The 72,089-nt window shown below is 41.5% G+C and overlaps 2 protein-coding genes across 4 annotated transcripts in view; one reads left to right on the top strand and one right to left on the bottom strand.

Moving 5' to 3' along the window:
* The first annotated feature begins 16,267 nt into the window (after positions 1 to 16,267).
* Positions 16,268 to 47,430, top strand: LOC147448673 (uncharacterized). Of its 2 annotated transcripts, none has more exons than XM_086521219.1 (11): positions 16,268 to 17,050; positions 17,639 to 17,672; positions 18,352 to 18,434; positions 44,132 to 44,191; positions 45,163 to 45,270; positions 45,350 to 45,430; positions 45,543 to 45,620; positions 45,684 to 46,326; positions 46,633 to 46,715; positions 46,801 to 46,831; positions 46,909 to 47,430. In XM_086521219.1, exons 1-11 carry the CDS (start codon positions 16,736 to 16,738, stop codon positions 47,088 to 47,090), a joined length of 1,698 nt encoding a protein of 565 aa, XP_086377345.1. In that variant the 5' UTR covers positions 16,268 to 16,735; the 3' UTR covers positions 47,091 to 47,430. The 2 variants fall into 2 exon arrangements, with proteins under 2 accessions (XP_086377345.1, XP_086377344.1); XM_086521218.1 differs by having other exon boundaries at positions 16,270 to 17,050; positions 46,630 to 46,715.
* A 21,816-nt stretch (positions 47,431 to 69,246) lies between these two features.
* Positions 69,247 to 72,089, bottom strand: part of LOC147448672 (protein NRT1/ PTR FAMILY 8.2-like) — a 25,087-nt gene continuing 22,244 nt past the window's right edge. For both annotated transcript variants that reach the window (XM_086521217.1, XM_086521216.1), the window contains one exon: positions 69,247 to 70,336. In XM_086521217.1, the coding sequence (XP_086377343.1) occupies positions 69,508 to 70,336 (829 nt within the window). In that variant the 3' untranslated portion in view covers positions 69,247 to 69,507. The remainder of the gene's footprint in view (positions 70,337 to 72,089) is intronic.

Here is a 72,089-nt window from a genome sequence, read left to right as displayed (position 1 = left end):
CCCTGGCACTTCCCCATATTAAATGATCAGTTTAACATGAGGAAAATCATTTAGGAGAATTAGATATTAGTTTTTATGACACAAAACTGATGCTCAAATTTTACCATGGGGATCTCTTATTTGTATGGACTCTATCAATATAAGTTTTCTTGATCATGAATGAATCGCCATGGAATAGCGTCACAAAGAAAATCTATGAGGAAACAAACATATGAAGTATAGAAAAATATTATAAAATAGGATAATGAAATAATATAATGATATCATGAAACGATCATCTTGTGAGACATGGGAGCACAACAAATTGAATAATAGAATTGCAAGTAGACAGAGGAAATCAAAGATCTGTATCGATGTAAATTCACAGGTACAAGAAGAGCGTAGCTCGTGTCAAACCTCCCGACCATCCCCCAGCTATCTCACTCTCAATCTTGTGCATAGTTCTCAATCTCAATGGCACTCTCACTCTCACTCTCAATCACACTCTCACTCTCATTCAAAATCACAATTTCAAGACGCCATCACAGTCGAATAGCTTCCTTTTGAGTATGGGGACTGTCTTCTTCATGAAAAGTGCTATTTTTTGCCTCAGCTCTAGTCTTCGACAAAGCGGCCCAAAATAGGCTTGAAAAGAGACATCTTGCACACAAACGCATAAGAATCGCTTAAATACATCCCACACACGGGAGTTAGCCAATTAAGAATCTTTTTTGTTTTAAAATTCACAATTCTTGACCATTTGAACGAGCCATAGCTCCCAAAGAGTTCAATTTTTTTTGGGGGGACCATTACATATTGTTGGAATTAGGGTTGTAGAGAAACCATACAGCTTGGAGAAGACGAAGGAAGCTCAAGGCACACAATAGAGAGTGTATTACTTAGTGTGCAACGGAAAGATAGATAGCCCTAGAGTGATGGGCGTATATACAATGCACGAGGGAAAAACCTCCAAAAGAGAGAAAAATTGCCCCGGCGGTCCTAGTGTGTTCACACACATCACTACCACATGTATATGGTAACAAATCCCCCATGGAGTGATGCGGTGAACGAGAGCTAGCACATGAGTAAAGGGAAGTGCCATGCCCTGAGGACACGATCAGTCCACAAAGGGGAGTAAGCCCAAAGCTTTGTGGAAAGCTTCAAGCTTCTCACGAGACAATGCCTTTGTGAAAAGATTTGCAAGGTTGTCCTGTGTTGGCACATAAGCCAAGCTGATCTCTCCTGCTGAGAGCCTCTCCCTGACATATTGGTAATGCACCTCAATGTGCTTTGTGTGAGCATGAAACATTGGGTCGTAACTGCCAATGCGCTCTGACTGTCAGTGTAGATAGTCTTGGCAATGTCCTGTCCAAGACCCAAATCATCCATAAGGCATATGAGCCATACACACTCAATTGTAGCTATGAAGACTGCCCTGTACTCAGCCTCACAACTAGAAGTGGCCACAGTAGGTTGCTTCTTGCTCAACCACGATATACATGAACCGCCAAGCATGAAACAAAAACCACTTGTGGACACTCGCGTGTCAAAACAACCAGCCCAATCTGAGTCCGAAAAAGCATGTAAGTCTAGCAGCAATGATCCCCCCTTTGGATAAAACAAGCCAAGATGTAAAGTGCCACTAAGTTAGCGAAAAATCCTCTCGAAAGCCTGCCAATGCTTAGACCCTGGGCTATGCATAAATCTGTTGACCTGTGAGACTGCAAACTGAATATCTGGCCTTGTGTTGCATACATAAATGAGGCATCCAACAACAATTTGGTAAAGAGTGACATCAGCAGGATCACCGGCGTCATGAAGACTCAATTTCAAACCTGTTTCCATGGGAGTGGCAATAGGTTTGCAATCCTCAAGTCCAAACTTACATAGCAATGTCTCTATGTAACTTTTCTGACACAAGGCAATACCACCATCACATTGCTTAAGTTGTATACCCAAGTAATAATGCAATAGCCCCAAATCTTTCACCTTGAAAGTAGCATTCAAATCAGCCTTAAACTCAGCAATATGTCTCTCATTTGGTCCAGTGATCAGCAAATCATCTACATAAAGAACCACAATGAGAAGTACATCACCCTCACGCTTTACATAGCATGCGCTTTCTGTTGGATTGTTACGAAAGCCTTGTTTGACCAAATGAGTGTCAACTTTCTCATACCAAACACAAGGAGATTGCTTCAACCCATACAAAGCCTTCTTACATTTGCACACTTTGTCCTCTTGTCCTTTCTTCACAAAACCGCGAGGCTACGTTACATAAACTTCCTCAAATATGTCACCATTCAAGAAAGCAGTAACAATGTCTGATTGATGTACATCCCAACCAAAATGAGCTGCCAATGCACATAGAAAATGCACAGTAGTCATACGACAAGTGGGAGCAAAAGTCTCTTCATAATCTATGCCTTTTTGCTGTGCATAACCCTTTGCAACAAGTCGAGCCTTATGGCGATCGATCTCACCATCCGGCTTGCATTTCAAATTGTAAACCCACTTTGTACCAATGGCGCAAATCATATAAAGTCCATGTGTCATTTTCTATAAGTACATCATATTCTGATTGCATGGCAGCCATCCAATTTTTTGAATTTTGTGCTTCATTAAAAGACAGAGGTTTCTCAACATCATAGACACAGCCAAAGCATAACAATCTGATGCATAAGATGCATGGCGAGAGCCTGAACGAGTATGGCTAGACAAAGGTACATCCAATTTATTTTCACGCAAAGTGTGTACCAGCCATTTTGGTATACCTCTAGTCTGCTCATTTTCAGCCCTTTCCTCATCAAGTACATCATGTACATATGCATCAGTAATAGGTTGATCTATAACATTTTTGAAAACCCCCATAGGCTGTACATTTGCCTCATTGGAATGTACATTCGAACTTCCACCACCGAAAAGAGGCAACAAAGTGTCATAAATGTCCTGTGAGCTTACATTACTATCTCTAGTACATGACAGCAAGGTCTGAAGAGAATCTTTCACAAACATTGCATCCCGTGAAACCAGAATACGCTTTGTTTGTGGATGATACAACTTGTAACCTTTGCTTTCAGCACTATAACCAACAAAAATACATTTGACAGCCTTATCATCCAATTTTCTGTGATGTGTTTGTAGCACTAAAGCATATGCCAAACAACCAAAAACACGCATGTGCTCAATAGAAGGCTTTCTATCATGCCATGCTTCATATGGAGTAATAGACTACAAAGATTTCGTAGGACATATGTTAAGTACATAAGTGGCACACATGATGGCCTCAAGCCAAAAAGAATGCGACAAAGCTTGACTTTTGACCATACATCGTGCCATTTTCGTAAGTGACCTGTTTTTCCTCTCAACAACACCATTTTGCTGAGGCTATAAGGCACTGTACATTGGTGTTTTATCCCACGACTAGCCAGAAATGCATTAAATTCATGAGACATATACTCCCCCCCTCGATTGGAACGGAGGGTGCCCATATTACATTTCAAGACATAGCCAGAAATTGTTTGAAGCATGTACAAACTTCGGACTTCACTTTAAGCGGAAATATCCATGCATGCCTGGAGTAGTCATCAATGAAAGTCGTGAAGTACATGTAATTGCCCAAGGATGGAGTTTGCATAGGCCCACAAACATCACTATGCACAAGCTGCAACCTGCATGTGGCCCTAAGTGAACCATCCTTTGGAAACTTAGAACGCTGCATTTTACCCCAAATACAGCCTTCACAAACATGTTTGACAGGTGCTTCAAGAGGCGGCAAAGAAGCAACCATATCAGATTTTTGCAAACGCAGCAAACTGGCAAAATTCAGATGCCCAAAACGTGCATGCCAAAGTTTTGTATCTGAAATAGCCCTTGAATCTGCAATTGCATTTGCAAAATTTTGTCTATACTTGTCATACAAAGTGAGCTTATGCAGCCCACGGCACAAAAGGCCAAATGCAACAATTTCATCATCAAAACTGAGATCATGCATTGTGCATCTGTCATCCACAAATTTGACTACAAGTCTAAGTCTAGCAAGTGCAGATACATACAAAATATTCTTCTTGATCCCAAGTACATAAAGTGCATCAACAAGTGTGAAAGAACTGCCATTTGCAGCAGGAAGCACAATCTTTTCAACTCCTTGAACTGGATAAGAGGCATTGTTGGCACAAGTGACTGAATTCCCATGAGGGACAGACTCGAGAGAGGTGAACAATTCACGATGTGAAGTAATGTGCTTTGTAGCACCACTGTCGAAACACCACACATGTGAATCTACGGCAACTGACATGCATGCGTCATGGACAACAGGATTGTAAGTGCACTCTGCACTAAAAGCCCATTCTGCATCAACATCAGCATCACGGTCTCCTTTCACAGAAGACTCAACAATGGCTGCATTTGTAGTGGAACCACCCTCTTTCTTCTTAGCCTCTTTGGTCTTCAACTTAGGACACTGCTTGATCAAGTGATCATTAGCTTTACAATAATGGCAACGCATCTTCTTTTTGCCATTATCACCAGAATATCTAGACGAATTGCTGCCAGCAGAAGCATTAGGAACATAATTTTTGCCACTCGCAGCAGAACCATAAGAAGTGGCTGCATTGCTGTTACCACCCTTTCTTTGAGAAACAATAAAAGCCCGTTCAACTGCACGCTGCCTAGTCCTGTTTTTTCTGGAAAGTGGCTCTTGCAACGGCAATGTGCATAATGCATCAAACTTGACAACTTCAGGATTTCCTTGGGTCATAAATCTCCAAGTACTAGCAAAAGTCTGGTAAGAATCTAGTAAGGCATCAAGAGCAGTCTGAAATGACTTCACCTGAAGAAATAACTATCTGAAATGACTTCACCTGCAGAAATAAGTTGCTCATTGATATTCTTGACACTAGCAAGGAAAGTGTCCATATCATCTTCCTAATGCATAATCTTCGATTCCAGCTCTTGCGGCTTGCATAAAGACCTGCTAGAATATCCCAAGCCTGTTTTGTAAATTTTGCTGAATGAACGTGAGGAACAATGGTGCGCTTCACAGACAACACAATCAATGCATGAGCCTGCGCATCCTTTACATCCCAACGAGCTTGTTCTGCCGTAGGCAAAACAACTCTAATAGCAGCAATCCTTGCAGCAAGACCTGCAACATCCTCAACATCACCTACATCCTCGAAACCAGGTCGTACATCAATGCCCTGCACAATATTCCAAACGCCCTTTGACACAAGAACATGTTGCATCATGCAAGCCCACATAGGGTAATTGTCCCCATCCAATATGTCCTCAACAGCGAACATCTTGAACACATTTGTGTTAATGTCAACCATGGTAAATGCTGCACCTGATGTGAAAATTGCTCGAAAAGAGGAGAAACAAAGCGGGAACAACACGTGCTATATAGCAGAAACCGTAGAAGACTGCAAGGCACCTGTTATGCAAAAAACGGCACTGACAAAAATTTTGCACAAAATGACGAAATTGCCTGTGCAGACCTGCCTGTAGTGAAAATGGAGGCCAAAATGAACCCGAAGCAAAAATCTGAGCCGACTAAGCTCTACGAGCTTGCCCAAAATTTTTGTCGACCTGTAAACGCTCGCCAAAGCTCACAAAAATCGAAGAAAGTGAGCAAGCGTGTGCTGGAGCTGCTAGCAACCAAGCCCGGGAGGATGCAACCTGCTCTGATACCAATTGTTGGAATTAGGGTTGCAGAGAAACGCAGCACAGCTTGGAGAAGACGAAGGAAGCTCAAGGCACACAATAGAGAGTGTATTACTTAGTGTGCAATGGAAAGATAGATATCCCTAGAGTGATGGGCATATATAAAATGCACCAGGAAAAAAACCTCCTAAAGAGTGAAAAAATGCCCCGGCGGTCCTAGTGTGTTCTCACACATCACTACCACATGTATATGGTAAAACATATAAATTCACTCATTTCGTTGTGCTCTTCGCTAGTGTCGTGTGATGCAAAATATCCATATCCTGCTCAGTTTGACTGAAAATTTCCTTGCAAGTTAACAGTTTCTACAAAAAACTTCACAAAAACGATCAGAATAAAGTCCTAGACTATGAAAAAACATTGAAATGAACAAACGTTGCACCAAGCAAAATATATGTCAGAAACTTTGCGAAATAAGTTCTATTACATACTCCCCCTCTCAAAATTAACTCTGTCCTTAGAGTGTTGGAAGGAGGGGTACCGAGCATGCAAAACATCTAAATCAACCCACGAGGCATCTTCTACGGGATACTAATCCCACTTAACCAAAACTCAACAAGAGTTCTACTCCTAATCTACCCAAGTCTACGATCAATAATTATCTTTGCTTCTATTTTCAATGATCCATCATCTCGAAGATCATATCTCTCTTACAAAACATGACGAGGATTAGCCGCATACTTACATGGTAAACCGGATGAACTTTCACATGTGCAGGCAATTCAAGTTTATAAGCAAGTGATCCAACCCTCATCGACACCTTAAAAGACCAGCAAATCTGGGAGACAATCGCCTATCCTTACCAAGAATCAAATTAGTATGCTTGGGGACAACCTTAAAGAAAACCAGATCTCCTACATCAAAGGACAGGGGCCTCATATGCCTGTCATAATACACTTTTTGCTTTTTATGGGCTTCCTTAATGTGACGTTTAATCTTGAAAAGCTCTAGGTTCATTCTCTCAAGCATTTGCCTTGAGACTTCTACTTTGTTTTCATGGTCTGAAAATTTTAAGGGAGTTAAGCAATTACAACCATACATAGCTTCAAAAGGCGCCATTTGAATAGACGCATGCTAAGAACTGTTATAAGCAACTCAACCAAAGTCAAGTAGTCCACCCAATTTGTTTGCCTCTCATGCACATACCCGTTCAGTTTCCCTGTCTGTTTGAGGATGGAAAGAAACACTCATTCTTAGTTCTATTCCTATGGCTTGGAAAGTAGCCTACCAAAAGTTTGAGGTGAATTTAGAATCACGGTCAGACACAATTTTTTTGGGCATACCATGCAATCGAAAAATCTCCTTCACAAACAATTTAGCAACATGAAAGGCAATATCAATCTTCTTCATTGGAAAAAAAATGTGCCATTTTTGTCAATCTATCAACCACAACAAAAATAGTGTCAAAATTTCCTCTAGTTGTAGGTAATGCGGTGATGAAATCCATTGATACAGATTCCCACTTTTTACCAGGAACATCTAGAGGCTCTAACCACCAGGTAACCTCTTTTGTTCAACCTTCACCTATTGACATTCTAGACATTCATGCACATACAACAAGATATCAGCTTGTATACTCGGACAAAAGAAAGAGCTCTTCAATTTAACACATGGTTTATTAAATATAGGGTGTCCCGCAAATGGAGTGTTGTGATTTTTCCACAAAAATTGATGTTTCAAAGAAGAATTTGCAGACACACACAAGCGATCTTGATAATACAAGTTACCCTTATACAAATGAAACTTCCCCTCAAACATCTCACCCACATGAGAAAAGATAATGTTAGAGAAAAAAGGATCGTTATTCACTTCATTTTGAACTTGATCAATTAAATTACTATGCACCATAGAAACCAAATTACACATAGGCCTTCTACTCAATGCATCGGCAACCTTGTTCTCTTTCCTAGCCAAATATTTTAGATCAAATCATACGCACACAGTAGCTGAAGCCAACACTTTTTCCTATTTTTAAGTAATGGTTGAGTGAAAATATACTTTAAAATTTCACACCAAGCAACAAATGACGCCAATGCTTCAATGCATAAACAACAACTTCCAATTCCAAATCATGCACATGATAATTCACTTCATGTCTTCTCGACTTTCTAGATTCATATGCCACAACTCTCCCCTCTTGACATAAGACAGATCTCATTTATTCCCCGCTTGCATTGCATGTTACCACAAAAGGTTTCCCAAGTTGTGGAATTTTCAAAATAAATTTTCAGCCACCCTTGTTTTCAATGTTTCAAATGCAGTTTGACATGATTCAGAACAAATGAAACCCTTGTTTTTCTTTGTTAACTCCGTTAAAGGGCTTGTAATATTAGAAAAAACTTTAATATGAGCCTGTTCATATTGTGCTACCCATAGATCTCTTGACATCCCTCACGGTTTTGGACGTTGCCATTTCACAATTGCCTTGACTTTATCGGGATCAATATGAATGTCCTGTTTTGAGATTACCCTTCCCAGATATACAATTTTCTCTTTGGCAAAGAAACACTTACTCAGCTTGGCATACAATTGATGTTCACGCAATACTTCAAGAGTTTTCCTTAGATGCAATCATGACCCTTTTCATTCTTAGAATAAACAAAAATGTCATCCAAAAATACCAAAATAAAGCCATCAAGAAATGGATGAAAGATATTGTTCATCAAACACATGAATGTCGTGGGTGCATTAGTTAAACCAAAAGCCAAAACTATAAACTCAAAGTGCCCATATCATGTATAAAAAGCAGTTTGGAAAATATCTCCTTCCTTAATTCTGATATGGTGGTATCCAGATCGCAAGTCAAGCTTTGAAAATACTTGCACACCGCTAAGTTGAATTAACAACTCATCGATGTGCCAAAGGGGATAGTAATAATCATTTCAGTCATCATAACAAATTGTCACAAAAAATAACCATGGCATTACTCTTTCAATCATAGCAAATATACATCATGAAACAGTGTCAGGACATCATGCAACAAGCATCTAAATCATTGCAAGTCAATTTGAAATAATATCGACATGGCATAATGAAAAACCTCCACAGAGAAATGATTCTTTTAATTAGGAAAACAATCATCGTGGATTAACACCATGGTATCATGGCATATCACCATGGTACAAGAATCATTGAAACTATAAGAAATCATTATGAAATAACTATATGGAATAAAAATTATCTAGATCATAAGGAATAGTCATGAAAGCACCACATGGCATCATAAAATAGATCCATAGAATAATAAACATGACAAAATATCATGAAACGATATCATGAAATCATAAAACGGTCATCTTAATCATTACAAATGAACTTAAAAGAACAACATGGGATAATGAGTTGACTTCATGGAATAATAATTCTTTCAATTATAATGAATCGTCATGGGAAAATATCAACTCATTAGAATGATTCTATCTAACTAAAAACTTTCTCAATTATACTAAGTCATCCATGAAAGAATGCTATGGAACAAAAAACTATCTCAATAAGAAACGATCAAGCAAGTAAGCTCACTTAATCCAACTCGGTAAGAGAAATCACCAAGGGCATACATATCTTGAAGGCAATCAGAGCAAGTCAATTAGAGGAGAAAGTCAAAGCTTGTGAATGGCAATTAAGGCAGTGCAGAGCATGCAGAGCAAGAAGCTGCAAAATATTTGACTAACTGAAGCATGAAGATTGAGGCAGTGAGAAGAATTAAAGTTTGCAGAATCAAAGCGGTAATTGAAGCAGGTAAAGCGACAAGCAAAAATTTCCTTCATTGTCATCACTTTGAAGATTGATTAATCATCTTGTTAAGTCCCGATGTCATTAACGACTCGATTAATCCTGTAAAAGGGGAGCTTAAACTCCTAGTTATCAGATGATCCAAGTTGACAGTGCTGCTAACATCCCACCTTAGCTACCGATTAAAATGTACTCGGAGCTTGAATTGATTAATTGAAGATTACGGTGATTGCCAAACCCATATGCATCTGTTTTTATTATTCTCTCTCACACCTCTCACAGCAAGAGGCCCGATGTCTTCGCGGCTCATGTTTTGAACCCATAGCCCCCAACATCTTTGGTGAACTGGATGCAAAACGAGCCGGGGTGGGAGGTGCAGATGGAGAATTTAGAGCAGACGATGAAGGTGATTGAAGAGTTAAGTGCAAATGGCTTTGATGATGATAAGTCAACAATTCTAAATTTTTCAAAGATGCTTCAATTGGTTCAAGAATCTCTGCTTGAAATGGAGGTCATAAAGAAGAAGAATCAAGTGGATGCAGCTTTAGATGTGGTATACAACGAGAGGCGAGTCTTTGATGGTTATGATCTTGAGGGCTACCTAGAGAGCTATGAGTTGGCAACCAAGTTAAGAGGGATACGAGAGGAGTTAATGATCAGATCCTTTAAACAATTAGTGAGTTCAGATTTGAAGGAGCAAATTCAAGAGGTTACAAAAGCTTGCAATGACAACTGCGAATACTTCAAAGAAGCTATTGTACAAGTAAATTATGATCATTATGCAAGCTATCAAGAATAGAGTCCAAATCTACCAAACTACACATTGCATTTGTTTTTTCAGTAAAGCCTGATTGCACAACAAAAGGGAGAAAGAAGCACTTGTTCAAGGAGAAGATATGAAGACAAAGACCATGAAGTAGTAAAGCATGATTGCACAACAAGAGGGAGAAAGAAGCACTTGTTCAAGGAAAAGATATGAAGACAAATACCATGAAGCAGTTGAAGACAAAGGTGCTCTTGGATTAGAGAAAAGCAGACATTTTTCAGGATTTGCTCTTGGATTAGAGCGTTTTTTTTTTCTCCTTGATTGGAGTGTGGCTCTTGGATTAGAGTGTTATGTTGTTTGTCTCTTGGATTGGGGATGTATGTTGTTTATGCTCCTAGATTGGAGTGTTGTCTTTGTTCATCAAGTTTTAGCTTAAAGTTCAAGGGGAGGATTCCTCTTGTAATCGACATCCTTAGTGGACATCATGTGTCATTCTTAGTGGATAAAGAATCTTCAATGTGTTCTTCCTATTTCAAACCTCAAGGGGAGGATTGTAAGTTGTGAGATTTGTCCTAGAGTCACTAGCTCAAGGAGAGAAAAGATGGAATTATCCCGCATGTATTGGTGCAAGGTTGTACACTACTTAAATCTCGTTTCATGAATAAGAAAACTAATTCCATTTTGCATTACATCTCTCTTGTTTATGGTGAAATTGTGATGGCTTGGCAACTACTCAAGATCATGTTTATGAGTCCAAGTTAATTCATCTTGCAACCTTATTTGTTTGAGTGATAATCTAGCCAACACACACTCACTTGTGTGCATGATGTTTCTCTTTCATTGACCCTAGCTAGCATGATCCCATCCCCTTTATAGTTCCATGATGATTCATTATAATTGAAAGCGTTATTTGTTGATAAGATAGAAGAACACAGAGATTGCAACCCCAAAGTATGTAGAATACACATACATGATGGTATATATATAGAGGGAACCATGGTTATATTTAGAGTAGCTTCACATATAATCTCAACAACCCTGCTCAAACAAGGGTCCTTAACTGTGGATGAAAAATCTTGGGGACTCAAGGGAAAAACCCATAGCCCTATATATGCCCACCTTTATATTGACATATTGTTGAATTCATAAAAATGGTTTATAAGGAGCTATATCACTCCTGTTACATACAATTGTCATCTTTGGGGCTCTTATTGTTATCATGTTATTACACCCTCGTCATCATTGGTGCTATGGTTTTTATCATCTTCTTGATTGGTGATATGATTTTTATCGTCTTATAGCACCCTTGTCATCGTTGGTGCTATAATTGCTTTTTTCTTCATAAAAATACGGTGTTTTTGGCCTCTCGTGGCTTCACGTAGCACGTGTGCAACAAAATCTGCATTTTAGTAAAACATAAAATTGTCATAAGTTTCTGCTCAAAACTCCGATTGTAGAGTTTGAAGAGCTGTTCTTGGTATTTGGAGGCGTTTTGGAGCTGCTCGTCATGACATATTTGTCAATTTTACACCAAAATTAGTTTACAATAAATTGCTAACTTTCAATAAGTTTTCAATTGAAAACATCAAAAGGTAAGAGCTTCTATATTTCCAAATATTATTGTCATGAATCTTTGAATTTATTTTATTGTATCGTATATAATTTGGTTTGCAAAAAAGTGATTAGATTAAGAGACAATTATATTGAAGCTGCATTGTATTAAATTAGGTTTAGATCTTGACACATGTTGAGTTTCTTATTGTACAATTCTCAAATTGCCTTTCATGCGTCATATAAGAGAAATAAGATCAAAGGTTATTCATATTGAATTTGTATTGTTTTTTGTTCAATATACATATTGAAAGAAGTAGATAATTTGATTAATATTTATATTTATGTGTATCATACATTTTTTGATCCATGTACATCAAGTTATATCAAGTTCATACCATATATGAGCTCAAAATTATTGCTTCATGGAGTCGATTGATTATACCATGTTGTTTTTTCTCATTTGTAGTGATTGAGATGATTGTTTTATGATATCATGATATTTATTCTTGTATGGATTTATTATATGATGTCATGATACTGTTTCATGATATTTATTATTCCATGGATTTATTCTATGATCTCGAATTTCTTCCACGATGATTCATTATGATCGAGATGGTTTTTATTCTATATAGGCTTTTATAACAATTTCTTTAAATTTAAAAGATTATTGTTCCATGGTGCTATGCCATGATGATTCACTATGATTAAGATGATTATTGCTCCATGGTGTTGTTCATGATGATTCGTTATGATTGAGATGATTATTATTTTATGAAATTATTCCATATTACCATGGTGTTTTTCCATGATGACTTGTTGGCACCCTACAAGCGTCGACAAATACCTTCGAAGGTTAACCACTTGATTTTTTGGGCGTTTTGCACCCCGTTTTCACTCTTTTTTTTTAATGTCTTTTTACGATCGGTTTTTGGATTAGAGCGTGTAATAGCTCGAAACGAGCGTATCGCTCAGGGGGTCGTGGTGTGCTTTACAACACAGCGTTCGGTTATTCGAAGCTCCGATGGTTCTTAAAAGGGTCGATTTTTACTTAGGCGTGAGGCTAAAATAAGTAAGTCCAAAGGGTGACTAGACCTAAGCTTGGGCTTGGGGAATGTTCCCAATCCCGGTCCTTCCTTTTAAATTAAAAAATAATTATATATATATATATATATATATATATATATATATATATATATATTTGGAATAAGGTTGCCGCGACTGCGCTGTACGCACGTGCACACGCACACACACACACCTAACCTACCTACTTGCAACTAATAGAGCTACTGTTACACACTATTTAACATAGTACTACAACAACTAATCAACTAACATATCTACTTAATGCACCTTATAGAGCTAACATTATAGATCTAATACCTTAAATCTAACACCTTATCAAACAGAAAACAATACAATGCAACACCTTATTAACATAAAACAGTACATTGCAGCAAAAACAAAGTTCACAAATCCTTCTCAACAGCCACACACCATCTTTCTCTACCTTTTCTACATCTCAAATTGCACCACAAACTTGGGCGCCCATGCTTAGCCAACTAACCCTTGAATGTTCCAGTTAGAGTGCGCCTCTCATCGGCGATCACTCTTACCCTTTTTCTATTGGACCGACAAACCCGGCCCATGACTACTAGACATGGACGTCGGTGGTTAACAAATCATAAGCACTTATGCATATAATTTTGTATATGCTCTCACTATTTCTGACTAAGGTACATGCATGAGTAAGAGTAGCGAAAGTAGGTTTATGAAGTTATAGTGTATTTAGTACGGTTCACACTTGGTTACTATTTCCCTTTATTGCTAGTTTGTTGTTATGGCCTTTCACTCGATCCATAATATGTGGAAGAGTTTTAAGGTAAATTGTTCTACGGGCTTATGGATGTACAACTAACATTTATAGGCCGATTTTGTATATGTACATGCATGCATACTATATTTTTATATTAATCCATGCATTTCTTCTTTATTGAAATTATATTACAACAAGCAGGGCCACTAATCGTCACTTAAAACATTGGTTTATACTTAAACCTGATAAACACATCTTAACTAATTATTTTTTAAGCTACATATTTTTAGGTAAAGCTAAGTAGAATAGTAAGTCTTCTTCTATCGTTAATTTTCTTTCTGCAAACCCGATTAGAAACTTGAGACGATAGCATATGAGAACACTGTAAAGGTTTCTCATCCATTTTATATCATGATTGATATACCCGGGATCCTTGACCTTCAAGTTTTTAAGTTGATTATTGACTAAGACTTGTAATTATGGTTTTAGCATTTTTTAAAGTCGTGGAGGTTTACCTCCAACTCAATAGGATATATGATTCAAATTGCCAAAGAGAGAGATACATATCTCCAATCTCATACTTACTAATAAGTCCTCGTGACTTAGTCTTGGTGATTTTATTGCATAGTGTTCATTTTATATACTTCATTCTCAAAGGATAGTGTTTATTTTAAATACTTCATTCTCAAAGGATAGTGTTTGTGAGTACAATCAAACCATGGAGATAAGCAAGGTTGATTGGCCTAAGGGATTTTAGGATTGTTAATATTTCTTTACTACGACTTACTCAAATTCTCAAAACAAAATAGTAAAAAGTGTTTAGTAATTGATGTCCTTATTATGACTTACTTAAATTCTCAATTCAAACTAGTAAAAAGTGTTCAGTAACTGATGTCCTTTATAGTCCTTTGGTCACATGTACACAGATTCACCGATTTAGACAGTGTATAAATCTTCTCATGGTGTAGGTTCGTCGATTTAAGCAACATCAACTTATTTAGTGCATATCCGTCGATTTAGTCAACACCAATGTAGATTCGCGATTGAAGCAACACGATTATAAATACAAAGCCACTGGTTTAGGACACATTAGTGTTAATTTGTTGGTTCACGTATCACGACCATAAAAACAAATTCATCGTAAATTTAAGCAGCATGCCTGATTGGTGTTGATTTTTCGGTGGTTGGCAATCACTGCTATTAGTGTGATTTTTTCAAATCTGGTATATGATGGAAATGAGTTGGTATTAAATTGATATGGAAATTGAATTTGGTTTATGATGTTGATGATGATAATGTTATGGGTTGATATTAATATAATTTGGATATTGAACGATGATTGCGACGAATGACATCTTGATACATCTAGATATGACATATACTACTTATTCTAGTGATATGGGACACTAAAAATATGGAGTATGTGGATGATGGAAGACGTAAGGCAAATCAAATTCTTTAAGTTTGCAATATTTTATTTTGATGTTTCTATTACATAATGTTAACCATTATTTTTGACAAGTTATGTCTTACAAAGTACAAACATAGCAACTGAGGACATTTGCTTCCTTGACAGAGAGTTATGTAGCGGTATTTAATTGTGATGCATATTTGTTGTATAATAGGTGGCAAGAAGGCTGACAAGTGACAAAATGGCTTATGCCGTTGAAAGATAGCCTTTGGACATTTATTGTATTAATTGAGAGCTCTTTTCAAGCAATAGTTAATTTGTATGTCCAAGTAGACGATTGTAATTAGTAGTGAGCATTGACATATATTTATTAATAAGTATGTGCAAGGGGAAAATGCTTACTCTTGCACGGGAGAATTGCACTTAGTGCTTTGTTTCTCTCTTCTTTGCTTCCCTCTCCCCTTCCCTCTTTGTGCACGTGTAGTAGTCTGATTTAGGAGGTGCGCATGCACGTGCTCTCTTCCTCTCTTTGTCTGTGTGCTATGACAGTAACCGTGTGTACATGGATTCGAGAGAGTCGCGTAGATGATTATTGTTGCAGGTATGCATGTACTATTTTTCTCTTGTATGCTTGCTATTTTATGCATGTTGCAGGGCCATCACATCTCTATCTGTTGTAGGTTCTTATATGCTCAATTTTAGGCTTTTATCGATGTTTAAGTTGGCCATTCACGAGGGCTTGTGCACGCGTGCACCCCCCCCCCCCCCCCCCCCCCCCCCCAAGTGGCATTATGGGAAGCCTTGCATAGTTGGCCCTTGCTAATATGGGTTGTGTTAACTTCATCGATGAAAAGCCTTGCAACGTTGCACAATTTGGCCTTGCTCCATGGATAACCTGTGTTGCCTTATTTTCTGCACCATTCTCACTTGCTCGCGCCATCCTCATAAAAATTCCACCTCCTCGCCAGTATGAATTCTACACTTAACTTGAAATTCGCCCCTTCGACCACTAGTAGCTTCGAGGCACTTGGAGGGCAATTCAAATCTCCATGCGCTCCACCTCAACACAAAATTTTGCGAGCATGGCCCTCCTCGTAAGCCTGACAACTCTTTGTCCATCGTATTAAGTCCAAGTTTACTTTTTTTGTCCATGTGGACGGTAGAGATCCTCCCTTTTGGGTTTTGCTTCATTTTTTTGGTCACGTTTGGCTTGGGACGGCCATTTTGACAATATGTGAACAGTGAAATGCCGAGTCTCGAGTCAAGGAGAATGGAGAAAGACTTTGGAGTCCGCTTTAATGGGCTAGGTTTTAATCTGTAGCAATGTTTCCCTGACTGCGAGGCTCATCCAACAATGCAATCAAGCCCAAATTTCCCTCCTTCCAGCACTGCCCACTGCCCGACGACCACTTCAAGCTCGTTTCCCCCCTTTTCATGCAACGGATTTCGCCCCTCTGCTTGAGCAGCTCAAAGAAACAGGGCATGTCCCCTTCTGCCCTCCACACACGCCTTTACACATCGTACACTTGTGCATCAGCTACGAGTCACTACCCATTTTGTTAAAGTTTTAGCTTGAATCCTTCACCTGTCTCCCCCACCTCCCTCTCTTGATCGCAACTTCAGCTCAGCTCATTTTAACCCTAATTGCTTTTATGTACCTTTTTTCCATGTTAGTCATGCGCATTTGATGCAATTGCGGAGCCTCTGAGCTTCGAAAGCTTCAAGAAACTGCTTCTTTTGGTCCTCTTCAGGCATGGAGGAAAACGGTGAGGGGACCCATGCAATACATACTGAAGATACCTTGGAGGAGAAGGAGAGCCACGATCCACAGGAAGATGCGGAGCTCGAGGGTTTGCAGAATGGCAAGGATAGTAAAGGAAAGCCAGAAAAGAGAGGAAAGAGGAAAGCTGCTGCTGCTGGGGGCCGAGTAACCCCCAAGAAGCCCGAAAATATGGAAGCAACCACTCCTTTGATTGATAGACCAGCTCGGGAAAGGAAATCTATAGAGCGCTTTGCAGATTCCGTCGAGAAGGAGAAGGAAAAACCTAAAGAGTTTAAAATTGAGCAGGTTTACTCTGCGCCATTCTTGAATTTTGATTCAACTGTAGCAATATTGTAGATACATTTCCACCCAATGTGTCACCTTTTTGGTTTTTTGGATTTTTCCTGCCCTTACAGCATGATGATCTAGAGCGATATCTCTGTACTGCTTCTATGTGTCAGGTCTTTGAAGTCCAGGCCCCATTCATGCTCATTCCGTTTAATATTGGTTTGAATCAACAGTTTTACTTATGTATAGTCAAGTTGTCATTTTCTCTCCTTATACGGACTTTATTATACATTATGTGTATTGATGATAGGCATGATCTTGTGACATGCTGTCTTGTAGGTTGATATGAGGTTCTTGCTCATTATGTCAACCAAGTTCTGGAAGCCATTGCTACGTTTTAGTTTATTTCTAGCTCTTGTAGGCCACAAGGATAGGTAGGATCATTCAAAGTATGTCTCTGAGCTAGAGGAAAATCAGTCTTCTATGTGTTTCACATAAAAAGTTCAAACTACTTGAGTTGTCAACACTTAAGTTGGAATCTTTAGCTGTCATTATGAAAGAAACGTGCAAAGCTTATTTACAATTTGCTTGTGGATTGTGATGCAGGGTTCGGGCACATGCTTAAGAGATATTCCAAATGGTGAGCTTGTTTGTTTTCAGTTCTCAGTTCATAATTGTAATTGGTATTGAAGGGAGAGGTCTTTTTTTGGTTTTGTTTTGTCTTTTTTTTTTTTTTGCTTTAGCTGCTTTATTTGCGTGGTTGTACAGTTACTCTTCTTTTGTTTTGCTGCATGAGCTTTTTTTGATAGTCTTTCTGTCTATTGCAAAGATGATGAGGTCTCCAAGCTTACCAACCAGGTTAACCATGAAATGGATCCCTGATCAGCCATGCTCCAAGAAAACTTTCACATTAAACTTCAGCTATGTAAAACTTTTTATTAAGGTTGGAAATGTGGCTTCACATTGCAGGCATTTGTTATTTACTATGGGGCAAAGGTTGTATGGGTCTCTTTTGTTATGGAAAGCTACAAATTATGGAGTACTGATAGACGTGTAGTGAAATCCTTTTTTGCTGTACCAAATTTTAGCAAATCAGAAATGGCGACTTGGGAGGAGTAATGATGAGCACATTTTGATCTGTTGTGTAACAACCATTTCCCTTAGTTCGTTTTTTCTAAAAAAATTTGGTCTTGGTTCTCAATCTGGGGTCCTTTTTTGTGTAAATGTGATGATTTTTGTGACATGCAAGCACGTGGGCTTTTCTGATTTTCTTTGCTCCTGTAGAATAATTGAAGCATTCTAATCATGAGTGTATGCAGTGGTCTTCAAGCTTTCCAAGCGCAAAACAAGTGATGAGACGGTGCAACTACTTCACAAACTTCTTTACAACAAACGGGTAAAGGTAAGTTCTACCTAGTTTGTATATTCTATTCCTCTCCAAGAAGAATTATGCGAAGAGATATAAGATGATTTGTTACCTTAGCCTCATTCTGGTCATGTCCAACCTGACTATTTGCATATATTGTTTCTGGTATGTGTGGAGTAACAAGAGTCTTTTGGAAATGTATTTCAGTCTTTTTTGCCAATAGCAAGAGACTAATCTGCTGCATTCAATAAAGGAATAAGCTTTTATGGTGAGAGGCTATAACAAGTGAAAGGAGAAGATCTATCTTTACTCTCAGAAGAGTTAGGACAAGAAATAAGTTTTGTATACCCGTCTCTTGTGATTTTCATGGAGGTCGGGATTGTCTTTGCATTTAAATTGCTTGAGTATCAAGGCTAAGATGTTGAGCAAATTTTTTATGCCATAGCTTTTTGCAAACTTTGTGGAATCATTCTTGTTTACTTTCATTCTTTGCCACCCCATCTATAACCGGCCTGTACAACGTAGAGGGTGGTACTCTTTCAATTACCTGTTAACTTTACACAGAGCACTGAGAAGGGAAGAGAACACAGTTGCGTCCAGCGACTAGAATGTCACTGCGCACACGAGACCGACACCCCGTAGGCCCCTGCAGATCAAAAACACCTGTCTAGGACGGATTCCCTCGATATCTGGAAGCTTTCTGGTGAGCTGTCACATAAATTCAGCGGGCTGTAATTCTTTGTTTTTCACTGTCGGGAGCCCAAAAGCTTGTACAATATCCCAAGGCTCTCACGAGGCTCCCCCGATGTTCCGTGCAGTTTAGGTGCGAAACCCTAAACCTGCAGAAAAACACAGCAAGCTGTAATTCCCTGTTTTGGATCGTTTTTAGCGGAGCGAACACGCCTACGCGTGTCCCAAGGGCTCCCGCACGCAATGGGACAGTTCCCTTGTGAATTGGACGAGTTTTCACGGGAGAAAACTCTCCAAACTCGCAATCTTTCGTGATGGAACTGTGCGTACCTGTGGGGGATTAGCAATTAGCTAATCCGGTTCCTGTTCAGAAGGCTCTTGCCTTGGCAAACGCACATAAACCCCCAGAATTGTACATAGGTCAAATGAGAAGCCCACTAGTGGGGCATAACATATTGTACGTAGGGGAGAAAGAGAGCAGTATGTAGCGTGCGGGGCATCACTCCCGTCACCATACTGTGCATAGAGGGCAAGGTAAGCATTCCATAGCTTCTGTACCTGCTATAATCCACCTGAGGCTGAAAATGGCCCCCCGCTTTGTTGATATGCAGCTCGTTTTTGCCTCCTAGAGTGGCAGAATCGGTCACAGGCTGACACGTCGCCCAGTTTTCGAGTTTGGGCTTTCCCTGCTAAAAATATCTCAACTGGTGCGTCAGTTGACTTGGCAGCAGAGCAATAAAATGTTCCCCTTGTCATTCCAGAGCTAATGACGCGAACACATTTTTCGGTCAAAAATAGCAGCTCCCTAAATTTTAGGAGATGCTTCAATGGCGTCCCTATCGGTCTCTTGACCATCATTGAAGACTACCATTTGACCAACATCTACAATGTGGGTTAATTTATTGGCCCCTTTCAACTTATAAAGTTGCAGTGACTTGACAAGTGGCCCAAATTCCAGTTTGGCGCACACGAGCTTCTATACTCATCAGAATTCAGTGCTAACTGGCCCGGGCAGTCTCTGTCTGACCGACCTAGATCCTCGATGTGAGAAACCCATTTGGCTGCAGCCGTTTCACACTGGCCATGCAATGTCCACTTGCACCTTTTCAAGGGTTTTGGGACAAACAAGTAAAAGTAAAATAAATATATCTAATACTTATTTACGGAAGGCAACTGGAAAAATACACCTTCTGGTGACACACCTCACTCTTGAAATACTGTAAGCGACCTCGCTTGCATGCCAATAATACATGCAGATATCTCCTGATATCACATATATTCTATGATGGGAATCCAAGATATACATACTTCCGGAAATGTAGCGTTGGACGATTAAACAATCCCACCAACCTGGCTACGATACATATATCAAGCATAGAAGTCTTCTAGTGTACTCTTGAGCACAAACTTCTCTAGCTAAATTCTGTATGGAAAGAGTAGATACAATTGCTTAACTACTCTCTTGAGCATCATGAACCATGCTCTTGCCTTGCTCCAAAAAGGTTGCATCAAGTCATTGTGGGTTCCATTTGAAAGGCTTCAAGATACAATTGCAATAGCTGAGGTGAATCAAGCAATTCAGACTCTTCCATCCAGTTGGCATCTAATGATCGATAGTTCTTGAACTTCACCAAATAGCGTCTTTCTTTCTTTATGTGCCAATATCTGTTCAGGAACAAGGATTTCATCCAATTCTTCCACTTCGGGTTGTTCGTCATCAAGCATATTCTTTGGCACATCACCAACAAAGGGCCTTAGAAGGTTGACATGAAAAGCATTATGTATTTTCCAGCCTTCTGGTAGCTTTAACCTGTAAGCTACATCGCTGATCTTTTCTGAAATCTGAAAAGGACCATAATATCGCATACTGAGCTTAGGAAACAAGCGTTCCTTGCCTTTCCTTTTCCTTAACCCGGCCTTTTCAAAGCGCAAAAGTATCCAATCAGCAAGTGAAAATACAAGCTCACGACGGTGACGATCAGCAGCTTTCTTTTGCTTAGCCCGAGTTTTCTCAAGAGCAATCTTTATCTTCCTGTATGTTTCATCTATATCTTGCACATACTTGTCTGCCTCAAATATCTTGTCCTTGGTCTGCAAAATGGGTGGGACTTTCTTTCCTCCTTCCACTATCTCAAATGGTGCCTTACCTGCTGATGTATGCACAATGTTATTGTAAGCATATTCAACCAATGGGAGATGGTGTTCCCAAGTTGCCTTGTGCTATGAGACATAACATTTGAGTAGGTCCAAGACAGTATAATTTGCCTCTTCTGACTGTCCATCAGTTTGCGGATGAAACGAAGAAAAGAACTTGAGCGTAGTGCCCATGTTCTCAAACAATGCCTTCCAGAAAAGACTCGTCATACGTGGATCCCTGTCATTGACAATTGACTGAGGCATCCCATGATATTTAAAGATATTGCTCATGAATATCTTGACCATGTGTTCTGGCTTTATCTTCTTCCTAACAGGAATGAAATGGACCTGCTTACTGAACCTACAAATGATAGTCCAAATCCCATCATTTCCTGTTTGCGTCCTTGGAAGATCAAAGATAAAGTCCATTGCTATACTTTCCCATTGCTATACTTTCCCATGGCCTATCAGGGATCGGCAATGGCTGCAACAATCCCGGTTGCTTTTGTCTGTCAAATTTGACTTTTTGGCATACTAAGCATGATCTTACAAATGTGTCAACATCTTGACGCAAAGCTGGCCAATAGAAGAATGCCTCAATCCCTTTCACTGTCGCATCAATTCCACGATGCCCAGCATAAGTGGAGCATGACTTTCCATCAAAATCTTTGGCCGTAACTGTTTAGTAACGCATAACTTTCCATGCATCATGAGAAAGTCATTCTTAAGCATATAGTGCTCATGATGTTGCCCATCAACAAGCTGGTCATAGATCCTTGCAAAATCTGAATCTTCAGCATATTGTGTCTTCATTTCGTCTAGTTCACAATGGTACGGAATTGACACTGCTGAAATTTGGGGCTTTCGTGACAACGCATCAGCCACCACGTTTTTTTTCCCTTGCACATGCACAATCTGAAAATGGAACATTGACAAGATGTTTGCCCATCACATGTGCTTCTCAGATAACTTCGTCTCTGTAAGAAAATATCGCAAGGTTTGATGATCCGTTTGGACAACAAAATCAGCCCCTAGCAAATAGTGTTTCCAACTAGTGAGAGCATGAATTACAGCCAGCAATTCTCTCATAGACTTGCAAGTTCCTTTCAGTCTTCAAAAGAATTCTGCTCTCATATGCGACTACTCGGCCATTCTGCATTAAAACTGCACCAAGACTATGGCCACACGCATCACATTGAACCACAAAAGGTTTAGAAAGATCTGGCAAAATAATTATCGGATCTGAAGTCATCTTCTCTTTCAAGTGTTTGAACGCTAAAATTTCCTTGGTTGTCCACTTGAAAGTAACTCCTTTTCCTTGCAGTGCATGGAGTGGAGAAGCAATCTCAGCAAAATTTCGGATGAACCTCCTGTAATAGAAACATAAGCCTAGAAAGCTTCGAATGTCATGTACGAACTTCAAGTCTGGCCATGACCTAATTGCTTCCACTTTAGCGGGATCCATGCGTACCCCATCCTTTGAAACAATGTGCCCAAGGAAGTGAATTTCTTGCAAAAAGAACTCACTTTTCTTCGCATTGATGAGTAGCCTATTCTTGCGTAGCTCATTGAAAATTGCGGTCAAGTGATCCCTATGCTCCTCTTCAGACTTTGAGTAGACAATCATGTCATCAAAGAAGGTACCCACGAAGTTTCTATGTGGTCTAAAAATTCTGTCCATCATTGTCACCAGGAGGTGTATTTTTCCTGTTGCCTTCCGTAAATAAGTATTAGATATATTTTATTTATTTTTATTTGTTTGTCTCGGAACCCTTGAAAAGGTGCGAGTGGACATTGCATGGCCAGTGTGAAACGGCTGCAGCCAAATGGGTTTCTCACATCGGGGATCTAGGTCGGTCAGACAGGGACTGCTCGGGCTAGTTAGCATTGAATTTTGATGAGTATGGAAGCTCGTGTGCGCCAAACTGGAATTTGTGCCACTCGTCAAGTCACTGCAACTTTATAAGTTGAAAGGGGCCAGTAAATTAACCCACATTGTAGATGTTGGTCAAACAGTAGTCTTCAATGATGGTCAGGAGATCGATAGGGACGCCATGGAAGCATCTCCTAAAATTTAGGGAACTTCTATTTTTGACCGGAAAATGTGTTCGTGTCATTAGCTCTGGAATGACAAGGGGAACATTTTATTGCTCTGCTGCCAAGTCAACTGACGCACCAGTTGAGATATTTTTAGCAGGGAAAGCCCAAACTCGGAAATTGGGCGACGTGTCAGCCTGTGAGCGATTCTGCCACTCTGGGAGGCAAAAACGAGCTGCATATCAACATAGGGGGCGCCATTTTCAGCCAGAGGTGGATTGTAGCAGGTACAGAAGCTATGGAATGCTTACCTTGCCCTCTATGCACAGTATGGTGACGGGAGTGATGCCCCGCACGCTACATACTGCTCTCTTTCTCCCCTACGTATAGTATGTTATGCCCCATTAGTGGGCTTCTCATTTGACCTATGTACAACTGTGGGGAATTATGCTCTCATGCCGAGGCAAGAGCCTCTTTGCACAGGAACCGGTGTAGCTAGCTGCTGCACCAAAGCAGGTCCACGAGAGGGTGATAACTTCTCGATTGCGCAGTAAATTCAGCACTGTTTGCTTGCTGTTTTTACTCTGTTTTGAGACTGTTTTGTGCCCGGGATGCTTCTAGAATCAAGGGGCACCAAGCCCAAGGTGCAGGGAACAGTGTAGGGACCGTCGTGTGTCCAAATCAGGTCAAAAACAGGACTGAACCAGAAATTACAGCGACCTGGAATTTACTGTTTTGTGCTCCCGTTTGAGGGACAACACCAGTGGGATAGAGTCCTGAGCTTGGAAACTGATTCGGGTTAATTTCGGTACCGTTACGTTGCCGAAATTTTGTCGAATCTGGAGCGTACTAGCTGGATGCAGGTGTTATCTTCCAAGGACTCTCTTTTTGTAATTCCCTCTCTCTAAATTAAAGAAATACCGAAAGGGACGCCAGTCTTTGGGGCCTACAGGGTGTCGGTCTCGTGTGCGTAGTGACATTCTAGTCGTTGGACGCAACTGTGCTCTCTTCCCTTCTCAGTGCTCTGTGTAAAGTTAACAGGTAATTGAAATAGTATTGCCCTCTACGTTGTATAGGCCGGTTATAATCATCCTATTAAATGTGGCAGGAGCATTTGTGAGACCAAATGGCATGACAAGAAACTCATAGAGACCAAATGTTGTCTTGAACGCAGTCTTATGGACATCTTCTGGTCTAATGCGTATCTGATGATACCTGCTCTCTAGGTCTATTCTTGTAAACAATGACGCTCCCTCTAGCCGATCAAGAATGTCATCTATCCTCGGTATGGGGAACCTGTTCTTGATAGTATTCTTATTCAAGGCGCGATAGTCAATGCACATGCGCCATGAACCATCCTTCTTCTGCACTAAGAGTACAGGCGAACAAAAAAGGGATGAACTCGGCTGAATCAGCCCCTTCTCTAAAAGCTCGTTGACCTGACCCATAATCTCTTTCTGTTGGGTTGCACTAACCCTGTATGGTGGTCTATTCGGTGGACTAGAACCTGGCACAAGATCTATAGTATGATCCTCAGGTCTCTCAGGAGGTAACTCCCCTAGCAAAGAGTCCGAAAAACAATCACTGAAACCACTCAAAAAAGTTGACATGTCTTTATCTAAGGTAGACAAATTAGATACAACTTGAGGTACTTCTTTTGCAAAGATCAAGTACGCAGAAAGATGATTCTTTATTACAGATGAAATAGCAGAAGCAGAAACAACTGGAACAGACTCGCCCTTAAGCTTTACATCAAGGACATGTGTCTTTCCTCTATGTACAAGGGTAATCTTTTTGTTGTAAGTATCCACCATAGCATGCAACCTGTAACACCATGGGATACCCAATAACACATCACAGCCCTCAAGCGGCATAATATGAAATTCTTCCACATCCACATAGCTCTGAATGTGCAGACGAAGCTTTCCTAGAATGGGAGTAACAGGCTCTGAATGTCCTGGGCATGCCAAACTTGCTTCCCCTGTCATACCCATCTCCTCTGCACGAATGCCCAACTTTGATGCCAATTCTGGTGATATGAAATTTGCACGGGCTCCTAGATCAAAGAAAACCAGCACTGTCTGGTCTCTAACTTTGCTCCAAGCTCTGCACAGCTCTGTGGCATCTGTGTTTGGCTGATCTCCAACCAAATCTGGAACAAGTCCTGCACTCGGCTTTGGCTTCTTCCCTTTATGGTCTGACTTGTCATCCTTATCCTGTGACTTCTTTTGTGGGCACTCATTTGCAAAGTGTCCTTTCTGTTCACAAATGTAGCATTTCTTGGCCTCCCTAAGAGCTTTCCTTTCTTGAAAAGATTTGCCAGAAAAAATGCCTTTTTTGTCCTTGTCCTCGTCCCGAAGAAGATTTAGACTGCTTCTTGGACGTATCAGCTTCTTGAGTGGAGGGCTTCTTTGCAGGAGACTCAGAAGGCTTTGTTGCAACATTGCCCTTGGCTGAAAACTGTTTGCCCTGGGACCCTTTCTTGTGGCTATTAAATCCATCGGAATCTCCCTTCGACAGATTGCTGGCCACTCTTGCATTCTCTATCAACTGAAACATATTCATGACAGTAGTCTTTGTGCAGTAGTCCCCGATTTTCTTGGGCAATCCGCAACAGTACTTCTCAATCTGTTCTGACAATGGCACAAACCTGTAAGAGGTGACTGGCAACAGTGCGGCCCAAAACTGTTTATTGTACTCTTCCAGATCCGCACACTGTTTAGCATTCAACTCGTGCCATTCCGTCATTACATCCACTTCAAAAGTGTTTGTCAACCATGCAGGCGCAAAAAGTTGTTTGAATTGGACCCACGTTGTTGGGGCTTGACCTTGGTTCAACAATGTGGTCCACCATTGAAGCACATTCCCTTTCAAGAAAGTGGCAGCCTTGCGTATCTCTGAAGATTCCGTGAAGTTTCCTCACGAAATCTTTGAAGATTCTGTGAAGTTTCCTCCAGCATAAGCTGCATCGAAGTGTTGTATGAAGGTCAAAGCCTTTAATTGGTCCTCAGTTCCTCTGAAAGTTTCAAACTTCACTCCCTGCCCACCTTCCTTGTAATCCTTAGGCTGACTCAAAGGAGCCACATTATCATAAACAGGTGCCTGTAGCAGTGGTGCTCCATGAGTGTTCATTGGAGCACTCGCATCAACTGTTTTCCCTGTCATATCTGCATTTTGTACGTATGGCTGCGAAAAACCAGCCATACCAAATTGTGTTCCGGGCACTCGAAACTGGCCATAGGCACCTTGAAAACCTGGTTGGACACCCATGTTCGCGTACATAGGGTTACCCATGCCTGTTTGCATTGTCCCGAACACATTCCCTGGCATATAACCTGTGGAAGGTCCAGCCACAGCTTGAAACACTGAACCACCTCCAAAATAACCAGGATAAGCATTAGGTAATGGAAGGGTCTGACGCATAGCCTGTTCATTGCTCCCTTGACCATTCACAAACGGTTCCTGTCCAGCTAATGCAAGTTGCTTTGGATCATTGGACACCGCTAGTTGCTCAACCACATGGGCTTTCCCTCGAGCATCATGAGTCCTCTGCGCATTGCAAATCTCCTTTTCTTGCAATGGCTCAGTCATGCCCTGTGTAGGAGGTTGAAAACCCTGTGTCGGAGCCTATAAGAATTCCTGCATCCTTGGGTTGTTAGCCAATTGCTGAAACATGTCCATGCAACAACGCAGTTCAGTTCTAAACAACCTGTCCTCTTCTTGAAGAGTTGAAGGAATTTTCTCTGTGCCATGTGAAGAAGATCCCTCTTCAGGTACTTGGTCTCTCTTCTCTGCCATATTGACAAGCTCTGTGTTGCTTTCACCCACAACAATCCACGCTGCACTTTTTGAAGAAAAAGTGACTATCCCGTCAATGGAACCATATAACCGGCCTGTACAACGTAGAGGGCGGTACTCTTTCAATTACCTGTTAACTTTACACAGAGCATTGAGAAGGGAAGAGAACACAGTTGCGTCCAACGACTAGAATGTCACTGCGCACATGAGACCGACACCCTGTAGGCCCCAAAGATTGGCGCCCCTTTCGGTATTTCTTTATTCAAATTAAAGTAGACGATCCGACCACTTCGCACAAGCTTTCACAAAGCTGTCCAAACCTGGCGAGGGCTGAAAACGCAGGTTTTCGACCTGATTTTGGCAGCATAACAGCGCAAAAAACCCCTGTAGGTAAAAAACACCTGTCTAGGACGGATTCCCTCGATATCTAGAAGCTTTCTGGTGAGCTGTCACAGAAATTCAGCGGGCTGTAATTCTCTGTTTTTCACTGCCGGGAGCCCAAAAGCCTGTACACGCATCCCAAGGCTCTCATGAGGCTCCCCCTATGTTCCCTTGTAGTTTAGGTGCGAAACCCTAAACCTGCAGAAAAAACACAGCAAGCTGTAATTCCCTGTTTCGGATCGTTTTTAGCGGAGCGAACACGCCTACGCGTGTCCCAAGGGCTCCTGCGCGCAATGGGACAGTTCCCCTGTGAATTGGACGAGTTTTCACGCGAGAAAATTCTCCAAACTTGCAATCTTTCGTGATGGAACTGTGCGTACCTGTGGGGGATTAGCAATTAGCTAATCCGGTTCCTGTTCAGAAGGCTCTTGCCTTGGCAAACGCGCATAAATCCCCAGAACTGTACATAGGTCAAATGAGAAGCCCACTAGTGGGGCATAACATACTGTACGTAGGGGAGAAAGAGAGCAGTATGTAGCGTGTGGGGCATCACACCCGTCACCATACTGTGCATAGAGGGCAAGGTAAGCATTCCATAGCTTCTGTACTTGCTACAATCCACCTGAGGCTGAAAATGGCGCCCCCTTTGTTGATATGCAGCTCGTTTTTGCCTCCTAGAGTGGCAGAATCGATCACAGGCTGACACGTCGCCCAGTTTTCGAGTTTGCGCTTTCCTTGCTAAAAATATCTCAACTGGTGCGTCAGTTGACTTGGCAGCAGAGCAATAAAATGTTCCCCTTGTCATTCCAGAGCTAATGACACGAACACATTTTCCGGTCAAAAATAGCAGTTCCCTAAATTTTAGGAGATGCTTCCATGGCGTCCTTATCGATCTCTTGACCATCATTGAAGACTACCATTTGACCAACATCTACAATGTGGGTTAATTTATTGGCCCCTTTCAACTTATAAAGTTGCAGTGACTTGACGAGTGGCCCAAATTCCAGTTTGGCGCACACGAGCTTCCATACTCATCAGAATTCAGTGCTAACTGGCCCGGGCAGTCCCTGTCTGACCGACCTAGATCCCCGATGTGAGAAACCCATTTGGCTGCAGCCGTTTCACACTGGCAATACAATGTCCACTTGCACCTTTTCAAGGGTTTTGGGACAAACAAGTAAAAATAAAATAAATATATCTAATACTTATTTACGGAAGGCAACAAGAAAAATACACCTCCTGGTGACACCATCTATCGCATCTATGGAGACAAGGGGCTGCTTCACCTCACATAATGATCCCACGACACGCAAGTGCTCCTGGGTTGAACTTCAATGAACTAGCCCTTTACTAGGGAGCCCTACATGTTGGCCATATGGCGTGGAAGAATTTGTCAAGTACAACCAGCCTAGTACAAATGGCTTGGAACATGACTTGCATGTGAAAACTATCTCATACTTAGTTGGACAGAACCACAAACTTCATACCTCATTTGCTTTGAGGCAACCTTCGAAGATATTGGGCACTCCTAATATTCAATTGTTACGAAATTGTCGTCTAAGGTGGACCTATCCTCAAATGGTACTATTCATGTAGTGTTCCAGGTTTGCAACTTCTAGGAATGATAGACACGATCAAGCAGTTGTTTTGTTTGAGGGAGTTCTGAACTTGGGTGTCTCCTTTCTCTCTCGCCTCTTGGACCTAAGGGGAAGTTGTCTTGCCTCTGTCTTAGTTTGACAATACTTGCACAAAAGAGAAGAAGCTCTAGTGAACGAAGTATATTTGAGAATATTTAATAGAAATATCTATGAATTTTGCATTGCAATACATCGTGTGTACATCTATTGTTTAGAACTCCTCCACATGACAATAGAAGGGAACACAAGAAAATGTACACAAACACTCCTCGTGTTCATACTATATATTGATACTATTATTTAAATCCATTTCACGTAACATGTTGTTACACACACATGAATTATACACACATGCATCTAAATTCAACATTTTATGTGCATACAAATTCATGAGTATATAAATATACATGTGATGGATTGGCGGTTCGGTTATATACGTTTCACCAAGGTCTTGCTCGAGGCTGAATTGTTTTGGGTTGTGAAACGATTTGGAGCTTAAACATTTTGCGATGATGGCGATTTGAATTGAACTTGGTTGATAAAATGAAATGGAGACAAAGGGTGTTGTCAAATTGGTTATTTCTTTACACCATATAGTTCCACAATCAAAATTTCATCCAATCATGTCATTGGCATCAAAACTAAGACCTCGAAAGCAAATCTTGCAATTACTCTAAATACTCATCTTTAATCCATGGCTTCCGGTTGTAATTGATGTGGAACTAGTTTGCTCGTCAGAGAAGCAAAGCGTCGATGCTCTAATTCCACTGTAACCATAAGGCACCATGTGTCGTCGAAGACATGGAGTGACGGAGCTCCACTCCCAGATGCAATGCCCCCTAACTAGGTGCCCCTTGCAGTATTTCTTTATTATTTCTCTTCACAAAGAAGTGTTGGGAGGAGCACTTGGCTATTAAAATTTGAGATTGAGGTTCTACCAGGGCTCATTTAAAGCCTCTTGGCTTTGCTTTTAAATTACTAAAAATAACTATTTTTAAAGAGCTCGTAGCCCCAAAAGCTTTGAAAAAGGTAGTGTTTTCATAACTTTCTAACAAAACGCTAGTGTCCCAATTGCCACATCATCATTGTAATTGTATGTTGCCATCAGCAAGCCATATATCTCGTGTTGTCTGTCAAGTTGATGTGGGATTTTTTCTTGATTGGATTAGGGCTTAGCTTTTGTACTTCTCCCTTGGTCTTGTACAAATGATGCCACACCACCATCTTGTGGCAAGATTTGAAGTAGAGGGTGTCACAAATCGATGATATGGTATGGCCTTACAGACATGCAAGGGGCCTAAACCCTAATGGAAGAAGCCAAATAAGTCTTCACCAACTGTGGTCGAGTGCCTAAAAGATAAACAGGGTTAAATTTTAAAATCCTAATCCTATCAACTTATCAAACTTTGGCCGAGGCTAAAAAATAAGCAGGACCTACAAGTTGCGTAGAGGTGGATGGTGAGACCAAGTCGATGAGGAAGCTACCATGGACACCCTAGTAGTGGTCACCAACTGGGTACACCTCGGTTTTGTTACCCTCAACTTTGTACCTTGGAAGAATGCCATCTTGCGCATCGGTTGCCTTTCGAAAAATTGAATTGCAGTGTAACAAACTTGGACACTCCAAGTCAAGAATCAACCGCGACAGCACCAAATAACCACTTCAAAACAATTCACAGATCACAATAGATTTGCACTGGCCCGGCGGAGTTCCGTGCCTAGAGATATTGGCCCCAAAGACTGGCGCCCCTTTCGGTATTTCTTTTTGTATTAATCAATCATCAAAGTACAAGAGAGCGGTTAGGGTTTCACTCTCAGACTCTGCGTCCAGATGCCCTCACCACTAATTTAAAGGTTACAAGGGATGCCCAAAAGCAGAACCCCAAAAGCTTTTAAAATCAAAAGCATCAGTTCTCTCTCTCTCTTAGAGAGTCTTTTCTCTTTTTTTTATATAAAAAAAAAAACAAAAGCAAAATTCGCGTCGCTCATCATTTTCCATTTTTTTTTTAATAATCCGCCTCCGTGATTTCTGGAATTTAGGGTTTTTGGCAAAAATTAGGGTTTGCAGGAATTTTAGGGTTTCTGGCAGAAATTAGGGTTTCTGCTGTCCGCCATGTCATCACTTTGTGACATACCCCCCTCTCGAAAGCATTGTAATCGACCGCGATTATGCTTGCAAAACCGACAAAAGCCATAAACCGTCTTAGCAGACACTGACTGTTAGTACCTACGTACTAGGAACGCACATCTAGCACATGTACAAAATCGACAGTCACATCACACGACATCACAGAACATCACCAGACATCACAGGACATCACAGGACATCACATGACATTCAACATTCATTCGGATCTTAGACCATGATTTATCGGCAATGTAGCTAGCAATCACATCTAGGTCCAATCGGGACCTCATCGATGTCCGATTGACTAACCCCTATTGCAACCATGTCTATTCGAGATCAATCAGACCAAAATGTTGTAGTCATTTCGGCTATCAGTTCCTGCACTCACAAGAAGTCAAGAACAAATCAGTATCATAATCAGGAATTCCATTTCATAAAGTCATCCAGCAGAATACTGTCAGCTCTCTGTATCTCTGAAGCTCAAAGAGACATCAGTGACTTTAGTATCAAAATCGAGGCATCTGTTGACAAAGGAGTGGAGTAACTCCCCTCTTGTGCATCCCACTGCACCAGATCTTCGGCCAAGAGTTCTGGGTTCCGTTTGGAGTAGACTATGCTAAACCAAAACATCGAGGTAAAGTTTCACAATCTGAGGAGTATCTGCTAGGTCCTCCTCCTCCATCCACTTCGCATCAAGTGCAGGATAATTCTTGAACTTAACCAAGAACCGCCTTCGGACTTTACCCTTATTCTTCGTATCCTTATGTGCCAAAATCTGTTCAGGAACAAGGATCTCCTCGTTTTCTTCCACTTCGGGTTGCTCATCAGGCTCCCCATCATCAGGCACATCACCTTTAAAAGGTTTCAAGAGATTCACATGAAATGCATTGTGAATCCTCCAAGTATCTGGCAGTTTCAGTCAGAAGGAGACTTCATTTATCTTTTCAGTAATCTGGAAAGGGCCGTAGTATCGCATACTAAGCTTTGGAAAAAGCCTCTCCTTTCCCTTGTTCTTTCGTAGGCGTGCCTTCTCAAAACGTAAGAGCACCCAATCATCCTCCTTCAATTTCATGTCGCGACGATGGCGATCCGCTGCCTTTTTCTGTCGTTCTTGAGACTTCTGCAAAGTCTCGCGAACCTTGGCAAAAGCCGTATCCAGATCTCGCGTATATTCATCCGCTTCAAAGATCTTATCTTTCGTGCTCAGGAAGGGTGGAACCTTTGCAGCACCTTTAACAATCTCAAATGGCGCCTTCCCTGTCGACGAGTGTATCGTGTTATTGTAGGCAAATTCCACCAAAGGTAAATACCTTTCCCATTGAGTCTTCTGATCTGAGATATAAGACTTCAATAAATCTAGAACCACTGAATTGGCAATCTCGGATTGCCCATCAGTCTGCGGGTGGAACGATGACGAGAACTGCAACCGCGTGCCAATGTTCTCCCAAATTGCCTTCCAAAACAAACTCGTAAATCTGGGGTCTCTGTCGGAGACAATTGTCTCAAGCATGCCATGTAATCTGAAAATCTGGGCCACAAACAGTCTCGCTAAGTGATCCGGCTTGACTGTTTTCTTCACTGGAATGAACTGAGCCTGTTTGCTAAATCTGTCAATAACAGTCCAGATACCATCGTGACCACTCTGTGTTCTCGGGAGATCAAAAATGAAATCCATCGCTATACTTTCCCAGGGACGGGTGGGTATGGGTAAAGGCTGTAACAATCCCTGTGTTTTATGCTTGTCAAACTTGACCTTCAAGCATACCAAGCAACTGCGCACAAACTGTTCCACATCTTTCTTGAGTCTCGGCCAAAAGAAATATCTCTCTACCCCTTTCATGGTGGTAGCAATGCCGCGGTGACCCGTAAAAGGTGGACAGTGGCATTCAGTCATAACCTTTTCCCTCAACGGTTGTGTAACGCACAACATAGTCTTTTTCATCAAGTAGCCTTCCCGAAGGGAGTATCCCGCTACTGTCTCCCCATCCCGTATCCGTGTAAAAATATCTGCAAAATTTGTATCTGTGGCATACTGATCGACCATATCCTCGAAGCTCCTATGATGTATCGCGGAAATAGCCAGAACCAACGGTTTCCGAGACAAAGCATCTGCCACCACATTCTTCTGTCCCTGCACATGGACAAATCTGGAAGTGAAACTGTGACAAGATGTTCGCCCACCGCATCTGCTTTTCCGAAAGCTGCTTTTGTGACAAGAAGTAGCGTAAACTCTGATGGTCTGTAAAGACAGTAAAATCCGCTCCGAGTAGGTAATGCCGCCACTGAGCAAGAGCATGGATAACCGCCAAAAGCTCTTTCTCATAAATCTGTGTTGTCATCTCCGGCCTAGAGAACAAACGGCTCTCGTAAGCTATGACATGGCCTTCTTGCATCAAGACCGCACCCAGACTACGACCACAAGCATCACAATATACTTCGAATGACTTTTGCAAGTCCGACAAAGTCAAAATAGGTCTCGTAGTCAATTTCTCTTTCAATGTCTGAAAGGCAGTCACCTTTGTGGGTCCCCACGAAAAAGGTATTCCTTACTGTGTCAAGGTATGCAAAGGGGAAGCAACCTTTGCAAACTTTCGTATGAACCGCCCGTAGTACGAACACAGTCCCAAGAAGCTTCTAATTTCATGGACATTCCTCAAATCGGGCCAATCACGGATAGTCTCTATCTTGGCCGGGTCCATTTGCACTCCTGTTGTGCTGTTGACACAATGTGTCCCAAAAAGTCTATCCATGGTAGGAAAAATTCACTTTTCTTAGCATTAATCACTAGCTTGTGATCTCGTAATGCCTGAAAGACTTGAAGCAGATGATCTCTGTGTTCTGCCTCATTCTTGGAGAAAACAATGATGTCGTCAAAGAAAGTGCCAACAAATAGCCTATACTCTCGAAAAATCCTATCCATCATCCGGTTAAATGTCGCAGGAGCAATGGTTAAGCCAAAAGGCATCACCAAAAACTCAAATAACCCAAAAGTCGTCCGAAAAGCTGTCTTGTAGACATCTCCTGGCGCTATCCTAATCTGATGATATCCACTCTTCAAGTCAATCCTGCTAAAGCACGAGGATCCCTGTAACCTGTCGAGTATATCATCGATCTTAGGAATCGGAAATCTGTTCTTGATGGTGATTTCGTTGAGAGTGCTATAATCGATGCACATTCTCCAAGATCCGTCTTTCTTCAAAACCAACAACACTGGAGAGCAATACGGTGAAGTACTAGGCTGGACAAGACCCTTTTCCAAGAGGTCGTTCATTGAGTTCATAATCTTTTCATTCTGTACTCGGCTCACACGATAAGGTGGCCGATTCGGTGGCGTGCTTCCAGATATCAGATCAATAGTATGATCTTTAGGCCCTCTCAAAAGCAATCGGCATGAGCGTGGAGAAAAAAAAAATATCTTGGCGCTCTTTTCTTCATGTCAAAACATATTCAACCTTTATCCATCATTCAGTTCTCCCAAAAGAATGAGTAAGAAAACTGAAGTTCATCAAGTACAATCTCTAAGCCCTTCATTTATCAAAGTCGCTTTCTCGGCCCGGTAGTCAACCACGGCGTAGTTCTTGTGGTACCAAGGGATCCCGAGTAGAACGTCACTCACGTGCCCTGAACACCCCTGTCATTGCAAACGAAGTTTGCCAATGCTCGGTGTAATGGCAACATCCCATCCGGGTGCCAGTCGAACTACCTCCGCTTGTGGCGTCAGTCTGTCGGGCGTAGTTCCAAATCGAGCCGCCAATTCCAAGTGAAAAGAAGTTGGCCTTGGCTCCTTCAAAAGAGCTTCCTGATCCTTCACTTTGCCCCGAAAGCGGCAAAGTTTGTACTTTCATTCATTAGATTCGATGCAGGTCCCACGCCATGTGGTACCAGTTCTGCTTTTCTATCTGCCTTTTCTGCCACATTCCTCAGCTGCTCTCGAACTCTCAAACCTGTCGTCGTCTTTATCATTTTGTTCTTTCTGTGCCTTATCAGGGCACTTCGCGGAAATATGTCCATGTTCCCCGCATCCAAAGCACTTCCCCTCTCTGATGAAGCGAGCTCTCTCCTCTGGAGTAAGCTTGGGTCGTGCATCCTTTTTTTTTCTCTGGGTTGCTCTTTTTCATTCTACTTTCATTCCCAGAAGTCTGTTCGGCTCGTTGTGTCATGGCCTCATCTGTGGGGTAGGTCAGACTGCCAGAGTGAATGGCAAAGCTCCGCTTCGCATGACTCATCAACTCATGAATAGAAGCTGACTTCTGTTCCAAGCAGTGATCTCGGATCTCTGTAGGTAGACCCAAGGTAAACCGCTCAATCTGTTCTCTGAATGAGATCTTCTTGAATGAAGAGGCGGGTAGAAAAGAGCTCCAGAATCTTTCACAATAAGAATTCACTGTATCGCTCTTGGTCATCCGGAGATGGTTCCAAGCAGCTCGTATATCTCGCTCAAACTCTTGAGTCAACCAAGAAGAAATAAAAAGCCTCTTGAATTTCAGCCATGTAACTGGCACAGTCTTGCTTAATAGAAGCGTGGACCCCCAAGTACGAGCATTCCCCTTAAAGTAAGAGGCAGCTCTCCGAATCTTGGAGTGCTCTGAATAGCGTTCTCCCGCGAAAGCGATGTCAAAGACACAACCTTCGAAGCATCTGAGTCTCCTGAAAAGTATCAAACTTGATCGAGTGGCCACCTTCCTTAAACTCTCGGACTTTCTTGCTTTTATCTTCGAGAAAGTCATACTGGTTGGCTTTGTAAAAATTCTTCTTGTTCGCATAAAACTTTCCGTCATCGGAATCTGAGCTGTCTGTAGACGAGTCCTCAGTAGAACTGTCAGTCTCTGGGCGAGATTTAGCCTTCTTTGCCTTGCCCTTTCCAAAGCGTTGCTTCTTGCTTCGCTTTTTACCTTTTCTGTCTTCTTCGCTCGAATCCGAGGAGCTAGAAGAACTGTCAGAAGAAGAAGAAGAAGAACTGGGTACTCCTTCAAATCGAACACGCTTCTTCCGTTTCTTTGCCTTGTCAAATGTCAACCGACGACCCAAATATCCCGGGAAGTCAGTGCCTTTCTTCTGCTTTTTGCCGTGCTTTTGCGTGTCAAAAAGCTGAGCAATCCGTGCATCAACCACGTTCTCCTGTTCCTTCTCCGTATATTTCTTGGAGGCAGAAGGTTTCTTGAGAGCGGGTTTCGGGAGTGGTGTTGTGGTTCTCTGCCACTCCATCTGTACCTCTTTCAAAGAGGTTTGGTTCATATATTTTGCCATCTTCGGGTCCTTGGCAAAATTGAGCATCATCTTTGTTGCATCGCTGATCAACTGGCGACGCTCTATCTCTCGCCGCTCCGCCTAAGTAGGCCAAGGCGGGCCATACTCTCTGCCTGAATCTTCGTTGTGATCCCAGCCCGCATCTCCAGATGCAGAGGGAGTCGACTGGTCATTGCCTAAAGCCATAGGTGCTACGGAAAAAAAATTCGGAGATCGGATTTTCCGTAGAAGAGAAATCGACCGTGCTCTGATACCACTGTAACAAACTTGGACACTCCCAAGTCAAGAATCAACCGCGACAACACCAAATAACCACTTCAAAACAATTCACAGATCACAATAGATTTGCATTGGCCCGGGGGAGTTCCGTGCCTAGAGATATTGGCCCCAAAGACTAGCGCCCCTTTCGGTATTTCTTTTTGTATTAATCAATCATCAAAGTACAAGAGAGCGGTTAGGGTTTCACTCTCAGACTCTGCGTCCAGATGCTTTGAGAAGTGAGGCCCTCACCACTAATTTAAAGGTTACAAGGGATGCCCAAAAGCAGAGCCCCAAAAGCTTTTAAAATCAAAAGCATCAGTTCTCTCTCTCTCTTAGAGAGTCTTTTCTCTTTTTTTTATTAAAAAAAAAAACAAAAGCAAAATTCGCGTCTCTCATCATTTTCCATATATTTTTTTTATAATAATCCGCCTCCGCGATTTCCGAAATTTAGGGTTTTTGGCAGAAATTAGGGTTTGCAAAAATTTTAGGGTTTTTGGCAGAAATTAGGGTTTTTGTTGTTCGCCACGTCATCACTTTGTGACATGCAGACCACATTGTGTCCAAGTGTAACAAACTGCTAACGTGTCAAAGCCTAAAGAATGGGGCCAACTTATAGATGTCGGCCGAGGGGCCTAAACCCTAAGAAGAACAAGTAACAGAAGAAGTCCTTCCAACTTATGGGGACCTCGTCCAATGGGGCCTCGAGTGACATAAGGGATTAAAATAAAGCACGACTCGCACACGCAAAAATTGATGACGTGGCAGATTTTTGAAAATTGCACCGGCATGCAAGTTGTACGGATTTCCGCATTTTGCGTTGGTTGATGACGTGGCAGGTTGTACGGATTTTCGTAAATTGCGCTGGTAGCTTTTTGGCTTTGCTTTTGGACCAGATGCTTTTAAGTTTGCACTGTAAACTGCTTTTGGGGCCTAGGGCCTTTAAATATGAGGTTAGGGCTTATTCTCTGGCAGGCTTCTTGGAGAAGGTGCAGAGTTTGAAGTACCGGCTTGTACTGTGTTGATGCAATATAAAGAAATACTGAAAGGGGCGCCAAGGTTTGGGGCCAATACTCTTTGTGGGGTGGAATTTTGCCACTCCGTGTTGCGTGTCATTTCTCTCTCTTTCAATTCAGTTGTTAACGAAGTTCTAAAAGTCTGTTCAGTCTGTTCTTTTTTATTGGCATGTGTTCAATCTGTTCTTTTCTATTGGCATGTGGTGCCCGTCGTCTTGTGACACCGAGAATCCCCATTCGTGAACTGTGAACACATGACGTCCAAAATACTCCAAGATAATGAACTTTGAAACACATCCTCCTCATAATCTGGCCTAGAACAATGGATTGGTGTACTCATCCATAGTGTTTTAAATACGTCTGATTGGTTCCCCTCCAGATGCATGAGCCTTGAACTCCGACCACAGGTTCAAACATCGTTAATTTGAACTTTAACACAAGGGTCCAAATTAGTTATAGGGAGCACTGCTTGCCCCTCTCTGCCACTCACATGCTTCTCTCCGGTTGAAGCTAGTGGCGACAATTGCCTTTTGACAAGAAATTTGGTTCGTGGTCACTGTGGTCGTGCCATGTCGATCTCCTCTGTCAAACCTTTATTACCATAATCTTTGTCTTGCTTGCCTTTGTCTCTTTGTGAGTTTCTGCTTTCGTCTTTGGCTTCAAATTCCCAATCCAAACAAAGCATTGTGGCACATTTATAGCAACTGTTGTCGGACCTCGTGGGTATTGAAATTTGAGGCAACTAAATGAGTACAGGTACTACCGTCCTTGTCAAGCTTGCCTTTGCCTTTGCCCTCTAGTAAACTCTTGCATTTGCTTTTGGCTTCACAATCTCGAGCCAAATAAATCGATGGTTTCCTTGAGAACTACGTCCCATGAGCTTGATAGGGAAGCTGAAACCTTAATGGTCTTACCCTCCACTCTATTGGGCCATTGCACCCTCTTTGAAGACTCCTCATACGCCAAGCATTGTGGTTCTTCATTGATTTCCAATGTGAAGTTTACCCTCTTTGTTGTCGGCATCTCAAGATGCAAGCAAAACTCTGAATCTCTTTCCAATCATCTCTACAAAACGTTACAAAAACTAAGCTCCTTGGCACATAGCGTTTCAACACGCTACTAAAATGGCTAATCTCCTTTGTAGCACTTGTAATTGGCAGCAAGGTTGCATCCGTACGTACGTACGGATTCTATCCGTACCGTATGTCCGTAACGTATGGCTCAGGACATATGGATAGGTTTCGTGCACTTTTTTTTGTTTTTTGGGAGGGGTGTGTGTGTGTGTGTGTGTGTGTGTGTGTGGGGTGGGTCCCCCAATCCTATTTCAGCCGATTTTAGTCCTCATCATCATCTTCAGTCCTATTTCAGCCCTATTTCAATTGAGTGTGCGGTTTTTAGTGCTTACTAGTTATTAGAGTTGGGACTGCAGACTTCAGTCTTGGATTTATCATTTTCATGATTCATTATGTATTTATTTTGATGCTCTTAGTTTTCTGTGACCATGATAGCAGACATTTGATACAATTTGTTTGTAGACATTGATCAATGGTTAGGTAATCTCAGCTTTGCGTTTTCATTGTTCAGTTAATAGTCGTGGACTCCATTTTTGGCATTTGTAACGGTGTACTGTTGATTTGCTAGTCTTTATTCGAAGTCTTGGTGAATGCATAAGTAAATGTATGAAGTACTTTGAGTTTTAGGCTTTATGGAAAAAAGGATGAATTTTTATGTACCTAAAAACTCAATCCATTCTGTACTATGCACCTTATGTACCGAATTGGTACCGAACACTACGTACCTAACTACCTTGATCGGCAGCGCGATGAAGGAGCACCTTTGTCAGCGTTTCAAAACGCATTGCCTGTAGGTTGGGAGTACTCCCGATGGCCACTACCACAAAACAAGCAACGTTTCAAAACGCATTGCCTACAAGTTAAGAACGCTCCTTGCGGCCACTACCACAAAATAGGGCAGCGTTTCAAAATGCCATTGGGGGGCAAAGCGGAGAAAGTTGCTTTCGATAGCGTTTTAAAATGCTCTTCGACGAGGTCCAAAGTTCGTCGCCATGGTCTTCAACCAAAACGCTAGCGTCTTGCAATGCCATTGCAAGAGACTCCGAGATTCATCACCGCCTTCCAATCATCTTCTTCGTGGCGAGCTCCTCCCTCGCTGCAATCAGGGAGCACATGTCACGTGACACATCCCAACCCTATGTGTCCGTGGACAAGCTACACCACAACAGGGTTCAGTCAGTCCGATCAATTTAGAATAGCAGTGATCTGGCACTTTTGTGAGTCTATTCGTAGACCGTGCATGCCCAGTCACTTAGCATAGATGCATATCTTCCGGATGCACACAACATGATCATCGGAATTCCCATCATAATCCATTAGCATCAGTTAGGGGAATTTTTCAGTGCATTTAGCCTATTTTCCTATTTATTGGGATTTTCACTTATTATTTTTAAGTGACTTTCCAACATAAGTAGGTAGGGCTATTTTGCTAAGTTAATATATAAGCAAACCCAAGTTAGCACTTTCTGGCAGAAGAGGCAGTAGGAGCTTCCCGCTCAACAGGCAACTTCTCAGTAGTACCCCCCAGCACACCCAGTGTTTTTGGAGTTCATCCTCGCCGGGCCAGATTCCCCACCATTGGCGATTCCTCACTTGCAGACATCGCCTTCATCATCTAGATCCCCCAGCATGGCAGTTTTCTCCCCGTGCTTGCAGATGAGAGCCTAGCGTTTTTTGCTTATAAAAACGCTACAGAATCAGCCAGCGACCTCCTTGCAAAAACGCCAGCAAAATTCAGAAGATCTCAGCGTTTTTATTTTCAGCAATCAGCGTTTTTTATTAGCAAATTCAGCCCTGCAGAAAACGCAGATTTTCAGCCTTAGATACAATAGCAGATTCCCCCCAAGTTGGTTGTAGATGTTCCCCCATTTTCAGCCATAAAAACACAGCCAAAACAGTCATTTTCAAATTTCAGCCACCGAAACAGTCTCCGAAATCAGCAATTGAAGATCACAGATTTCAGCCATTAAGTCGCTGTCGTCATCACCGTTGTCGTCATCGGCATAGTCCCATTGCATCAGTCCATTGCATACGCATTGTACACCTTGTGCAATCAAAGATTAGACTACTCTCGCCGACGAGAGTGGGGCCTTCGGAGGAGGGTTTTACAACCTCTCGGTGTCGTATCTCTTCTCTCTCCTTCTCTCAGTCTCATTCACTTGCACGCACAATATCCACTCACTTTGTTCGTGATCATAGCATTCTCCATAAGACGGAAAGCTCTCTCTTTCCCTAAGAACTAAAAGGAACTTTGAGCAATAAAGATCACTAATCTTGAGAAAATACAACATTCCACCTAACAACACAAGGCTCTAATACTATGTCAAAGTGGACGATGCGGAAGCGTAGAGCGATGGGGAGAATACACGAGAGAGAAGGAGAGAGAGATACTGCTGGACCAACCAACCTTGGCAATGAATTGATACTTATACAATGGGGGCAAGGTGTACTTATATAGTCACTTCAGCAAATTGCCTACCTAGACTTTTGACCAATAAGTAAAATAAATACCTAAAAGCCAAAATAAACATCACATTGCGCAGTTCACTTGAGATGCCATAACATTAACACTTGGCAGCACGGAGAGAGAACGAGGACCCTCGATTATTGTACCTTTGTAAAGCATAGTAATATGAGAAGGGTCGCCAATCTTTGGGGCTAATGCGCCTCTCGTCGTGAACTACGTGTGCCGTGCGGTGTCGAATTTTTGTTTTTCTTTCTCTCTCTCTCTCTCTCTCTTTCATCAACTTTTTCTGAGTTATTTGTAGTTTCTCACATGTATTGCAATTTATCTTTGACTTGGAGTATCCAAGTCTATTACCTCAGACAATTCTTCTCCTATGAAGGGTCCGATCCTTATTTGTAGCACACATGGACTTGGTAGTGAATCTGACAGGGAGGAATTGTCCCTCCTACTCACATGAGTAAAGAGATCAATGGAGGTCCAAATGGGAACCGATCTCTCTGCGAGGAATTGGGAGCAGCTTATGACCTAGCTTATGGTCCACTTCGAAATTGTTCATGTTATGAGAAAGAAGACTTTGATAGTAGACGTGATGTCTCGAAAACCACAATTTTTGGCCATTTTTGCTGTACATTATTAAAATTTTGAAGACATGGTTGATTAGTATGCTACAAATCCAGACTAGGCAGACATCTTTGACTTGCAGAGTGGGGAGACGATTGGAGGCTATGCCCTAAAAGAAGGTTATTTAATGCGAAAAACCATGTTGTGTCACATAGGGGTTGAGGAACAAGGTCTTGACTGAGTGCCATAATCCACCATCTGTTGGGCACATAGGCATGAGTACCTTGAAAGGTGTTGAAAACATAGTCACAGGCGCCCATTTTTGGGCTTCCCGTTCGTCGCGTGTCGTCTGTCTTTCAGTTCAATTGTTATTGAAGTGCTAAAAGTCTGTTCAGTCTGTTCTTTTCTATCGGCACGTGGTGCCCGTCTTGTGACAACTTCCCCCGCAAATAACCTAAAACGGTTCGGGCCATGAGCTTAGAGGATTGATATAACCAAACGCTCCCGAGATTGTAGGCTGCATCGCTTGGAGGTTTCAAGCGTAAAACCAAACGCTCCCCAGACACTCGGTCTGAGTTGTAGAGAGGTTTACTAGCTTACAATGAAATGCTCTCGAATCGAGTGTGCGTCGTCAAAACATTATGATACAATAATTCTTCAGTACTCCACCGGGGAGTAAATCACAAACCATTGAAACCAATAATCAAACCTGAGTCAAACAATTGTCAAATCGACACAAAGACGGGTTTAAACAGATACATCCATTTCAAACAAATCTCAAACAATACTTTTTAAAATAAGTTTCAAAACTATCTGTGCATTGGATCAAGGTCATACAGTTGCACCATGTTCCTGAAGACTCCCCCAATTGGAGCAGACGGTTTAGAGGGTTGTTGGTTAGAGGCAATTGCAATTAGGGGGGGGGGGGGGGGGGGGGGGTGGGGGGTATCACTTGAGGCATCAGAGGGGGTAACATGGAGTAAAAGAAACGGTTGGAAACTTTGTAGCATCGGGAGATTCTGTTGCGGATGTTGCGAAGCTCGCCAAGAAGAAGCTACAGGTACTGTACCGATTTCATAAATGCCATGATGCTTTGTCTGTTCTTGGTAGGACCGGTATGCTTTGAGAAAAGCACACAATTGAAGCTTTGATACCATTGTAACGGGAGGGCAGCACGTACCAACATAAAAGAACAAACGGAAATGATTTTTAAGCACTTCAAAATTACTGAAAGAGATGCACGACACACGAGACACGAAGAGGCGGAGTTCCACCCAAGAGAGCATTGACCCCAAACCTTGACGCCCCTTCTGGTATTTCTTTATATTGCTTCAACACTTCACAACTCAGGCAACACCTTCTCTGCACCTTCCATGCAATAGGATGCCAGAGTGTGAGCCCTATGGTCATGTTTAAAAGCCCTTGTTCTGAATAGCAGTTTACAATGAAAAGCATCAAACTAAAAGCATTTGATCCAAAAGCTGCCAACATAAATTTTGTATATCTTCCATGTCAGCAACCAGCAGCACAATTTGTGGCAGTCTGTACAATGCCACGCCATCCTGTCGATGCGATTTCAGGAGATGCCGTACAGTCCTGCCACATAATCAGCCGCTTGTGCAATAGTTTGTGTGTGTGTGTGCGTGCGTGTGTGTGCGGGTCCGTCTTTATTTTATTGTAGGCCCCGTTTGACAGGGTACCCATAAGTTAGTAAAACTCTTTTAATAATGGGTCCTTTCGACGATGAACTGCAAGCTGGTGAGAACCTCTTGTTCTTCTACTAGGATCTGCAGGTTGGCTAGGATCTTCAGTGACTTGACATGTAGCAGTTTGTGACATTGTGGCCCTGTTGCCTTGCTGTCAATTGTTTTAGTTTCCTGCTAACTATGGTGAAACATGAAATAGCAGCAATAAGCATTTAGATTTCAAGAAGTTTTTCAATGGCCACACGTGGCATTAAGTTCAAGTTCTGCATGTTTTTTTTTTTGTATATGGTCTGCTGGGTTTGACTCTAGTTTTCTAGATTCTCAGCTGCGAAAGAGATGAATTTAGCATCATTCAGATCATTATGACCTTGTAAGCAGGCTTGGATTTTTTTTTTAGTGGAGGAAGAGTGAAGGAAGCTGATAGACAGACAAACAAATTTATTTATTGAGTACAATATCACGAATGTCTACTATAGCATCAATGCTCACTGAAGTGCTTGCTGAGTATTCAGTCAATGGTCATAGTTATCAATCAATGATGGTAAAATTTTAAGTTCATTACCTGAATGTTTTAGGTGTTCTGTGGGTTGTTTTGCAGCCAAATCAGGTGAAGGCCAACATACTTCAATTTTCAGGGTTTGTCTGGGGTTCCAATGAGGTGTGCTTCTTGGCTTTTTGATTTTCTCTTGCTGGATCTGGCTATAGAAATTCACCACAGAAGCGAACATTTTTTTGGTGTGATAATGCATAGAGATATCATTGCTTGTAAATGTTGTTTGAGTTATCCCGGTGGATGTTCGATTCACTCTTGGTGTTTGTAACATAGCTTGTTACTTTTCAGGCCAAACATCATTTCTTAGACCACACATAGATGGTAGGTTAAAAAAGGGTTTCTGTAGTGCATCTCAGAATAGTCTGAACAATCTCACCAAGGTCTGATCCTGTATGGGTTGTAAATATTCAAACGTCGAAACGATCTAGCTTCTGCTTCTACTGTTCCAGCAAGCAAAGGCAAGCTAATGTGCTTTACACAACCTTCAAGTCCCACACGCCTTAGGCAGAACAACTCCCATGACCCTTAGGCAAGTACTGATCCTCTTTGGTTTGTTTATTTATGAATAATTCGCATTTTGGGCGTCTTAATGCTCCTACTGTTGCACGCAATGCATTCCCAAAGGTGTTATAAGCTTCCACTCTGTTGGGCTGGGGTACTCTCTCTGTCTTCAAGTCATCCACCTTCACCACAGAGAAGGTAGATAAGGCTGTCTCCTCTTTGTCAGGCACATGCCTTCCCATATGTTGTCCCAAAGCTCTTGTGATGTTTCTTCATTCAACTCCTCAAGGGTGCATTGCTCCATTGGATCATTTATTGTTTGCTATGAATGCTCATTGGTTGCTTTATCAAGGCTGCATCCTTTAAAGTCAAACATCCAAAATGTGGCTTTTGAAAATTGGTAAATATGCTATCAACAGAAAAAACTCACAGGTTTTTCAATTGGGCCAGTATTTTGAAGCTATTTTTGTTACGTTTTTTTAGTCAGCTGCTAACGTAAGGCATTAATAAGAAATTACATGGCAGAAGGGGACTTAGCAAGTGTTTTACGCTGAATTTCTTGCTTGGAATTGCAGGAAAAGGAGAAGTCCAAAATGAAAGAGAAACTCGAAAAGATTGTGAAAGAGAACCTTTTTCAATTGAGTGACCTGCTGGACCTGTCTATCACGAAGACGACCAAAAAGGTACAGATAATGCTCTAGTTGGTGTTTTATTGTGTTCGCTAGTCTATCTTGGCCACATAATATTTTTGCCTTGTCACAGGAAGATGTTGTTGTGAGAGTTTTTGAGTTTTTGGAATGTCCTCACAAGACTACAGAAAAACTTGTTCAGGAAGAGGAGCAGGTAGTAAACCATTAATCTCATACGGTTTCTGTTGTGATCTGGGACAAGGATATTTGTTGACTTATGGATTCAGAGGTTTTAATCTAGACCTTGGGGCATGTTTTACAAACAGAGGCTAAAAGAAAAGAAGCGAACCAAAACTCCTGCCAAAGGAAAACGAAAGAAAGGCTCTAGCCAGACTCCTCGCAAGGTTTGTTTTTGATCAGGCAGAAACCTGTCTCGCTATCTCTCTTTAACTTTATTTCTGTTCCAGCGACTAAAGCAGGAAGAAAATGACGATGAACAAGATGAGGAAGTGGAAGAGGAGGAGCAAGAAGAGGAAGCTCAGGAGGAGCCAGAAGAAGAGGAGCCTGAGGAGGCGCCTGTCAAGAAGAAGACTATCAAGATTAAGGAGCCAAGCCGTGATGCCAAGTCTTCCAGTGCAAAGAAAACAAAGAAAAGGTCAGCTAGTAACTCTAGTGCTCATGTTGAGGATGTGGATGAGGATGCTGAAGAGCCGGTCGAGGAGCCAGAAGAGGTAGAGGCTGAACATGAAGAACCTGAAGAGCCAAAGCGAAAGCGGTCCAAAAATAAGAAGTACGAGGATGATACAGTTCCTGTGAGCCCAAAGAAAGGTGTTAAGAAGTCTGTGAAGAAGAAATCTGTTTATGAGCCTGGAGAGGAGGACCTGGATGATGATATCAAAGAAGTGAAATCAAAGCCTCTAAGCAAAGTGTCAAAGAATGAGGCACCAAAGGAGGTGAAGACTCCAGCAGGAGGCTCGAGCAAAGAAAAAAAGAAATCAGCTTCTAGTTCTACGAAAGCATCCTCAAAGAAGAAGAAAAAGGATCATGACGAGGATGCACCAGAGGCAAAATCGAAGAAAGGGAGGGGAGCCAGTCATTCTGCTTCCAAAGGTGGGAGCTTTTTTGATTTTATGTGTTGCCGTATTGATGCACCCTTGGTACTTCAAGCTGGAGTTTTCTTTAACTTATTATAGTTTTAAGCGTTAGCTTATAGAATTGATGCACCCTTGCTATGTCTATGTCAAGCAAACTATGTCATGCGGTGAACTCAAAAGTCCAAGAGTTACAGCTCACAAAGGCAGACAAGAGCTCTTGACCGCTGATAACATAAATCCCAATCTTCAATTTTGCTGTGGTCTGTTATGTTGGTTTCTTTTGGCCGGTGCATAATCCTTTGGCCTTGCATCGATGCAGAAGAGAGTGAGTCCTCTCCAGTACCTCCTGATGAGGACCTTCGAGCAGCAATTTGTGAGCTGCTTCGAGAGGCTGATTTTAGCACGGTATGATCAGATGCCTATTTTCTTCCCATGTTGGTGATACATGTTGGCAAAGTTATGATGGGATGTTTGCTTTTGGGCTGTACAGGTGACATTCACAGACGTGGTCAAGCAATTAGGTGCTGTATCTCTTTTGCTTATTTGTCTTTCTTCTTCATTAGTCTCTACCAGTATTTCAATTGAGTTCCGTTTGCAGGTTCCAAGTTTGATGTAGATCTCTCTCAGAACAAAGCTCATGTGAAGACCTTAATACAAGAAGAGATAAGCAAAATCGTGGATGAGGACGATGGTGATGGAGCCAATGAAGATGAGGAGACTGGCGTAAACACTCCGGAAAGAGGGGAGAAAGAGCCAATAGAAGCAGTCACTGAAGAGTGAGCTAGAAGCAAGGGGATCTTTTCTTGACTGATAGGAGCTCTCTATACTCGTCATTCCTCATTGGTATGGCTCTTTCAACATACTTGTACAATTGTGTCAGAAAACAGTTTGTAACTTAGGGATTGAGGGTGAGGTTGCCGGTAAAGGCAAATGAGTTGGTCAGGATTGTTTTTTCTTTCCTCCCAGAACTTTCAATGTGATGCAGACTAGTAATTGTCCGCATGAAGCAGTGATGAAATGATGAACTCTTACTAGGTAACTGGTGCTATGAATCTGTTCGGATGTAGTGGGTCTTGATATTTATATGTGCCTTACAACAGCATTGACCAACATTGGTTTCTGGAAAGTGTCTCGTTACTCAATTATGTTTTGCTTCTGGTGCATCATCTGCAAGTTACATGTAGGCCTCAGTAAGAGATAGTAGTCGACATATGCGTTCCTATTTCTACAAAGGAGGGGTGGAGTAGTGGGTCACATGCTCTCTTTCTCATCCTCTTATATAGGCCGTTTTGAATTTTGACCTTGTTGAACAATTTTTCCCGCAGGACAGGTGGTGGTGAGCATTTAAATATCCATGTTTATGCCATGTCTTTTATCTGTAGTGATGTTATAATTCAATGCCAGATATTGCAATGCAATCAATCTTCCTTTTGACACCTTAAATTTGGTTTAAAAATGAGGCACTTTGTGGGCAGCACACCAGCAGGCTTGCATATCGATGTGGTGCATGTGATTTAGTAATGGACGTGGTCCTGGAAACCTGGCTTTTGCAATTGGTCATAGAATCATTTTTTGCAGATTTATGGACTCGTGTAGCTTGCAAAGCAAAGTAAAGCTATATGTTTTGCTGTTTGGGTTTTGCTTGCTCAAATAGTAGACTCCATTATTCTATTGAGAAGTAAGACAGGTTTGTCATTGGAACGAGGGTCTTTTTATGAGGATTATCACCCCGTGTGCTTAAAAAAAAAACTTGTTTTAGCTTCCCTCCCCCCCCCTTCCTCCTCCCCAATGAGTGAATTGAGGCTGGGAATGATGAGGACAGGCAGCTGTAATGTCCTATCACGTGCAAGTAAGCCGAGGCTGTGTTGAGGACTGTTCTGAAGTTGACATGGTAATGTCATGGCCTTTTTTCAATCCACTTACGGTAGGGAGCTTCATTACCAAGACATACTCTTGTACAATAGTCCACTCTCTATACCTTAAGTGGATTGAAAAAAGGTAATCAAATATCAAAGAAGTTTCGAAGGTAATCTAATATCAATGAAGATTGCAAGGTGTAATACCAATGAAGATTCGAAGGTAATCTAATATCAATGAAGATTCGAAGGTCTAATACCAACGAAGATTCGAAGGTAATCTAATATCAATGCAGGATAGGTGGTGGTTTTGGGAGCAAGTTTGCTAATGAAGCATAGGAAGGGTACTATGTAGTTGGTGCCCTTCTATTTGTTAGCACCGTCCTTTCTGTACTCAAGAAATATATGATTTTGTGTTAATTCTTATGCTTGCAGTTGAAACTAAAACGAGTTCGCCTGAAAGGAACGAGGATGCGAAGTTGAGTGACTTACATAACAGTAAGAATTATAATCTTGAACTTGCAAACATTCTAACATCCTCCCAAGTTGATCTCAACACTTTGTCTGTGCTCAAGATTTAAATGTTGATAGATGCCTATGTATTTGACCGGTAGTGGAAAGGGTTAATTTTTAACTATGCCTTTCTAGGCATAGCTACACCACGAAGCCCATGAAAAACTGTCTCGTGTTAGAGAAGGTCGACAACTCTAACGGAGATCTAAGCTTCGCATGGCTGTAGCCTTAGAGAACAAAGGATTAAACAATTTATTCAAAGGAGTTTGCTCCTGTGATATGAGGTATTGATAAGGGTCCTTTCATTTAAGAACTTAAAAAGCTAAATTGCTCTATTGTTTTCTATGTTTATTAAATCTAATTTATCTTATAAGAAAACATTATTTTTTTTGTTTTTGTTCTTCAATGTGTTTTTTTGATTTCATTATTTTTATTTTATTTTTAATTTTATTTTGTTTCAAAATGTTGATGTGCAATGTGCATCTTCTATCTTATTATTTGAGTGGGTCCTTCATATTATATAAACTATTTGTAATAGATAATACAATTTTATATTAAACACAACAAAAATTCCATGTGATTGTAAACTCTTATTTAAACTTACTTTTAATTTTATTTTGTTTCAAAACGTTGATGTGCAATGTGTCTCTTTTACCTTATTATATAAGTGGGGTCTTTCATACTATATAAACTATTTGTGATTATGTATGTATAATAGATAATATAATTTTATATTAAAACACAACAAAAATTCCATGTGATTGTAAGCTCTTATTTAAACTCTCTTCCCCTCATCCCCTTTTAACTTTGCAAACGTTCTCTTCACCTTGTTTAAAAGTGGATGCGTTTTTAACAATAACTTGTATCTTAATGGTTCTTAGGGTTCATGTGCATGAGCATGGGCAAGGAGTCATGGTTGCTTAATAACTTGTCCTTTTTGCAAGGCAAATGAATTGATGACGACGGATGTCTCTCACATCGTACACCCAAGTTTTGGTGGTTGGTGTGCAAGTTACCGTTCAGATTGCGTAGCCAAACATGTGAGCCAAGGGTGTGGATATGCATTGGTAGATTTCGATTGGACAAAACAGCAAAGGCCTTATTTTCGGGACCACCAAAAAGTGGGTGGTCTCACCCCTCGGATGTGAAGGACGGGTTACCTTTTAGCGTGCGATACGGGATGGCGTTAATCTTGGGACCCCACTCACTACAAGAGGTACTTAATAGTAGCAACGCTCGTAGTGCGACGTTCAAACATAAAAAAGCACGGCGTCGCTATAGGCGTCGTTACTTGTAACATAACGACACTCATAGCGATGTCTATAGCAACGCTTATAGCGACGTCGTCAGTGCTAAAAAAAAATAACCGAGAGCGCTCGAAAACTTAGATCTCAGATCTGAGTTTTCGACGCGCGCTCAAGCAAGGTAACGCTCTCCCTCTCTCTCTCTTTCTTCTCCACACACACACACACACACACACACACGAGGAGAGGAAGGAGAGCCAAGTATGCTCATTCCCTCTCCTCACTCTCATGTTCCCTTCCCCTCTTTCTCTCTCCCTCTCTCTCTCTCTCTCACACACACACACACACACACACACACACACACATTGTGTTTTAGAGAGAGAGAGAGAGAGAGAGAGAGAGAGAGAGAGATAGATAAATAGATTTTATTATTGTCCTCGGAGGTCAAATATGATCTATGGGACCAAAGTTACATGTGATGTAGTATGTATATGGCTGATGAGTGACTCTCGATGCTCCAAAATTGTAGTGATGAGAGTCGCAATGGAGAGCCCACACTTTGGCTGGGAGAGGAAAGTGTGTAGGTCTAAGTTATGGCTGAAAATGTGAGAGAAGCAAGTTCGGATGTGATCAAAAGCTGAGCACTCTAGTAGTGTGTGGTACTCAGACTCTCGAACTTGCAGTGAGCATAATGTGCACAATCGATTTGACTCTTCTCCATTGCCCCAACGTCCTATCTCGCATCGAAGGAAATGGGAGCTAAGCTGAATTGCTGCAATAGTGCGTATCGCGGACAAGGGAATAGGCTCAAGCATGTAAGTGTGAGTACGGTTTCCTCTCTCAACGAAGAACATGGTTTTGTAGTTGGGGGCAATATAGGTGGTGTAATGTATGAAGCGTGACCCACCGGATTTCTCCCAAGCCGTAATACATTGGCGTTGTAGAAAAGCTTCATTCACTTGAGAGTCAATTGAAGCATCATGTAGCAAGTGTAATGCATCCCATCTCCCAAACCACTTCTTTATGTCTTGCATCCATCCCGTGCTCAAGATCTTGCTTTTATGCGTCTTTTGAGCTTTTTTGCTTGCTTCCCATGCAATTGTAGGAAGTCGATGTGAGGGGTTTTGACGCATCTTTATCATGTACTCCACAACCCTTTCCATGCCCATAACTTCAATTGGAAGAGATCCTGACTCAAGAAGTAGGAGCATATATGGTGTTTGTGTCTTAACTTGGAGAAAGTTTGTAAGAAAACGCTTTTGGACATTCTCAAACTCTTTCCAAGTAGCCTTTGAGATGCTCCCGTCCCACACTTCAACTCCATAAAGAAGAACCGGTGTCACCAATGCATCAAAAAGATACTTCTTGAGAACCCAACACTTGATGTTTCCCGCATTACACATGTTCTCAAATGCATAATATGCTCTCTTTCCTGCTTCCAAACGACGCATAGCACATTCATGCCACTTGTGATTGAATGGAACCTCAAGGCCAAGGTACTTAAAGCTCTCAACAACTTTAAGTGTCTCGTTGTTGTACACAATGCATGTCTTCTCCTTATGGTTGGTTTCCACAAGCATAACCTTTGTTTTGGATTCATTTACAATCAGCCCACTATGCAAGCAAAAGTTCTCAAGGACAACCATAAGCTTTTGTGCATCTTCTAAAGTGTGTGCTAAAAGCACTACATCATCCGCATACAACAAAAGCATGATTACCGCATTGCAAATAGTGACCTCTTCAATGTCTTCTTCTTGCATAAAGTCAAGTACCATTTGTTCCAATTGATCCATGCATAGACCAAAGAGAGTTGGTGACAATGGACATCCTTGTTTAACCCCAATAGTGCTTACAAATTTTTTTGAAATTTCTCTTCCCATGCGCAATTGACAAATCACCTTCTCATAGATTCGAGAAACCGCAAGCATAAACTCACTTGGCACTTGGAGTTCTTCCATCCTTCTCCACAAATTGATACGTGGAATCATATCAAAGGCTTTCTTAAAGTCCACAAAACAACAATACAATCGCTTGCCTTTCAACCGGCTTTCCTCCATGAGAACACGAAGAGTGACAAGATGATCAATGGTGCTATGGCATCGACGAAAACCCGCTTGTCCCTTTGCACGCTTGTTATTCTCTTCAGCCCAATCACTCAATTTCATCTCCATTATGCACCCAAACAACTTTGCCATAAGAGACCCAATCATTATAGTCCGGTAGTTCCTTACATTCTTTACATCCCCTCCTTTATGCAAAGGCTTAACCCAATTAGTACTCCAATCATAAGGCATACCATGTTGAAGTGCAAGGTTGAACATATCACACATCCACTCATGGGTAAAATCTCCCGTCCATTTGATCATCTCCGGCTTGATACCTTGAAGATCTCCCGCTTTGCGAGTGGCCAACTTTTCAAGCCCACCGCATACATCCTCAATAGTAAAAAAAGACGGCATACATGGGAGTGAACCATAAAATGGTATTTTTTCAGTATTTGCTTGCTCATATAATTGCCTACAATGTGTGTACATATCCACTAGACTCAAGTTACCAAAATTCTCAATCCGCTTGCCTCTCAAGTTTCTCCAAAATCTTTCACATGCATGTGCCTTTTCTTGGACTTGAAATTCTTGTTGTTTTACTTCCCATCTTCTTCTCTTCTTTTGAATCAATGCCTTGTATGTATGCAAATGACTTTGATAGTTGTCTTTGTCCATAGTTGCATCAAGCTTTATCAAGGACTTTCGAGCATCTTGACATTCTTTATCAAATCACCTTTTGCGTGATCTATCTTTGTTGATACCATGGAGATGCTTTATGGCAAAGCATTCTTCCGCACAAGAACAAATAGCTTTCTTGAAAGCTTCCCATTTAGTTTCCAATGGTGCATCACATTGAAGCTTTTTCATCCATAATTTTTGCTCAACCATTTCAATATACATTGGTGCCCGTTTGAAATCCATACATAGTGATAACTTCTCTTTCCTTTGGCTGAGATTATCATGCTTAGTTGCTTCTCCACATGAAAGGTCAATACATAAGGTGCGATGGTCGGATTCTAGGGTCCATTGACCAAACATAAAACTCTTTATGCGATACATGATGGCTTCAGAGAGTAGCATATAGTCAATCACACTATCCCCATTATGTCTTCTACATGTAAATCCATTGGTTCCACTCCACAAAGGTACACCATTGGCAATGAGCATACCCGTGCTATTACACATGTGTAAAAGTAACTTTCCATAGTGATCCGGCCCTTTCTCATCCATTGAAGTACGATCATACAAGTGAAATTCCTCCAAGTCCCTTGAAATGTATAGCATATCAAATTGTTCAGTATCATGTTGCAATGTTTTTGTGCGAGCATTCATATCCCCAAATACAATAACATCACCTTCACCTTTGAAATAAGCAATGTCCTCTTCCAAATCAGAAAATGGTTGATCTCTATCCATGCAAGAATAAAAGGGAGAATCATGATGAGGAATGTAGCAACTGGCTACAAAAATGGGTGCTCTTTTTGGTGTCATAATTTTCAGCCATACATAACGTTTGTACTTGTCATCTTTCACAATTGATACAAAATCGCTTAATCCTTTCTTAACCATACATGCTAACCCTCCTTGTCCTCTTCGTTGCTTGAGATTCTTTGACCACATCAATGAATGTACATTGTAATCCTCCAAGCCGTTAATCCTTTGTGTATCATGCTCCCAAGTTTCAACAAGAAGTACAACATCGGCTTTGCTTGTTAGTTCATCAATGCCAACCCCCGCATTCCATGGGTATCCATTACAATTCCAAAAGCATATTTTCAATTGTAACTTGGTCTCATAGGTCACGCATCCCTATTTGCTCGAGAGACTTGCCTCCTCCTTGGGCACATTTTCTTCACGAGAGATCTCCTTGTTTTTATTATTCTTTTCCTCATATGCCTTGCGACGCATATTTTGTTGCTTAATAGTGCGATCTTCACATACAAAACATTTTGTATCCCTCAAATAGATCCAACTATTATCAAGGATAATCTTTCGCTTGGTCTCATCCGGCATGGTGCATACAATTGGCCGTTCTCCCGAGCGAGGAGCTCCTTGCTTCCCCACTCTATGTGCTCCATAGACCATAACTCCGGACATGCCAAAGTGGGTTTTGAAGAAATCTTCAATAACAATGGCAAGAGAAGAAGGTGTCTCTAACTTCTCTTCGGGAACTCCACGAATAACAATGTTCTTGGAGCGTCGCTCCCGTTCCTTCAACTCCTCCACATCCACATTCTCAACATTCTTTGTTTGAACCATAGCTTGCATGAGTGAGGAATTAGAAACCACATTGCTACCACATACCTCAGCCCAAGACTTGTTTGTGCATACATTTTTCATGTCGCATACATCCCGGCTCATAGTGTCAAATTTCTCCTCTTTCAATACATGGTCATACTCTACTTTGCTCATCCGCTCCTTCAAAGCATTCAAGTCCACAAGAGAGCGTTTACATTCCTTGACTTCCTCTTCAAGTTTCATCAAACGTGTTGTTTGCATCTCAAGTGTCCTCTTGAGATTCTCATTCTCAACCACAAGTACCCTTAGTGTGCCATTCTCCATTGCAAGTGCTCGTAAGTCTTCGCCTTGTTTGTTTACGGTCTCTTGCAATGATACCAAGTACGCCATGATCATGGTTTTCGATGTCGTTGGTTGGGTGGTTGTGTTGCTATCTCCACACTTAGGAGATTTTGGATCATTTTCCACAATGGTTGTGGACCTTGTTGAAGAAGAAGAACCCTTGCGAGTGCCGGAAGACATTGTATGTAAAATAGGAGAAAACACACATACATTGAGAGAGGAAAAGAGAGAGAGAATGCATAAACCAAAAACACACACACATGCATAAACTAAGAATGCACACACACATTGAGAGAGAGAGAGAGAGAGAGAGAGAGAGAGAGAGAGAGAAGAAGAAGAACAAGAGTCTTAACATCGTAGGAAATTATCTCAAGAGACCTTAAAGATCTAGTCGACAAGAGTTGAACTCAAGACCTGTTATTTATGAGTGAAATGGCATAACCAATCTATCACACTTCGGTGATAAAAGTTATACCATTTTTCTCCTTTTTTAATTGGCGTGCACACACACCCGCACACACACACCCGAGAAGAAGAGAGTTTAATTTAACGTCGTAGGAAACTAAATAAAGAGACCTAAAAATCTAGCCGACGAGGAGTTGAACTCAAGACCTGTTATTCAAGAGGAAAATGGTATAACCAATCTATCACACTTGGGTGATAGAAAGGTTATACCATTTTTTTCTTTTTATTGGCACACACACACTCCCCCCTCCTCACACACACACACACACACACACACACACACACACACACACACACACACACACACACACACAAAAGAAGAAGAGAGTTTTAACGTCGTAAGAAACTATCCCAAAAGACGTTAAAGATTAGGTTAGATGTATACTTACGTTAAATTAAATTTAGGTTTATTTAAGTTAAATTAGAATAGATTTAGGTTTATTTTTAGTTAGATTTACGTTTAATTAAATTTAGGTTTATTTACGTTAGATTTAGATTTACGTTATATTATATTAGATTTAGGTTTATTAATTTAAGTTTATTTATATTATATTAAATTAGATTTATGTTATTTATCTGTTATTGAAGAGGAAAAATGGCATAACCAATCTACCACACTTGGGTGATAGAAAGGTTATACCATTTTTCTCTTTTTATTGGCGCGCGTGCACACACACACACACACACACACACACACACACACACACACACACACACACACACAAGAAGAAGAGAGTTTTAACGTCGTAGGAAACTATCCCAAAAGACGTTAAAAATTAGGTTAGATGTAGACTTATGTTAAATTAGATTATATTTAGGTTTATTTTTAGTTAGATTTACGTTTGATTAGATTTAGGTTTACTTACGTTAGATTTAGATTTACGTTATATTAGATTATATTTAGGTTTATTTATGTTATATTAAATTAGATTTAGGTTATTTACCTATTATTGAAAAGGGAATTCGCATAACCAATCTACCACACTTGGGTGATAGAAATGTTATATCATTTTCTTTTTTTTATCGTTTAAGATAAGGTTAGAAGAAATGGCGAGAAAATTTTCTGCGCTCACAGCCTCGACAGTCCATGCGGATCAGCAATTCCACCTGCATGTTCGACTGCTGCTACCATACAATAAGCCGTCATGTTCAGCTAATGGAAGAGCAAATTGAGCTTACACAGAAATTAGTGATGCAAGATGACGATTCCAAGGGTCACACACACACACACACACACACACACACACACACACACACACACACACCACATCCCGTCAAATCTAGAGTAAGAATTAAGTGCCTTGAGTAGACATCACCTACATTGCAAGAATGGCGTACCTGCATGCTACAAACAAAGATCTACTGTGAAAAGATGTTAAGATGCTGTGAAATGCTACAGCTAGAGAAGAGGCAAAGGGGTTTTGTCCACTACATGCTGTATCATGTAGACGTGGGATTGTAGATTTCTTGTACCCACAAATATAGGCATTGACCAATAAAGACGAGATTATAACCCGGTGGTTATGATCTCCGTGCACCTCTAGACCGAGGTGTGTGGGGATTGGACATGACTAGAGAATGTGAGGTAGTTTACAGTGTGAACAAAGAGAGAGAGAGAGAGAGAGAGAGAGAGAGAGAGAGAGAGAGAGAGAGAGATAAAAGACGAAGAATGCTAATAGAAGATTAAATTTGTTGTCCAGGTTATAAGATTTTTACCCTCATTATGAGTAGTGACGAGGATGTGGGGCCGTCCAACCGAAACACCTATCTCTCAACGAAGATCTTATGTCCTTGTAATCATTGCAAGCATGCTGTGCGACGGACAAGACGCGTTTCTTTGCAACACGTTCGCGAATTTGGCGAGTTCGATCCATCTATTATAGATTGAGTTGTTGCCAATTATAACTCGTCGGACTCTGACGCTGGCCAACATGCAGCAATCTTGCAACCCAATAGACGGGTTCGCAGGGGCTTTGGTCAAGCAGCATATGTATGGCCACAAGATGTAGCCTCTGACAGCTCGGGGGATAATCATGCAGACCACATTCCCAACGAGGCAATGTTTGAGCCCGAGATCGATGAAATGATCGAAACGATCGTGGATTCAGAAAGGCTTGTCTATGATGATATAAAAAGTGAAGCCGATACGCCATTGTATAATGGAGCACGTGTGTTTAAATTGAAAGCGCTCATGGTTCTTCTCAACATGCAGACAAAGTTTGGATGGAATGACACTAGCGTCACAATGCTTTTCAGGTGATCTATTACAATTAGTTTACTTTAATAAAACTCTAAATGTATAATGATCTGATAGATTTTTACACAATTGTACCGTATTTTTATGTTGTGTAGATTGCTCAAAGAGCACATACTACCAGCTGATAATGTGATGCCAGATTCCCGAGAGGAAGCAAGAAAGATTTTGCGAAATTTGGGGGTGGATTACAATTCGATCCACGCTTGTTCTAATGACTGCATTCTTTTCAGAGTGGAATACATAGACATGGAGAAGTGTCCGAAATGTGATTCCGAAAGATATCGAGTAAATCTCCACGGAACAAAAATTTCGCAAAAGGTTTTGCGACATTTTCCTCTGCTTCCTCGCATGAAGAATTTCTTCGAATGTAAGTTCATGGCCGTCCTAGCATCATGGCATGAGGAGAATAAATCTTCGAATGGTGTGCTACGGATTCCTGCAGATTGTGCAGCCTGGAAACATATAGATGAAACATGGTCGGATTTTGCCAGGGAAGCTCGAAATTTGCGCTTAGGCCTGGCTATGGATGGCGTAAATCCATTTGGTCAAAGATCAACATCTTACAGTGTATGGCCTGTTGTCATCGTCAACTACAACATTCTCCCGTGGTTGACTACGAAGAAGGGGCACCTATGGCTAAGCTTGATTGTGCCGGGGCGATATAAAGTGAAGAATATGGATGTGTATCTTCGTCCACTATTGGAAGAGCTACAATAATTGTGGATTGGCATAGAAGTGGTGGATATGAGTCGACACACAGGTCGACGGAATGCTTTAATCAGAGGCATTCTAATGTGGATCATGCATGACTATCCCAGACTAACAGAATCAGGTGATCTATTTACGCAACTCACTCAGACACTGTAAATCTTCGTTTTTCTCAAGCTGATCTATTATCATGTGTATACATGCAGGGCTTCAAACAAGCGGATACAGAGCATGTGTCACATGTGGAGCTAAACTGAATGCACGTAGGACGCCCTCATTGAAGAAGCAAATCTACGAAGGTAATCAAGCGTATCTTCCAGAGAATCATGTGTTACGCGACGGCTTTTTGGGAAGAGAGCCACCGAGGATGTCTGCACAAGCATGGTTAGAGCAGAAGGAGATGTGTGATGACGGATTGCCCCCAAGGATGAAGAGACTATCTCTATGGTACAAGTTACCATACTGGCCCCGACTCATGATCAATCACTTGCTCGATCCAATGCACATATTCAAGAATGTGGGTAATCTACTATGGGACCATCTGACCGGAAAGAAAGATACTTTGGGAGCCAGAGTTGACCTTAGAAATGTGGATCGTATGGAGCAATATTGGCCGCAAACACCGTTCGATGGATCGATAAAACTCCCTAAGCACCATGGATTTTTAGAGGAGCCCAAGAACGCAAAGTAAAAGAGACCATTCGATCTTTGCGGACCCCCACTGGTGTAATGCACTCGCTCCGAACGTGTTTTACTAAAGAAGGAAAGCTTACCGGTTTGAAGTCACACGACTGGCATAAAATGTGTCAGGTATGTTCATAGTGGAGTATATCATAGTGGGAATTGTGTAACAAATTCGTGTGTGGACTTTAATATCATTGCTCCATGTGTTTTGCAGTTTATTTTACCGGTTGCCATTGAGGGATGTTTGTCTCTTGACGTCCGTAACACAATCTACAAACTTGCGAAGTTGGTGCAATGGATCTCACAAAAGAAGATCAACGTAGACTACATACCATTCGCCAAACTAAACGCTGCGGAAGTTGTGTGCATGTTTGAGAAACATTTTCGTACTACCATGCTAACCATTCAGGTGCATCTTCTTGTTCACATAGTTGATGAGGTGGAAATAGCTGGCACATTACATTCCAGATGGATGTTCTTTTTAGAACGTTTCATGAAAACGCTCAAGGGATATGTGCGTTAGAAGGCACGTCCGGAGGGTAGCATGGCAAAAGGTTGGCTGGTATTAGAGTCCCTAGTGTACATTGGAGAGTGGCTAGACGGATTTGATAAAGCCCGGGACACGCTATGGCGAACCATAGATAATGAGCGCATATCTGGAATTATCATGTGCAATCTCGGTGTTGAGAAGAAGATGACGAAAGATCTAGAGGCTAAAATCAACCGATTTTGTATGCTTCACAATCCAGTCATGCAGAAGTGGATTTCACAATATGAGGATGCAAAGCAAGAGTGACAAAGGGCACGAATCGAGTGGAGACTGGGAAGACGACCACCGATGCACTATCCGACGGATCTGGAGAGCCTACCAACATTCATGAGCTTAAGATGGTTGCACAACCAATTGAAAAGCGCACAACAGTGCGGTGAAGAAGTGACTGAGGAAGAGTAGGAGTACTCTAGGGGTAGCGCGACCAAGGTAAGTTTGCAATGTACGACTAGTAACTTTCTAGATGTTTGAACGTCCACTTATAATCTTTGTTGGTTGTAGTATAAGTCATACACAACAGCATGGTGTAAAGGTCGACATTTTAGGATGGAACGGATCGACAAAAAGCGTTTTACTCAAGATTGTGGAATCATGGCAAAATTTGAACAGTCTAGTCGACGACGGTCCTCTGATGCAGATCTTGTGGTGGTGGAACTCATTTACTTCGACACGCTACAAGAGATTTTGAGGATCGATTATAGAAGATTTTTTGTTGACTTGTTCGACGTGCAATGGTTCAAGATAATCATGGAGGGTCGCAACGCTACTATGCGTAAAGAAGAGTCTAGTTTTCTTGAGGTGGATTCAACTAAGAAATGGACTGACCGAAGAGATACTTTCGTACTACTCGAGCATTGTGAACAAGTGAGTATGTAAATAGTTAACATCCAATTTTAGAATTTATGTGCTTGGAAGCTCTCATGTAAGTTATGTGGCTCTGGCAAGTGATATTTCATCCTACAAAGTCTGCATCAAACTGGTGGTACGTCATAGAGGTAGCCCCTCGTAGTGCACGGACGTATGAAGGCTACCATGTGGATATCACAACGGCATCAATGGAGGAGATCGGAGAAGATGCTCAGTCAGAAGCCATGGAGGTGGTGCCAGACGAACATCAAGCTGCTACTCTCTGTGGGGTGTATGCAGAGGATCTACAAAATGAAACAGAGGACATTTGTTTAAACGGAGAGCTCTATATAGATATAGGAAGTTATGCTGAGCTATGCGAGGATGAGAGAGAGATCTCTTAAAGCCATAAATATTGTATTTGAACAATTTTGCTCCGTTTTGTAAATTCAGAGTTATGCACTTGCCTCTTCCATCACTCAAGTTGAATAGAAGAAGAACGCTTTCTGTTGCTGCTAGCCTTTGAACATTCCAAAGCTACAAGCACCTTCAAGTTCTTGTACGATTCTCCGTTTTGAACAATTTTGCTCCGTTTTGTAAAAACTCTGGCTCTCTAAGTATTTGCGTCATTGTATTTATATATGCATCATTGCATCATTGTATTTAATGATCTTTGCGTCCACTCCATGTTTAAATCTCTCTCTCTCTCTCTCTATCTACTTGTCCATGTTTTCTACTCCATTCATTCATTATTAAGTTTAAATGTTCGTGTGTTTAATGCAGGTATGGATGATGAGGAGTTTCCTTCTTGTTTGTCACCCCAGCAGAGACAGTGGTACGTGGAGCATCATTGCTCTGGCGCACCATCGCGCGTTTCTACTCCATCCGCATCTCCCTCTGTTTCGGAGTCCTCAGCGCGCTCCGAAGCTTCGGTGTCGACGAGACGATCTTCACACTCGTCTATGCACCGGCGCTCTAGTGGTGGCGGTGGCGCCACCGATGCTTTGACACCGCCTCGTGTTCGACGAGACTTTTTACCCTCCCGTTCTTTGCCTGTCTCGACACCAGCCACGGCATCGCCATCGACACCAGGTTTTGCGCGGCTGACTGCCTTTCCCCGCAGCTACACACCACTAGCTACTCCTCCAAGAGTCACTCCAGTGGACACTCCTCGCTTCGGGGCTCAGACTCCAGTGGAGACACCTGGCGTCCGTACCCCCATTGACACGCCGCTAGAGACCCCTGTCGAAACACCCAGGTTTACGCGTCAGCGGCGAGAGGGCTTGCCTTACTGGTCGACTTCAGCGGGCGGCATCATCTTGGATGATGAAGGCAAGAAGGTGATTTCGCGCATGCGCGGTCTTTGCTCTCAAGTGTTTAGACACTACATACTAAACACCTGGAGTGAAGTACCGAATGAATTAAAAGACAGAGTCATCAGCATTCTTCATGACGAGTTTCCCATTCCAACACGGGATGACCGCTTCAATGAAGATGTGATGAAGGTTCGAATGCGCGAATACTGCAAGCATAAGCGTTCCGAAGTGCCAAAAGCAATCAAGCATCGGTGGAGCAGACTAGATTGGCTGGCCAAAGAAGATTGAAAGCATGCGAAGAAAGAAGCGCGCGAGAATCTCGACAAGTGGAAGCAACAAAAGGAGACAGCCAGAGCACGAGTAGAGGCAGGGAGCTAGCACCACTTGGGGAGCGACGGGTGGGCATCATTTGAGGCCAATTTTGTAAGTGTTTTCGCATCTATGTTTGATAGTTTAGGGTTTATGGGATTTGAAATTCTAACATAATGGATTCTTTGTATGTTTTGACAGTGGTCGTTTACAGGGCGTGATCCCACACCGTACGAGCGTGAGTATGCAGGCAGGAAGGGCATAAACGCCCTTATAGACATCCTGAGTTCTCGCGACGGCATGGTTAGTATTAGGGTTTATTCTTTTCTATTTATTGTATTGTTTTATAAACGTCGCTATATGTTTATACTTACAACAAGCTATCTTATTTTTTTTTTTTTGCAAAATCCGACAGATACGCCGCTCTGACGCGATGAGACGTCTGATAAGACGATGTCAGTTTAGCCATAGCTAGATAGCATTAGTTTCTTTTTGTCATAGATTATGTATCATGAGACGATTTTTATACGTCTTTTTGAAAACCATGTATATTTTTAAAATAATGACAATGGTTTGTAACTATTACATTTGCAAAGATTAACAATCAAGTGATTTTGCCTATGTGTACAATTGTCATTGATTTACTTTTATCAATTCACGCTTGTCATTTTTGTATCTTTATTTTGCAAACAATACATACTATGGATGATGGAGTTAATGAGTATATTGTCTTATGGGTGACTATTTTGGGTCTAAATTTACCTTTGCGCTTTTTTTCAAAGGTAAATAGACAAATGAAACATTCAATATGGTTGATGGGTGAATGTCTTGCCACCAAATTTTTTTCATCTCGGGCATCGCTATGACCGTCGCTATATTAGGCTCTGTAGCGTCGCTATTGATGGCCCTGCAGCGTCGCTATAGCCGTCGCTATATAGCGACGGTTATAGCGACTGGCATAGCGACGTTCCCTTATCGACGCTTATAGCGACGTTGTTAGCGATGCCGGGGGTTATAAAAACCCAGTGTATTTTCGTCGCTAAAAGCGTCACAAGAGCACACAACCTCTTGTAGTGACTGCTCACAACTGAACTGTCTAACCACAAGGTTACATGCCACCCATTGAAATTTGGAGGCGAGACTTTACTATATATTTGTTTCAAGAAGTGTTAACTAGGCTATGTAGGCACACAAATACGACTTCCTCTTCCTTCACGTAGTTTGAACGGGGTCTAAGCAGCCTAGAGGAGAAGAAGAGAGTTACGTGGACATTTTTTGCTTCAATTATTCCCTCTATTGATTTGTTGGACCTACCTCTCTATGGACCAACTGTCACTTATTTGTAAGATTAAAAAGAAAGGTGCATCGGGAGGAGCTTCAACAATTGCCATGCAACCACACGATTAGATTCTGTCTGCAATGTGTCAATAAAGACTTCATTAATGCGTGAGCTGGTTACAAAGGAAACAATGCCAAAATTGGCATTGTAGCAAAGTTGGGTGCATAGTACTACTATGCCTTTTGGTAATCTAGCGCGTGATCACGATTGACCCAAATAATAAATATGTTTTGATCCACTTTAGAGGTATCAATGCTTGAATGGTTAGGGTGGTCGAGCTGTTAGATTCTATGTTCGAGCCTTGCTGACAGTTTCGCCACTAATTATTCCCTTAGCGGTTTTGTCATTGGATCTTGCTTTTTTTAACACAAAAAGCGCATAACCATACACACAAGTAGAGAGCAAAATAGCTCAAAACGCATCCCAGAAGAGAAAGTGTCTACAAAAATGATATAGGTGGGGTTCAAGGGAAGACCGTAACCGTAGTGCCCGGGTGGTTGGACCAATGTGGCTGACTAGCAGGCCACACTTATAAATAGGGTCCATGGATGAGAGGTAATCCTCATTCTCTCAGAGGATGGGTGTGGTGAGCTTAGGTACCTAGCCTCCTTGTAATGTAGTGCCCATAGTGGCTTCCACAGCTGTATAATTATAGGGTTATAAAATTGGTATTAGAGCTTCGTGGAGCTTGGTGAAGCTCTGCGGGAGAACGGGCCCATACAACCATTTTAATCAATAATTGTTGGCTAATGAGGGTAGCTGAGGGGATAAGGTAGAAAACTTTCAACGAGGAAGATGATGTAGAGCAATTATGTACCATAGCTCGGAGGGGAAGTAAGTCTCTCTCTCTCTCTCTCTCTCTCTCTCGCTCAAGCTCTCCTTCTCCCTCTCACTTCCTCAGCGGTGCCTTGTTGACGGCTACTTGCCACCTACTGCCTAGTTTGCAGGTGCCTCGTCTGTTCTCTTTGCGCCATCCTCGCATTGGGGCACCCCTTGCGCACCATGTCAAGCTGACGACCTGTCAAGCTGGTGCCACTGTTGCACTTGCCCCAGGCTGCCGAGGAGCATTGTCCGCCAAGTTCCTTGCAGTGCCACCAGCTGGCAAGTTGATGCCCTGCAGCATTGGCCGTCGCTACCCTATCTGCCTCTAGGTCCACCTGTGCTAGCCTTAACTCCCGACAAGGCCACTCAGAGAAATAAAACGCTACTTTATTAAATTAATTGACTAAGTTGGAGGGGGTTCCCACTGCACAAAGCGAAGTTGTTAGAAGGGGGTTCATACAGAAGCAATGATCAAAGAGAAAGAGGGCGCACCACCTTTCTTAGTGACATCAGCGGACATAACTACAACTCTAGCTTTGGAGATTGGGGACTGAACTCATGACCTCAAGCACGTGAGTTTGGTTTATACAAAGAGAAAGAGGGTGCATTGGCGCCACCTTTCTTAGTGACATCGACTGTCATAACTACAACTCTAGCTTTGGAGATTGGAACCAAAGTCGTGACCTCAAGCATATGAGCAAGCAAAAAGAATATTTCAAGTCCAAATTCAGTTACGAGCTTCATCAATTTTTTTTTCACGAGCGACTCTCGTAGAGAACATTTTGACACACCAGCGATCTCTATGCCGACTTGCAACTCTCAAAAGAGAGGGGGACAATTATTCGATTTCTTGCTCATTTTGTTTAGAGTTGTGTGTGAAAATCTCCATTGTTTTGACTTTTGTATATTTATTTGCTAAAAACTTTTAAAAAAAGTCTGCCTGTCGTAGTGTGTCCTCCTCGTCCTCTAGCTCTCTAGGTTTTTTGAGTTTGTTATTGTCGGTTGTTGCGGGCCTGAGCTATCTGGCTATGGACGCCAAGTCCTTTTCCACTCTGGAGCGAATTCGTCAATCACTCCACATGATTCACCAATTCTCCATGACCGTAGACCCCCATTGGAATTGACGGCCTCTACCCATGATGGCCTACTTTTGGGTGATGGACCAGATGTTATAGAGGATAACATCACCGAGGGGGATGATCAGGAATCCTTGGATGACAATGACGAGGACTATGGCCTAACCGATCTTACAGATATCTTTACGGAGACGGAGCTCTCTAGTGACATATTCAAATATTTTAATGCTAGGTTGACCACCTTAGAGAAAATAGAGGCTGAAATAGTCATGATTCTGTAGAGCATCTTCAAACGTCTAGACGCGTTGATAGCCGCTTCAATTTGGCTCTCCTCTTTCTTGGAGTAGGAGGACATCCACGACATGGGTGAGCATAGCATTGCCTGTGGTTATAGTAGTACAAGTCGATGTGTCCGCAAGGCCTTTTGTAGAGACAACCTTGTCTCTACTCAAGGATTTCAAATTGCCTAGCTTGAAGGCGAGGAAAGAGAGCGGAACTAAGACTTTTGCGAACATGCTCCTAGCGAAGTGGAAAAATATTCATATGCTGTGGAAGCAGCCTAACCATGTGCAACTCCTAGAGGCTAGTTTCTCATTGACTGACAAGGCGCATAAGTGGTGGATGAGCTTGACCACTCGTCCTACCACTTGGACAAATTTTGAAATGATGTTTTGAAAGGAGTCCTTCCAAGGCAATGAAGAAGAGAGAAAGTGGAAGTTATTGGACAAGTGCTCGATGCAAAAGAAGTCGCTAACTCAATACGTCTTAGATTACAAAGAGATAATACTCAAGTTAAAGGAAATCGATGCATTCCAGACTTTGTAGGGCTTGAAAAGGGGCCTCAAAATTGAGTACATTGAGCCTCTTCAGCCAAAGAAGAGTTCTATAGTGAGAGGAAGGGGGAGAGGATTGACCAGGGTGGTTAGGGTGGTCATTGGACTAAATAACGATAACCATTTAAAAAGGAAAGAGAGTTTGAATTGCAAAAAAAAAAAGCTACATTAAAGCGTAAAAGAAAAATCGTTGCTTTACGAATGCCCAAAGCTCAAAGCTAGCACGAGTGATAGTGAGACTAAGAGAAACTAGGTTTTAAATATGGTGGTGGACAATGTATGTATGGCAAATAGTCATGGTGATGATGGGCCGAAGTGTGGGTGACCGTGAGCAACCAAAGGGAAATGCTTGCTAGGCCTAATGACCCATGTTGGGGGTGGGTAGAGACTTGCTGCCAGGAGTAAAAAGCGTGCAGAGGGCTATGCTACATGAAGGGAGTCGCCAAGGGCTAGTTTGTAGGTGAAGCTTCAAATCACCCAAATATCATGAGCAATTGACAGAGAATATCCAAACAGTGAATGCTAAGAGAAATTCAGAATGTGCAAAAAAGTGCAACAGAAGATCAAGGTACAACTGATCAAGGTGATTTCTTGACTTTGGTTCAAGAAGCAAAGAGAAACTTAAAGAGAAGGAAGAAGTTGCGAGAATAGAAATGGAGGCTATACAAGCATTTACAAAATTTGTGGAGGATATACTTGGAGAAGACGCAAATAGAATTTAGGGTTGGAACTCAAGAATAAAATTCAAGGGAGATGCATGAGAAGAAAGCAGAAGCACCAAAGGAACCTGATGAGTGATGGTTGAAGTGTCAAAATATTTGGAGGTGGCCTCTAGGGAGTTTTCAAATTCAGGCATTGACATGATTGACTAAATAATATTTTGGAACACTAAAATGCTAAAGAGGTAGGTGTCATATGTGAATGCAACTTAGATTTAGTTCCAAGCAATGCAATTCATGTGTACTTGCTTTCTAAAATCTATTTTTGATTAGTCCAGGAATGTATGGGATTCAAGTCAATTTTTTTGCTTAGAAAAACTTTTTACCACCTGACTGTGCCAAGTGTTAAACCTAAAGTGGAGTAGGTTCTTATTTTCAGTTTAGTGTTTATAGCCTTTCACTAAGTGATAGAATTGGTAATCTATAAGGATTGTTATGATCTTGGATGCTTGCAACATTTTGAATATGCATGAATAAAGGAGAAGAAGAAGGTTTTGTGTCCTGTGCAGTATATAAACTCTGCTCCTTAGTAATCAATTTTTCCAGATATAATTCAGTAATGTAGTCACCTGAAAGTTTCTCGTTTCTTGTTTGTTAACTAAATACTAAATGGTAAAGAATCCTACGGATTTAATGGGAGAAGTAGTTTCTTTTATTCCATATAATCCTCTTGTTATGGTCCCCCCCATAATAGCCACTTGGGGGTGGTTGTTCAGCGATATGTGCAAGTGCTACTTGCCAAAAGCAAGTTTGTGCTCTTGCAACACATAGGGCATTCACTAATCACATGGTTTGGGTCATTGTCTAGACACTTGTTCTGGATGTACAGAAACTTCATATGATCCCTTGCATTTGTTTAAAGACTACCTTTCTTTGCAAGGTCTTGATGCCAAAATTTGCAGATGGGTGCAAAGGACGTGGAAGGTTCTCTTCTTTAGAAATGACTTGGTCCTGGGAGAGTTTTAGAGCAAAGAAATTGTGGTACCAAGTATTGTTACCTGAAGCAATTATGGAAAGCAAGGAACATTCAAGTCTTTGAGAGAAACTTTGTAGTAGCCCAATCAAGGATAACGTGCATGGAGCTTATATTTATAATAGGGTCACAAGTAGAGTCTAATGTGCAAGATGAAGGAGCATACACTAAGTTGTATTAGTGGCCCATGTTGATGAATAGTACACCTCCTTTTGTGGCAATGCTGATGAGCTGTACACATCCCTTTCCGGAAATGTTGTCCCCTCAAGGCACATGTAGTGCTTGAGGTTCATTGTACATTCTTTGCTGAATTATCATCTCTACTCACAATTGTGAGAATGACCCAAAAAATAAATGATTTTTCCTTAGTTCTTTGAGTTGCTGATCAATAAGATCTGATTTTATTGCAAACCATCTTTAGTGCTGCGACTCTATGGCCATTCCTGCTTGCTTTTTGCTAGCAAGTGCTTCCATTTCTTCTTTTAGCTTTTGATGCTTGTCCTCGCGAGCCTTCTTCATCCTAGGCCCTACACTTTTTATCGTAGTCTGGACACTCCGATGAAGAGTGTCCTAAGTCCTTGGATTATTTGCATCACATCTTTTTCGAGTTTGCCAAGTGTTGTTTGGACAAGGATCCTAAAAATTCTTTCCTTGAAGAGGTGTTCCTCCATGACTTAATTCTTCTTGATCCATCCGAGTTTGATTGATATGGATGAGTGATCTGATAAGCTTTAAGAGTTATCAACCTTCATTTTGATCGTCGACGAGGGTAGCCAATCAACTTGATGAGAGTAGTAGCATAAGTCTAGTCTGGATGATGTGTTAGCATATTGAAGGCTTGTATATGTAAAGCCTTGCGAGTTATTCCATGGACCTATACACCATAGGTCCACCAATGACCATTTCTCACACGACTTCCCAGTTAGCTTTTTTTTTGATCCCATTGAGAAGCTAAATGTGCATGTCTTGTCTTTCCTAAACTCCATTATATTAAAATCTCCCATGAAGCACCAATCCCCCTCAATATGGGAGTCTCTAAGGTCCACACATAGCTTGGCTCTCTTTTTGGTGTTGTAGGGGCCGTAAACATTTAAAATGGTTAATGATTGTCTTGCCCATTTGATCTTTATGCCTAGGAGGATCCCAAAAATGTACTACTTGAGTTTAAGGTCTCCATTTTACAATGGCGAGAACCCATTGATGCCATCATTTCCTTCACCATAGGATACTATCTTCTTTCCTAGGGCTTGTCTCTTACTACTAGTGGCATGCTCTTTAGTAATTCTTATCCCCCATCAAATAGAACCATTTTCTTGTGCCTTACCTTTGTGCTTCTCCATAAACTACTTTTAGCCAAGGAGAGAAGGCCTTGTGATTTCATCACTTGTTTGCAGATGGAAGGTATATTCTAGTTTGGCCTTACCTTTGGCATGGTCCTTTTGTCAACAATGCTTGTCTTGGTCTATATTTTGTAAATTTCTTGACTTGAATGTGATCCCACAACTTTCATTGTGTGTATGCGTGCGTGTGTGTGTGTGTGTGTGTGTGTGTGTGTGTGTGTGTGTGTGTGTGTGTGAGAGAGAGAGAGAGAGAGAGAGAGAGAGAGAGAGAGAGAGAGAGAGAATGCTTGTATTTTCACCATTGCTAGCCAACACAACAATAGCTAGGATAGGTCAAACAGATTGTCTTACTCTGTTTGCCTACTTCAACACACACACACACACACACACACACACACACACACACACACACACACACACACACACACACACACATCCTCCTCATCTAAAGCACGAAAATCTTCATACATCTCAAATTTTAGTTTGAAGGATCATGATCTATATAGAAAGTGGATTCTTTCAAATCAACACTTCCGCAAAAAAACCTATAGCTTACATATATTCATAAAAGCGTACACTATATTACAATGGGGCTCTTGAATGCCCTTTCAAGTCTTAAATGCAATATGGTTGGTTATCTTGTACACGATTTAAGATATGTAGGCCATGGTTTGACACAGAAAAAAATTGTTACAAAGCTATGAAAGATGTGTGAGTTCCATTTACAAAGTAGCATCAAGGTGATGGTTAGGCTTATATCTATACCAAAAGGAAAGGGCAAGGAAGGCCCACAGTTCAAAAAACAAGAGTGCAGAAAGGAGCCAATAAAAATAGTCCACATGGCTGCTGTTGAGGTTGCGACCAATCCAAGGGTGCGGCTCTGTAGAGCGATTGATGATGGCAATTAGGGCACTACTAAGGAAGTTTGCGATGCCAACACTACTTAGATACATGGAGGTCCCCAAGCTTCTCAAGCTATTGGGCACTTGCTCATAGAAGAACTCAAGTCTTCCAATGGATGTAAATGATTGTGCTAGACCAAGAATGGCATATTGTGGCAACAACCAAAATATGCTCATTTGCACTTCTATGGATTGTGGTCTTCCTCCTGCCAAATTTAGCCTCTTTCTCTCAACAAGTGCAGCAGTGGCCATCCCCACAATGCCTATGAAAATGCCCACACCTATTCTTTGAAGAAGGGTGATGCCCCTCTCAATGTGTGTGTACTTCCTCACAGCCGGCACAAGTACACGGTCATAAAGAGGTAAAAATAGGACCATAGTGAGATTGAGGAACATGGCTACTGAGGCGGGTGGGATTTCGATAGTTCCCACTCTTCTATTCACTGTGCTTCCTTGTTTTATGAAGAGGGAGTGTGTTTGGGCTGTGGCTAAGGAGAAGGGAATAAGAGAGAGCCATATGGGTAGTGTTCTTACAATGAGCTTTACCTCCTCCACCTCTGTCACACTACATAGCCTCCATCTACTCATGCCTTGGGTCTCATGTTCAAACTTCTCTTTCTTGGGTATGATGGCCGCTTTATCCAAACATCTGCATCATCTCATACATCTTAGTACTTTAAACTTTTGAAAATAAACATTTGAATAAATACTTCAAGTTATCGCCACCACCACTACACAGGTGCTATGTACATCTAAGTAACAATGCTTTTTACGAGAAAGTAAAATATCAACAACAAGACAAAATGTGTAGCAACAATCTTGCAAGTATGCTTAGTTTAGAGAAACATTGACATCTGAATCTCACCTCTTGATTTGAGATATAATGTGATAGCTCTTGCATATGCATATAAAAAGAAAGAGAGGGGTGTAAGATGATTAAAATTATTGCATGCTTTTTGGATGCTATAATTAAGGAGGGAGAGGGGTGACTCATAACTATTGCCCCTCTATATCTCTATATGTGAGTGCCCTCTTCTCCCCCTTTACCTAGTTAATTAGGCTGGCATGCAAGGATGTACAAGTCATAATGCTTCCCAATTGCTTAAGGATGACTTTTCTTATTTTGCCACTCACAATTGTGATTAGCAAAGTCCTATGTCAGAAATGAATGTACAATAACCCCCAAGCAGTGTCCGACTGTGCTTTGAGGAGGCAAAGAATACAGAAGGGTGAAGGCCTTTGCCTTTTCATAGCTACTTGCATAGTTTCACTTCAAGGTGTGTTTTGATTGATAGTTGAAAGCTCGTAATTGCCACTTTTGGACTACCTAATATCAAAAAATGTTTGCTTCCACTCATTGGAGTCCTTGTTTTTTCAAATAGAGAGAATCCAATCCCTGCTTTCCTATACGATTTCTTTATATTTTGCCATTTCAGGGTTTCTTTCGACAACGCAAAGGTTTCTTAATATCCAAGAATGATTGAGATAGAAAAAGCGGACAATCCGTGTGCAAACCAAAATGGCTTGGTTTGTGAAAACCTTCCCTTCTAGATTCACGTCATTATTAAAGAAGCGGATCTTCCAAGTCTTGTGCATCCATTTGCAGATTTTTCTCGAATGACCTCTTCTGATCGAGCAGCCTTTGAACAAGTGGAGGGGTCTTCAATAACCGCTTTACATTCCAATCACATGTTTATGCCTATTCCTCTGGCTTTTACCTTGATCCTAGTTAATATGGCCCCCCATAGTACCTTCCACAGGAAGAGCTTCATTATGCTAGGCCATGGAGGATCCTAGATACTAGCTTTCACTATCACCCATTTTGTCTCAAGCCACAGTATCCTCCATTGTTTGTTAAGTGGAGAGAACCAATCTTCTTTGTAAATAAGCTTGATGTACGTTCCCCTTGTTTACGGTATATAAAAATTCTTGTTTTGGGCCAATGTCAGACTTTCCAATCAAAATTTACCTCACAAATAAGTGTTAGAACAATCACCATGTCGACTAGAAGTCTTTCTTTTCTACTGAGAATGTAGCCAATTGGTTTGCATAATTCAAGCTCAAAGTACTTCTATCCCAGAATTGAGTTAGGTGTGTTAGACCTTTGTTGTTGATTTGCTTGGCTATTTCTCTAAAAAAGGGCCTTGTTTAATCACCTCCAATCTTAAAAAGCTAGGGGGGCGAGTGGGTGATGAAGTTCTTGAAATATCTGGTAGTCTCCCCCCATTCTAGTGCTTTCGATGATTTGGCACATTTACACACCTGCTCACCCGTGTTGCCAACTAGCTTCATGTGAGCCCAGAGTGGTGCCATCAATTTGTCATGGCCACATGTCTCTTTCCATAGCCCCCTTGGGAGAACAGATTTACCTTGTCTATCATATCCCATGTCATAATGGCCCA

Source organism: Adiantum capillus-veneris, chromosome 10 (genome assembly GCF_014529385.1).
Source record: "Adiantum capillus-veneris isolate H3 chromosome 10, ASM1452938v2, whole genome shotgun sequence".
Lineage (NCBI taxonomy): Eukaryota > Viridiplantae > Streptophyta > Polypodiopsida > Polypodiales > Pteridaceae > Adiantum > Adiantum capillus-veneris.
The sequence above is the reverse complement of the archived record's forward strand: the minus strand, read 5'-3'. Positions and strand labels throughout refer to the sequence as shown.

Bases quoted from the DNA above. Each gene is read 5' to 3' on its own strand.
- LOC147448673 (XM_086521218.1), top strand. From the start codon at position 16,736: ATGGAGGAAAACGGTGAGGGGACCCATGCAATACATACTGAAGATACC. The intron at 17,673-18,351 runs GTGAGCTTGTTT...GAGTGTATGCAG, and splicing joins CTTAAGAGATATTCCAAATG to TGGTCTTCAAGCTTTCCAAG. The intron at 45,431-45,542 runs GTAGTAAACCAT...TTTTACAAACAG, and splicing joins TTGTTCAGGAAGAGGAGCAG to AGGCTAAAAGAAAAGAAGCG.